This window comes from Scyliorhinus canicula, chromosome 18 (assembly GCF_902713615.1).
Source record: "Scyliorhinus canicula chromosome 18, sScyCan1.1, whole genome shotgun sequence".
NCBI classification, from domain to species: domain Eukaryota; kingdom Metazoa; phylum Chordata; class Chondrichthyes; order Carcharhiniformes; family Scyliorhinidae; genus Scyliorhinus; species Scyliorhinus canicula.
In genome coordinates, this window is record NC_052163.1 from 14,722,777 (window position 1) to 14,794,865 (window position 72,089).

Consider the following 72,089-nt stretch of genomic DNA (forward strand, 5'->3'; position numbering starts at 1 on the left):
TTTAATGAATCACTTTCCACTTCACCCATCTCTCCATGTTCTCCTGGACTCTGTCGTTATCCTCTCCACTGCTTAGCACATTTCTAAGTTTTCTTGCTATCCACAAACTTTGAAGTTATGCCCTTTCTACCCGGGTCCAAGTCCCTAATAGCTGTTGAAAAGAGCAGTGATCCTTAAAGCAACCCCTGGGCTGCTGTTTACCTCTCTGAAAATCAACTGTTTCCTCCTTTCTTGTGCCTTTAGTTACAATTGCAGCCATTTCTCCGATAACCCCACGAAGTTCAATTTTATTAACAAATTTATTGTGGTTTGATTTTTCGCTCCCGTTTTGAGGGGTGAAAATGGCGATGGGACGGAAAGTCCCGTGTGAGTCCAGAAACGGTATTTACGCCGATGGGATGTTCCTGATCGGTTGCCCCGCCTAACCCCCCGCCAATGGCATAATGGGCATCCTGAGGTTGAATTTGAATACTTTTAAATGTCATTATCAGGCCTTTATGACTGATTGCGCCCCCCCGTTTCCGGTGTTAAAGTGTCCATTCCTGTTTACCTGCGTGTATCGCGACAGGTCCCCCACGACGTGCATCTGGCGAGGAGTACCCATCGGAGGCGCACAGGTGGGTACAGCCCCCAGAGGTACTGGGTAGTACTGGGTGAGAGGGGGGTTTGCATGGGGCGAATGGGGTCGGTGCTTCTATTTTTACTTCTTTAAATTGGGGCGCCCTTTAAGAACGACGCCCCGAACTTTTAAGAACCTATGTTGCTGGCAGGGTGGGCTCAGTCAGAGCTCACCCCGCAACCCTGACATTGTGGGACCTGCCCCTTAGTTTCTTCTCAAAGACTCAGAGTACGGTGGAGAACGTCACTCTTTGGATCGACGGCTTCCATCCCGTTTGCCGCCCTCTGCCAAATATTGAGAAAATTTGAGGACAGCACCGTGGCACAGTGGGTTAGCCTTGCTGCCTCACGGCGCCGAGGTCCCAGGTTCGATCCCGGCTCTGATCACTGTCTGTGTGCAGTTTGCACATTCTCCCCGTGTTTGCGTGGGTTTCGCCCCCACAACCCAAAGATGTGCAGGCTGTAATTATATGCAGACATGTAACCAATGGATCATCAGAACAAGACACAACCAATGGGTAATCAGAACACCCAGTGGTTGCATCACCACAAGAGGGCACCACATGACCACTATAAAAAGGACAAGGCACACAGGCCCTGCCCCTTCCACCAGCAGAAACCTAGAGAGCAAGATGAGTGTGGGCAGCACGGTAGCATGGTGGTTAGCATAAATGCTTCACAGCTCCAGGGTCCCAGGTTCGGTTCCCAGCTGGGTCACTGTCTGTGCGGAGTCTGTACGTCCTCCCCCTGTGTGCGTGGGTTTCCTCCGGGTGCTCCGGTTTCCTCCCACAGTCCAAAGATGTGCGAGTTAGGTGGATTGGCTATGCTAAATTGCCCGTAGTGTCCTAAAAAGTAAGGTTAAGGGGGGGTTGTTGGGTTACGGGTATAGGGTGGATACGTGGGTTTGAGTAGGGTGATCATTGCTCGGCACAACATCGAGGGCCGAAGGGCCTGTTCTGTACTGTACTGTTCTATGTTCTATGTTCTAACACCGTCACACCATAGCATGTGGTCTAAAGCAAGTTCATATAGTTAGTAGAGTACTAGAGTCAGATTAGTAGAGTGTAGAACTCATTTAGGAACTTTGTTAATCGCTCAATAAGTACATTCAACTTACTTCAAGGTTTGGAGTATCCGTCAGCAAGTAGCGGCTTATGTTACAACATAACAACACCCAGACTAGGTGGATTGGCCATGCTAAATTGGCCCTTAATTGGGAAAAAAAAATGAATTGGGTAGATTTATTTAAAAGAAATAATGAGAAAATTCCAACCATTATGTGGTAGAACATAGAACATAGAACAGTACAGCGCAGAACAGGCCCTTCGGCCCTCGATGTTGTGCCGAGCAATGATCACCCTACTCAAACCCACGTATCCACCCTATACCCGTAACCCAACAACCCCCCTTAACCTTACTTTTTAGGACACTAAGGGCAATTTAGCATGGCCAATCCACCTAACCCGCACATCTTTGGACTGTGGGAGGAAACCGGAGCACCCGGAGGAAACCCACGCACACACGGGGAGGACGTGCAGACTCCACACAGACAGTGACCCAGCCGGGAATCGAACCTGGGAACCTGGAGCTGTGAAGCATTTATGCTAACCACCATGCTACCGTGCTGCCCCTGGTGGTTTATCAAAAGCCTTTTCAAAGTCCATGTACACATCAGCTATACTACTATGAGAACTCAAATCACTGTACAAACTGAAGTCAGTGCATACAGATGATACGATACCAATATGGGTTAGTTATGGTTTGTCACAATGGGGTGGGCAGGAATGGGGTTGGCAGGGTTGGGATGGGGATGCTGCTGGAACTCAATGTGGGATGGTGTATTTGAGTGAGATGACAAGGGTGGCCGTGCCTTTACAATCCTGTTATACGTGAATAATCTGGAATTGCGATAACACCTGTTAAAATTGAAAAGCATTCGTAGAACTTGACCTACTCTCTTTGGGACCGATAGTCACCGCGCAACAGAAGGTTATTATGTCAACTGGATGATGTCGACCTCAGCCCAGCTCCTGGCACTTATCACAAGGGAAAATCAGACCGCTAGGGGGTTCCCTTCCAAGCTGGAGCCTGGGCAGCGAGTGGAAATTGATCAGACTGGATTTAGCGTAGGAGTTAGAAGAGGAAATGAGAAAACATTTTTCCCCCCCAAAACTGTAGGCTGGAAACGTCCGACCGATCACACTGGTGGAATCTTCCGGTTTCGCCAATGGCGGCAAGGGGTGCATTCCACGGCCGGACTGGAAGATCCGGCCACAAACTTTATTCATAACATTTGTCAAAGTACATTGCAAAACATTTCAAACTGAATGTTACAGAAAGTGCAAGAAAATGTAACTTCTCTCCATACAGATGTTCCAGTCTGGGGCGCCTCAGTATTCCATTCCTTCACACAAACACCCCTCACAATGTCCAGCGTCATTTCATTACAAGTGCTCTAAGGCTGAAAGTGAGAGTTTCCGATCAACATAACGCCGGTCACTTCATTGCCAGCGAATGGAGTTTATGAATGGAGCTGAGATTGAAACAGTGTCGTCCCGTATTGAATTGACCCCATCACTGAACAAAGTGTCAGTGTGCCGATGAAGACACTGCCTGCTGCAGGGAAGGTCCAAATGTTACAGCTCTGCTGTTTGGCCCAGGAGGTGATGGAGGCTATAACTCAACGTTAATGAGAATGGCGGGGCCAGCGAGTGAGCACTTAACACCTGTTTGCTCACTGACTGAGTTTGGAATTGACACCTTTTTGAAAGCCTGAGGTCCAAAACAGGAAGTCATGTCACAAATACAATCTTGAAATGGTGACAGCTCGCCTGAGAAAAGCTGATTTCACCCAAAATGGATTTCACGCTGTAACTGAAGGTTAGATAATGGGAAGAAGTTACATTTTCAGAGGCACGTCACCGAATGCTTCGTGATGCAATTTGAATAGCTTGTGCTCTGCAATGTATCATTCCTGATGCACCTAGCATTATTATTTTTCTTATAATCAATTTAGAGTACCCAGTTAATTTTTTTCAATTAAGGGGCAATTTAATGTGGCCAATTCACCAACCCTGCACATCTTTGGGCTGTGGGGGCAAAACCCACGCAAACACGTTGGGTACTTAAATTTATTTTTAAGAAAATAGAGAATGTCCCATATTAAATGGTCAACCTTTATTATTAAGCACAGTATAGTTTGAGTTCCAATTTCTTATAGTTGGTGCTATTTTTAAAATCGGTGGCTGTTTAGCACAGGGCTAAATCGCTGGCTTTGAAAGCCGACCAACGCAGGCCAGCAGCACCGTTCAATTCCCTTACCAGCCTTCCCGAACAGGTGCCATAATGTGGCGACTAGAGGCTTTTCACATTAACTTCATTTGAACCTACTTGTGACAATAAGTGATTTTCAGGTGTGATTGCGTTTGTAGGGTAAAGTGATGACAATTCAGTTTCCTCTAACAATGGTAAGGAGAATCTTTCCTTGTGTATTCTTGTTTGACTGGTCTCTGTACTTGGTATTCTTCCATTATGCTGTCTTATACGCTTTATCCTGTAACCTCAACATGTGACAGAAGTCTTGAGTGATTCAATTATCCGACAAATCGTGACATGAATTCCCCTTTCAGGATGGTAACCATCGTTCTACTAGCCTATGAATCCTGTACAGTAGGACAATCAGATGAGCTCCCACAGCCCATAGAGAGGGGAGGCTCCTCGTCTCCACTGCACATGAATGTCCTGCTTGATGTCCGCATTAAATTGAGAGCAGGAATTGTAAGGAGCAGAGTTCTGACACCACACCCTCTGACTCAAAGGTGGAAGTGCTCCCAAAAGGCCGAAGGCTCTCGTCTTCTCCCCAAGGTGGCGAGTTCTAATCTCACTGTCCTCAGTAACTCATGGTAACCAGGACCTCAAAGCTGTGGAACCCCCATTATATTTCACATTCGTTCTCAGGATGTGGGCATTGTTGAGACTCATTCGTCCTTGAGAAGGTCATTCCATAAACATATTCCAGTGTCTTATCGCTGGATTTACTGGATGCGTTAAGAATGGGACCCGGAAACATAGCTATGTTCATGGCTAACTGTGTCTGTTGTGCCCACTTTAGGTCTGAATGTCTACATTCTGAAGTGTTGGCTAGCGTAGACTTGAGAGATGAACAGACACTTCCAACACTGATGAAGGTTCAACTCAATTTTATTAACTACTTCTAACTAACTAACATACGATGACTGTGGGTCTAAATAATGCTAACTTAAACTAGAGACCTAAGCCTTGTCCAAACCAGTTGATTCTGTCAGCTCGTGTTGTGAGTCCGTGCTGGGCTGAATAAGTTCCTGTTACACTCAGAGGCAGCACCCAGAATGAGCGGGAACCGTGGTGCCCTCTGCCTTTATAGTGTGTGTGTTCTAACTGGTGATTGGCTGCAGTGTTGGTACATGTTGATTGGTCCCTGTGTGTGTCCATCAGTGTGTGTCTGCACCATGATATGCTGGTGTACATTATGACACATTCTACTGAAAAAACATTGCACCTAAAACTTTAAACAGTACACTCTAGTAAGGACAAGGCCTTATTGTGCATCCCTGGGTCAATTGGCTGGATAGCTGGCTGGTGATGTGGAGCAACGCTGACAGCACAGGTTCAATTCCTGTACCAGCTGAAGTTAGCCATGAAGGCCCTGCCTTCTCAGCCACGCCCCTCGCTTGAGGTGTCGTGACCCTCAGGTTAAGTGACCACCAGTCAGCTCTCTCTCCAAAGGGGCGAGCAGCCTACGATTCTCGCGGACTATGGTGACTCTCATTTTGTTTTTCAAAAAATAAATTTTGAGTACCCAATTCTTTTTTTTTCCCCCCAATTGAGGGGCAATTTAGCGTGGCCCATTCGCCTACCCTGCACATCTTTGGTGTTGTGGGGGTGAGACCCACGCAGACACAGGGAGAATGTGCAAACGCTACACGGGCAGCAGTGCTAACCACTGCACCAGCGCGCTGCCCGACTTTCATTTTCATGATGTGTCGTACACTATCTGATGTTGTAACGTGTTAGCTTTCAGCACCCTCATCAAAAGACTAAAAGGTCACTAATGGGCAGGAGTCATCCATGCTTATCCCAATCTTTCTCAAATTAAATCAATTATTTACTCAGAGCTTTTCTAACAGGTACACAAAAAACCTTTCAGAAATGCTTTGTTTTAAATAATTACGTGCAGGTGTAACCAGATGTACGAGCGTATCCAGGTAGCTTGAGTTTTGTATTGCACCACCCTTCCATTTCCCTTACGTTGTGCGGTCAGTGTTGTTGCATTTGCACCAGTACCTCTGTGGCACCATTTATCCAGCAGCTCTTTAACGTTCATACTGGGCACAATTCTCCCAAAAAATGACAAGTGTCATTTTGGGTGGGTTTTGCAGGGATGATTCCTGCCGGGGGCTTGAGCGCGATCCAGATCTGTATTCACTCACACCCGGTCATTTTACTTGGGAGCTTGGGGAGTTTCTCACTGAAATATCCCATGGGAGCCGGGAGACTGCGGCCTTGAATGGGCTGCTCATACTGAAGTGAGCCCAATGACTCATTTAAATATGCTTACCTGACACACGCCCAGTGAGGGCATGATCCAGGTCGCGTCCGGCGTAGCGGGTCAGGCGCCTCATCCGGTGCTCAGCGACGGGCGTGAAACCCATTTTTGGCCCCTCCCGCTATGCACCCAATGAAACCTTTTACATATATAGAAGAGGAGGTTAATGCCTTGAAGCATAATAATTACCTCTTCAACACCAGTTACCGATGAAATAATATCAGACATGCCAATTACTTCAAGTAAAGAGAGATTGTCTGCATATTGAAATAAATAATGCTGTGAAATGGTCTTCAGTGGAAGTAAAAAGCAGCATTGAACCAACGGCTCCAATGGCAGTCCGGGGACTGGGCAGTGCCAGAGCAGTGCTCAAGCAGTGCCAGGGGATAGTTCCTGGGGTGTGTCAGAGGGTAGTGCCAGGGTAGTGTCACGGGGTAGTGCCTGAGCAGTGCCAGGGTAGTGTTGGGGGTAGTGCCAAGGGACAGTGCCAGGGGATAGTACCTAGGTAGTGCCAGGGGGAAGTACCAGGGCAATGCCCAGCGGCTGTGCCTGGGGACAATGCGCAGTGCAGGCACGGTCTCCATCCCAGCTGAAACAATGATCGAACCCTCTGCTGTTGGTACCAATCTGATCTATACCAGCCAACCAAAGAGTCTGAGTTGCCGTGGTAACTTAAACTTTTCCATGCCTGTTGTAGTCTGGAGTATAGATGGTGATGGTAGGAGATCGAACTTTCTTTCCATCAAATGAGTGACCAGGAATCTCTCCCACTCTTATCACTCACCGTTGGCATGTGTTGGAAGAATTTACAAGTTTGTACCTGTCTGCCACAATATAATCACACCTTCCTTGCCTGTGGAGTTCAGTCTGGAGGGAGATTTGAACCCAGCGCTTCTGGCTCAGAGACAGGGACAAGGTTTAGAAATAAGAATGCATAATGAGGCTTGGTTGAGAGTCCATTATCCATTAGTCTTTTTAAACAGCTGCACCCAGGGGATTGACAACTGTTTCTCTATGATCCATTCTGTCACTTGCATAATGTTTATTCCACAAGATAAAGACATTTTATGTGTTTGTAGTTTTCACTATTGATACGTCAAAGGGTCTGGATGATTGACGCTTCTGTGGGCTTGCAGCAAAAGCAATTTTTAAGAAAGAAGAAAGTAGGGAATGAATAACTTTTAAAATCATTCCCACACATGCTATTGTTTATTGGTTCTGTACAGAGGGTAAAGAAGGTGAATGGGCATATTCGTGCCATAGCTAGGCATGGATGGTATAAAGGACTTTGGGGGCAAGGTTGGCATGGAGGGTATGAGAGGCCATGTGGGGTGGGTGGAATAGCATGGTAGGCAAGGTGTCATGGGTAAGACCTTTTGAGTGTATATTTCAAAAGGTTTCTCATCAAATTGTTTTTTTATTGTTTTTGAAAAAATTTAGAGTACCCAATTCATTTTTTTTTTCCAATTAAGGGGCAATTTAGCGTGGCCAATCCACCTAGCCTGGGACCTCGGCGCAGTGAGGCATCAGGGCTAACCCACTGCGCCACCGTGCTGCCCATTCCTCATCAAAATTAAGGATTGTGACCCCACAGAGGGGCCGTGAGCAATGAATATTTGAAGAAATGCCCTGATTTCATAGAAACTATGGGGAGGAGGGTGACAATGAGATGTTCATCTCCACAATGGATCCAGACAGATCACCAATTCAGTGATCCACACCAGCCCGCACCATTATCCCACGCTGGTGAAAATTGTGGGGTCTGGGAACGTTGCCTGGAATCCTGGAATCATTTTTAAAGGTCTGTGGAGTTTCCCAACCCTGTGAAAATCCAGACATTCTTTTGGAGAACCTTGAGACCTATTGCTGTGTTTTTTTTTTTATAAATTTAGATTAGCCAATTATTTTTTCCAATTAAGGGGCAATTTAGCGCGGCCAATCCACCTACTCTGCACATTTTTGGGTTGTGGGGGTGAAACCCACGCAGACACGGGGAGAATGTGCAAACTCCACACGGACAGTGACCCAGAGCCGGGATCGAACCTGGGACCTCAGCGCCGTGAGGCGGTTATGCTAACCACTAGGCCACCGTGCTGCCCCCCTATTGCTGTGTTAAAGTTTCTATATAAATGCATATTGCTTTTGTTTTGGGTCAAAATATCATCAGAAAGTTTTGCAGTTAGAAGGCAAAGCAACTCGGCAAAGAACACATGAAATGATATATGCATATTATTGTGAGGTCTTCATCACAATGTTGTGGCATTTGAAATGCATAACGAGCTGGTCTTTTGCATCCATTCCTTTATGAGGCGTTATTCATCCATTTGCACATGACCGTCGGTCTATTCTACATCCATCATTATGGAGTAAAGATGAAGGGCTTATTGTGTTAAATAAGGAAAGCTGCTGGGTGAACCATGCTTGGTGCCAAAGTTGACATTTCTGGGTTCAATTGGGTCATCCATCTTTGGAGTTCAACTAATGGAGAGAAGGGAGATCATTCTTGGAGCTGAGTTCAAATCAGAACTCTTCGCTTGCAAATTACTTTAAATGTTAGTCATTCTTTTTACTTCCCCTGAACCCCCTCCGCTGGTCCCTTCATAGGCAAGTTGACCAGAAATCCGCTCAGTATTCAGTACAGTCCTGGACAATCTAATCTCAAGGTAATGAAGAATATTGAGTGTGTCATTCACAGCCCACCGACTTCTTCATTTTGAGTGAGGTATTTGCATGACGCACCATCAGAATACACAGTGTGCATGGGACCCATTTTATAATGAAATACAATATCCTTCATCAAATCATCTCAGACGGTGACAGAGTGGTTCTACTTTAGTGGAATTGTATTAAAACTGCAATTGGTTTGCACAGCGCTGGCCTGCCGCTAGCAATGTCTCAGTCCACAAATTGTCCTTTAACTTCCAGCAATAATTTCTCCAAACTTCATTCTCCCATCAAAGTACAGAAGACACTATTAAGGGGGCGCTAATCCCTGAATATTTCAAGGACCAAAGAGCCTCTGAGGTGCGCAAGATGGTGTCATAAGCCATTTTAACCCATGTTTACAACCAGCCATCACCATGTAAAGTATTTGAAGCATAATAATAATCTTTTTATTGTCACAAGTAGGCTTACATTAATACTGCAATGAGGTTACTGTGAAAATCCCCTAGTTGCCACATTCTGGCACCTGTTCGGGTACACAGAGGGAGAATTCAGAATTCTCAGCTGCTACGGGATTTGAACCCATGCTGCTGGCCTTGTTCTGCATTACAAATCAGCTGTCTAGCCCACTGAGCTAAACCAGCCTCTCATGCATTGGGAGTGGCCCTTCAGAAACAAATAGATTTGGAAACAAAGAAAATAACCTGACAATACCTATGGCTAAAGCGGTGAGATTCAAAAGAAGCTTCTCGTTCTGGAGATTAGGCAGCTCAGATGGTTCGGTATTGCGATAATAGTAACAGACTCAGTAGTCATTTACTTAACCGTTTATTTTTCTTTCAGCTAATAAACGGAACAATTTCAAATGGACTAGATCCTCCGCCCGTTTCACCGGCAGCACACTCACGCCCAGAGAATTCCCGACGCTGTGGGGGTGGCCACAATGGGAAACCCAATTGGCCGGCTGCCGGGATGCGCAATCCCGCTGCTGGCAGGGGCGCACCGCATCAGAAAACGGGAGCGGCGGGACGGAGAATCCAGCCCCCTGTTATTAACATTTCATGCGCTGCTGTCACCTTCCACAGGTATGTACCTTACAGAGAATTATTTTTGGAAAGAACATTTTTATTCAGAAACGTTTTTCATTGGAATAGACCCACCCACATCTACCCCCCCCCCAACTCCAACCCTCCATGAACAAATTAAAACCAATCTCCACCCCCCCCCCCCCCCAGCAACTGACTGTGACTAATTCCCTGAAAAAGGAGATGAAAGACAGCCAACCCGAGTAGAACCTTTCCACCGACCCCCCTCCCTCATGCTCGTCTCCAGATACAAAACTTCCATCAGATCACTCGGCCAGGCCGAGGCCTTGGGTGGTATCGGGGACCTCCCCCCCCCGAGTACAACTCGCCTCTGGGCTGTTAACGAGGCAAAGGCGAGGACGTCCGCCTGCACCCGTGGCACCGGCGAGTCCGATATACCAAAAATAGTCACCAACGGGTACGGCTCCAGCTGATTAACCAAGATCCCCGACATGGTGCTGATGGAGGAAACCCAGTAGCTTACATGTTTAGGGCAAGACCAAAACACGTGCGTGTGATTCGCTGATCCCACGGCACAACGATCGCACCTATCCCCCAAGAAGAAGCCACCCTTTCACGCCCTGGTCAAGTCGCCCTGTGCACCGCCTTGAACTGGATCAAGCTGAGCCCAGCACAAGAGGAGGTGGAATTGACCCAGTGAAGAGCCTCACTCCACACTGTGGCTTCACAGCTACAGGGTGCCAGGTTCGATTCCCAGCTTGGGTCACTGTCTGTGTGGAGTCTGCCTGTTCTCCCGGTGTCTGCGTGGGTTTCCTCTGGGTGCTCTGACTTCCTCCCACAAGTCCCGAAAGATGTGCTGTTGGGTGAATTGGACATTCTGAATTCTCCCTCTGTGTACCCGAACAGGTGCTGGAATGTGGCGACCAGGGATTTTTCACAGTAACGTCATTGCAATCTAAGCCTACTTGCAACAATAAAGACTATTATTATTAAATATTATTATTGTAAATGAGGAAATCATTTTATTAACCATATCAAAGAAAGATTGGGGAGAAAGACTGGGAGAGTCAGAAGCAAAACCAAAAACCTCAGGAGGGCATTCATTTTCACAGTCTGCACCCTGCCCGCCAAGGTCAGAGGGGGGACGTCCCACCTTTTGAAGTTGGCCTTAACCCCATTCAGCAGAATAGCAAAGTTAAGTTTGTGCATCACGGCCCAATCATGGGCTCCCAGATTCCCAGATAACGGAGGCTAGTCCTGGCCAAACAAAATGGCAACCTCCCAGATCAGCTCTCTCTCTGGGGAATTCACCGGAAAGTATTCACTTTTGCCCAAATTTAGCATATATCCCGAGAAGGAGCTAAAACTGTGAGTGTGCAGTGTGTGGGTGCAGTGTCTGGGGTGAGTGTGCAATCTGAGTGTGCAATCTGAGTGTGCAGTGTGAGTGTGCACTGTGTGCAGTGAGTGTGCAGTGTGAGTGTGCAGTATGAGTGTGCAATGTGAGTGTGCACTGAATGCTTTGTGTGTGCAGTGAGTGTGCAGTCTGCAGGGTGTGCAGTGTGAGTGTGCAGTGTATATACAGTGTGTGCAGTGTGAGTGTGCAGTACATGCTGTGTGAGTGTGCAGTGTGTATGCAGTGTGTGCTGTGTGAATGTGCAGTGTGTGTTGTGTGAGTGTACACTGTGTGCAGTGAGTGTGCAGTGTGAGTGTGCAATGTGTGTGGTGTGAGTGTGCACTGTATGCTTTGTGTGTGCAGTGAGTGTGCAGTCTGCAGGGTGTGCAGTGTGAGTGTGCAGTACATGCTGTGTGAGTGTGCAGTGTGTATGCAGTGTGTGCAATGTGAGTGTGCAGTGTGTATGCAGTGTGTGCAATGTGAATGTGCAGTGTGTGCTGTGTGAGTGTGCAGTGTGTATGCAGTATGTGCTGTGTGAGTGTGTGCAGTGTGTATGCAGTGCATGCTGTGTGAGTGTGCAGTGTGTGCTGTGTGAGTGTGCAGTGTGTGCTGTGTGAATGTGCAGTGCATGCTGTGTGAGTGTGCAGTGTATATACAGTGTGTGCTGTGTGAGTGTGCAGTGTGTGCTGTGTGAGTGTGCAGTGTATATACAGTGTGTGCTGTGTGAGTGTGCAGTGTGTGCTGTGTGAGTGTGCAGTGTGTGCTGTGTGAGTGTGCAGTGTGTGCTGTGTGAGTGTGCAGTGTATATACAGTGTGTGCTGTGTGAGTGTGCAGTGTGTGCTGTGTGAGTGTGCAGTGTATATACAGTGTGTGCTGTGTGAGTGTGCAGTGTGTGCTGTGTGAGTGTGCAGTGTATATACAGTGTGTGCTGTGTGAATGTGCAGTGCATGCTGTGTGAGTGTGCAGTGTATATACAGTGTGTGCTGTGTGAGTGTGCAGTACATGCTGTGTGAGTGTGCAGTGTGTATGCAGTGTGTGCAATATGAGTGTGCAGTGTGTATGCAGTGTGTGCAATGTGAATGTGCAGTGCATGCTGTGTGAGTGTGCAGTGTGTGCAGTGTGTATGCAGTGCATGCTGTGTGAATGTGCAGTGCATGCTGTGTGAGTGTGCAGTGTGTGCTGTGTGAGTGTGCAGTGTGTGCTGTGTGAGTGTGCAGTGTGTGCAATGTGTGTATGCAGTGTGTGCAATGTGAATGTGCAGTGCATGCTGTGTGAGTGTGCAGTGTGTGCAGTGTGTATGCAGTGCATGCTGTGTGAATGTGCAGTGCATGCTGTGTGAGTGTGCAGTGTATATACAGTGTGTGCAGTGTGAGTGTGCAGTACATGCTGTGTGAGTGTGCAGTGTGTATGCAGTGTGTGCTGTGTGAATGTGCAGTGCATGCTGTGTGAGTGTGCAATGTGTATGCAGTGCATGCTGTGTGAGTGTGCAGTGTGTATGCAGTGTGTGCAATGTGAATGTGCAGTGTGTGCTGTGTGAGTGTGCAGTGTGTGCTGTGTGAGTGTGCAGTGTGTGCTGTGTGAATGTGCAGTGCATGCTGTGTGAGTGTGCAGTGTGTATGCAGTGTGTGCAATGTGAATGTGCAGTGTGTGCTGTGTGAGTGTGCAGTGTGTGCTGTGTGAGTGTGCAGTGTGTGCTGTGTGAATGTGCAGTGCATGCTGTGTGAGTGTGCAGTGTGTATGCAATGTGAGTGTGCAGTGTGTATGCAGTGTGCAATGTGAATGTGCAGTGTGTGCTGTGTGAGTGTGCAGTGTGTATGCAGTATGTGCTGTGTGAGTGTGCAGTGTGTGCTGTGTGTGGGGGCGGCATGTGGTGCACTGGTTAGCACTGGGGCTGCGGCGCTGAGGAACCCTGGCCCTGGGACACTGTCTGTGTGGAGTTTGCACATTCTCCCCATGTCTGCGTGGGTTTCGCCCCCACAACCCAAAGAAGTGCAGGGTAGGTGGATTGGCCACGCTAAATTGATAGCTCTGGCATTCCACCGTCTTCACTCGCTTGCAGCGGTTGGGAGCTAGCTTATCTTGAAGGAACACAAGTAGCAGGCTGTCTGGGGGATCAGATGTTGGTGAAACCTGGCATTTGTGGGCACAGGTGCTGAGCAGGGAGGGGTCTCAGAGGGTGTGAGGAAGCTTGTGGAAGGTTGGGTGCTGGAGCCCTGCTTGGTGGCAGCATGTGGGGTAGAGCAGCGCTCTTCAAAAATTTTTTTCTAGGGACCCATTTTTGCCAACCGGCCAACCTTCGGGACCCAACCCGGCCAATCTTCGCAACCCACGCCAGCCGACCGTCGCAACCCACGCCAGCCGACCTTCGCAACCCACACCAGCCGACCGTCGCAACCCACGCCAGCCGACCTTCGCAACCCACGCCAGCCGACCTTCGCAACCCACGCCAGCCGACCTTCGCAACCCACGCCAGCCGACCTTCGCAACCTACGACAGCCGACCTTCACAACCCACGGCGGCCGATCTTCGCAACCCACGCCGGCCGACCTTCGCAACCGATGCCGGCCGACCTTCGCAACCCACGGCGGCCGATATTCACAACGCACGGCGGCCGACCTTTGCAACCTAGGCCGGCCGACCTTCGCAACCTACGCTGGCCGACCTTCGCAACCCACGGCGGCCGACCTTCGGGACCCAACCTGGCCGGCCTTCGCATCCCACGCCTATCGACCTTCGCAACCCACGCCAGCCGACCTTCGCAACCCACGCCAGCCGACCTTCGCAACCTACGACAGCCGACCTTCGCAACCCACGGCGGCCGACCTTCGCAACCCACGGCGGCCGATCTTCGCAACCCACGCCGGCCGACCTTCGCAACCTACGCCGGCCGACCTTCGCAACCCACGCCGGCCGACCTTCGCAACCCACGCCGGCCGACCTTCGCAACCCACGGGGGCCGACCTTCGCAACCCACGCCGGCCGACCTTCGCAACCCACGGCGGCCGACCTTCGCAACCCACGGCGGCCGACCTTCGCAACCCACGCCAGCCGACTTTCGCAACCTACACCGGCCAACCTTCGCAACCCACGGCGGCCGACCTTCGCAACCCACGCCGGCCACCCTTCGCAACCTACGCCGGCCGACCTTCGCAACCCACGGCGGCCGATATTCACAACGCACGGCGGCCGACCTTCGCAACCTACGCCGGCCGACCTTCGCAACCCACGGCGGCCGACCTTCGCAACCCACGGCGGCCGACCTTCGCAACCCACGGCGGCCGACCTTCGCAACCCACGCCGGCCACCCATCGCAACCTACGCCGGCTGACCTTCGCAACCCACGGCGGCCGATATTCACAACGCACGGCGGCCGACCTTCGCAACCTACGCCGGCCGACCTTCGCAACCCACGGCAGCCGACCTTCGCAACCTACGCTGGCCGACCTTCGCAACCCACGGCGGCCGACCTTCGCAACCCACAGCGGCCGACCTTCGCAACCCACGCCAGCCGACCTTCGCAACCCACGCCGGCCGACCTTCGCAACCCACGGCGGCCGACCTTCGCAACCTACGCCGGCCGACCTTCGCAACCCATGGCGGCCGACATTCACAACGCACGGCGGCCGACCTTCGCAACCTACGGCGGCCAACCTTCGCAACCCACGGCGGCCAACCTTCGCAACCCACGGCGGCCGACATTCGCAACCTACGCCGGCCGACCTTCGCAACCCACGGCGGCCGACCTTCGCAACCCACGGCGGCCGACCTTCGCAACCCACGCCGGCCGACCTTCGCAACCCACGCCAGCCGACCTTCGCAACCCACGGCGGCCGACCTTCGCAACCCACGCCGGCCGACCTTCGCAACCTACGCCGGCCGACCTTCGCAACCGACGCCGGCCGACCTTCGTAACCCACGGTGGCCGACCTTCGCAACCTACGCTGGCCAACCTTCGCAACCCACGCCGGCCGATATTCACAACGCACGCCGGCCGATCTTCACAACCCACGCCAGCCGACCTTCGCAACCCACGCCGGCTGATCTGCGCGACCCACCATTTTCGCTTACCTTGTTTGCTGCTGAGAAAAATGGAGGAAATGGTTTTGGGTCCCTTTGGCCCTCGTACACGCTCCTCCAATGGAACCTGTTGGATGAAGGTGAAGCCTTCCGGTGTCGGAAAGTATGGAGTCTCCATCTGTCCAAAGTTCTGAATTTTTTCCTGTAAACTTTTATCATATAAACCCCTTGATGCATGATCCATAACTGTCGAAGTGAGATTGGAGTACAATTGAAGGCTTTATTGGACTAGATGTTTCCCCCAGCAGCGCAGGTACAGAATGCAGCAGCTGGGGAGACACAGACTTTTATACTCCGCCTTACTGGGCGGAACCAACAGGCAGGTTTCACCAATGATGTTACAGCATCGGGTACCTCTAACCTAGGTACCGTAATACCCCTAATACCGACTACCACAACCCCCCCCCCCCCACGAACTTGTAAAAAAATATATAAAATGTATAAAATAAATTAAAAATTAAAAATTAAATTAGTAAAATAAATGAATAAAAACCACTACAGAACTTGTAAAATAAAAAGCTGCAACCGTTTAAAAAAATAGCGGCCGCACTGCGCAGGAGTAATGCAGCCAAATTTTTTTTACATGTTCGCAGAATGCACATGCGCGCCGATCATTGTGTGCGCATGCGCAATGTGGCCGAATATTTTTTTTTCCACATGTTCGCGGACGCTTGCAGCCGCGTTATGAAAAGCTGGCTGCTGCACGGGGATTTGCGCGATTGGGAGCGCCACGGACAACGGCTCCGCCACCCTCCCGACACCCGCCCGCGACCCTCCCGACACCCGCCCGCAACCCACCCGCGGGTCGCGCCCCCAACTTTGAAGAACACTGGGGTAGAGGTTACATTCCGAGGGGTGAGGGCAAGGGTGGAGGGCAGAGAGGTTACTGGCAACACTTACCCTGGCATAACAGAGTAGGTTGTTCATCTTCTTGTGGCATTGCAGTCCCGTCCTCTTGCGCAGGCTGCCGGCAGTGACCACTGCTGCCACCGTCTCCCAGGCGAGGTTGGCGACCTTGCTGGAGAGTCTCCTGCCAGCCTGAGGGTAAATTGTTCCCCTGCTCTCCACTGCGGCATCAAGCAGAAGGGTGAGGGCCTGCTCCGTGAATTATTGGATACTCTACATTTATTTTTTTTAAAGTGTGTTCTGTTTTGGAAATCCTGGGATTGTGAGAGATCCTGCAGGCTCTCTGGTGTTATCAGTACTAAATTTAAAAAATCACAAAAGCAGAACGAACACACATGCACTCAGTCAGCCTGCATCTGAATGAAAATAAATGAATAAAAATACAGGTGATTAATTTTGCCAGCATGTTGCTAATGGAAATCAATGATGATGAACGAGGTTTTGCAGCTGCCTCTGATTAGAACAACCCCGGTTTTAGGGCAGGTTTCTCAGTAACTCCATCTTAGTCTTTTTTTCCTTCACCCTCAGTGAACCTGTCAGCATTACCTCTCCATACAAGTGATGTCCCTTTATAGGTCGATTTATTTCTTTTTTATTCGTTCTTGGGAATATGGGCGCCGCTGGATGGGCCATCCCTAATTGCCCTTGAGGGTATTTAAGAGTCAACTGCATCACTGTGTGGGTCTGGAGTCACCTGTAGGCCAGACCAGGTAAGGACGACAGATTTCCTTCCCTGATGGACATAAATAATAATAATCGCTTATTGTCGCAAGTAGGCTTCGATGAAGTTCCTGTGAAAAGCCCCGAGTCGCCACATTCCAGCGCCTGTTCGGGGAGGCTGGCACAGGAATTGAACCCGCGCTGCTGGCCTTGTTCTGCATTACAAGCCAGCTGTTTAGCCTACTGTGCTAAACCAGCGCTTACATGTGTGAACCAGAGTACATTACTGAACCAGATGGGGTTTTACGACAATCGATTCATGGTCATCATTAGACTGTTTATTCCAGATGTTTATTGAATTCAAATTCCACCACCTGCAGTGCTGGGATTCGAACCTGGAACCCCAGCGTATTACCCTGGATCTCTGGAATACTAGTCTGGTGACAATACCACTATGCCACCGCCTCCGAGAGCTCTCTTCGCTTATTCTTCAGGCTTTCTTTGCGCTGCTCCCCAGTCTCCTCCACCACTTCCAATAACCCAATAGACACACACAATCACACCATCTCAGGACATGAGAAAGTTTCTCTGGGAATATGAGGGTACGATTTTGCGTAACCATAACACATGGTTCATAAACTGAGCAAAACTTCTGAGGGTACGATTTTGCGTAACCATAACACATGGTTCATAAACTGAGCAAAACTTCTGAGGGTACGATTTTGCGTAACCATAACACATGGTTCATAAAGTGAGCAGAACTTCTGACCATCGGACACCAGCTAAACGAATCATTAAGCGAAAGGACATTTATATGTCGGCAAAGATTTATGGAGTTACATATAATTATAGCAATGTATGGTTTGCAATTTAATCTGAAATTTGCACGTTAGAAATAATGTAATGATTTGATAAAACATGTGATGCTTACTAGTATCAATGAAGGCAGAGTGCGTGTGTTAAGTTCCTCTTCCACGTAGCTATTATAGCTCCAGTCAAACATCTTGATATAGGCCACGGCAGTTAATGTTCATTTTACTTAAATACAGTGGTGACCTGCGCATCCATGTTTATCCTGCTGGCACCTGCTGGTACTTCTTGTAACTTCACCAGTCTGACAAAGATGAATGAAGTCATAAAGGTCCTAACAGGTCCAACGACCAATTTTAAAGAGTCGGAGAATACCTTTGCTGATACTATTCATGTTATTTCGACTTCATTCCGTGTCAGTTGAACACCAATGACGTCAATTGTACACTTCTGACCGCTTTGCGGATTCGCAACAGTTGTGGTTGGAGTGTTGTGTGATTCAATTTGAGGTCAGTGATCTTGGTCGATCGCCATGAGGTGTCAAATGATGCCTGAAAGATTGTTTCTGAATGAGGTCATCACAAATGAGTGCAAATAAGCACTGCTGCATGCAGAATGACATCAGAATTTTCGGGTAGGGAGTGAGTGCCCATGTTAAGCTGAGGGCAGCACGGTAGCACACGTGGCGAGCACAGCGCCAGGGTCCCATGTTCGATTCCCCGTTGGGTCACTGTCTGTGCGGAGTCTGTACGTTCTCCCCGTGTGTGCGTGGGTTTCCTCCGGGTGCTCCGGTTTCCTCCCACAGTCCAAAGATGTGCAGGTTAGGTGGATTGGCCATGCTAAACTTCCCTTAGTCTCCAAAAAAGGTTAGGAGGGGTTATTGGGTTGTGAAGATAGGGTGGAAGTGAGGGCTTAAGTGGGTCGGTGCTGACTTGATGGGCTGAATGGCCTCCTTCTGCACTGTATGTTCTATGTATCAATGCAGGAAACATGACTTGTCCCCCGCACCATTAAGGTGTCCCAATGCGCCTTATAGCCAGTGACAAGCTTTTCAAATCTGTTCCTCAAAGTAGAACTCTCTTTAAATTCCCTCCAGATTTAAAAGTCTGTTTTAACACACTGTGCTTTTATAGCTTGTACAGTACTGAACCCAACACCGCAAATCTATTAGTGTTTCCTGGAGGCAGTAAATGGAGGCGTGAGGGAGATTGGTATGGATCTCTTCGGAAATGAAGTTTTAGAAGGGAAGCTATCAATCTGGGCGGCACGGTGGCGCAGTGGTTAGCACTGCTGCCTACGGCGCTGAGGACACGGGTTCGATCCCGGCCACGGGTCACTGACCGTGTGGAGTTTGCACATTCTCCCCTGCGTGGGTCTCACACCCACAAGCCAAAGATGTGCAGGGTAGGTGGATTGGCCAAGCTAAATTGCCCCTTCATTGGAAAAAAATACCTGGATACTGTAAACTTTAAAAAAAGGAAAGCTAGCAATTTTCATTGCTGGGCCCCGCCTAAACCACTGAAAACCAAACAGTTTTAGAGAGAAGGATCGAGGCTTTGATGTGTTTTGTGACCGTCTTCAGCTGTGTTATGATCTTCAGCACTCTGTTCACTTTTCCTTCAGCAACAATTTGCCATCCTTCCTAATTACTTTGCACTGTCAACAAAGCAAAAGTCAGGGGCCGCACGGTGGGCGGCACGGTGGCACAGTGGGTTAGCACTGCTGCCTCACAGGTCCCAGGTTCAATCCCAGCTCTGGGTCACTGTCCGTGTGGAGTTTGCACATTCTCCCCGTGTTTGCATGGGTTTCGCCCCCACAACCCAAAGATGCGCAGGGTAGGTGGATTGAACACGCTAAATTGCCCCTTAATTGGGAAAAAAATGAATGGGGTACTCTAAATTTATTAAAATGAAAGCAAAAAAAAAACCCGCAAAAGTCTTGCATTAATATGGTGCCTTTCATAACTGACATCCCAAAGCATTATGCAGCCAATGAAGAACTTTTGGAGTGTGGTCGCTGTTGTAAAGAGAGAAACAACAAACTGTCATCAACAGCAATGTGATCATTACCAGATCGCCCTGTTCTTGTGATGCTCCTTGATAAACATTGGCCAGTACACTGGGGTTAACTCTCCTATTCTTCTTTGAAATAGCCCAATGGGATCTTTAAGATCTGTCTGAAAGGTCAGATGAGGTTTAACATCAGATCCGAACGGTAGCACTTCCAGGAGTGCAACTTCAAACAATAATCCTATGGCTAAGAGGCAAGAGAGCTACCAGCTGAGCCGTGGCTAGTACGTATTTTTTTTTAATCACCAAAAATTTCTTTGTGTGGCAAAATATATTGGCAAATTATTTCAAAAGAATTTACCAGAAGAATGTTGCAGCACCAGCTCCCCAGCATGAGTTGGGTATCAAAACCATTGTCCTCCAACTGCGGAGAATGGAGAAGAAATGCTGCTTTCTTGGGTCAAGTGGTTTAAGGAACATAAAAGATTTATTTTCAAAAAGCCCATTCATAGAGTACCCAATCCATTTTTTCCAATTAAGGGGCAATTTAGCGTGGCCAATCCACCTATCCTGCACATCTTTGGGTTGTGGGAACAAAACCCACGCAAACACAAGGATAATGTGCAAACTCCACACGGATAGTGACCCAGAGCCGGGATCGAACCGGGAGCATCGGTGCTGTGAGGCAGCAGTGCTAACCACTGCGCTACTGTGCCTCCCCTTATATAACAGAAACTATAATGAAATATGCAGTAAAGACAACTGGTTAACTATAAATTAATTCCTAACTCTCCACTTTAAATTGCTCCCCCACCCTCTACACACACACACACACACACACACAAGACAGACAAACACAGAGGGGTGGAAAGGGGTAAAAATCATAAGTGAAAGGAAAAAGTGTCTTCGTTTCAGATGATGGCACACTTTCCTTCACAGCAAGTTTGCAGGTCCTGCTCTTTGCTTTGTAGCCTGTAATGGTCTTTCTGCAAGTTCAGGAATGCAGTGCTCACTGCAACTTTCCTGGAGAGGCACTTTATTTCTTTTCAAAAATTTCTTTCAGTTCAAGAGTAGTATTCAGGCCCCTGTAGTTTCAGTAACACTGTACTCACAGCAGGCTTTCTGGAGAGAGAGAGTAGCAGGACCTTTTTCCGTGTTGCCAGGATCAAAACTCAAACTTCTTGGGACTCTGAAAAGCATTCCACTGGGATACAACCCAATCACCACCTGTTACCAGGCAGAGTATAACCTTTTAGGCCAATTCATCAAACCGAGTCCTAATCCATCTCTCTCACTGGTGCCGGGAAGTCTGTTATTTCCTGTTCAAACCACCACAGGCTGGCAAAGTGATCTCTCCATTATTGTCTGGATTCTTCAGCTTGAATTAAAGGTACAGATTGCCTTAAAGGGATATGTCCATTAATCATCTGTGGATCAAAATAAGAACAGCACGATAAAAGAAAGGGGAAATAAGGGGAAGAGACAGGAAGGACCCTTGCACTACGTTGCTCTCATTAGAATTCAATGAAGAACTTAGGGTGGACAATTGGCTCCGCCTGTGCCTAAAATTGTGTTTAAGAGGAAAGTAGAAAATAATTGGAAGAGGTAAAACGTAAAGAGCTCAGCCCAACAAAATGCAATTTGAATAGGTAGCACTGCTGTGTGGGATAATATGAGGGGCCGAATGGGTTCCTTTCCGGGATGATCCAAAGGACCTTTCCAGCAAGAAACAAAACAATTTGGCCCAGTTCTGCAGAACAGTGATCACGTACAATGTGAAATCATGATTTGAGTAGTATATAAAAAATACCTATTTAAATACAATTTAAATATCGACGATGCCATGTGGCTGAATGCACTAACAAATTTCACACAATTTAAATTGCAAATTTACAGACATTCTAAACGTGAGATACATGTTCATTTTCCATTCATTTCTTTTATTCTTGGTGTCAAGTTCTAATTGATTTATGATATTTCAGCTTGTTTCACAATTGCTGATCAGGGCTAAACCAACAAGAACAGTCTGCTTGATTGACTTGTCCCTTGGTGACATTTACTCATGCTGCAAATTGCATTCAGCCTCATTTGTGGTACTGTGTGGACTCTCACCTTCTTAACGTTTAATTGCCTGCATCCCTACACCCTCCTTTTTCTTATCATCAGTGCAGGCTGGCGGCGAAGACAGCAGAGAGGGAGCTGTTGTGCTGAATTAGCTCAGTGTCTCCGGCACCCGACCAGTCAATCTCACGTGCCAGCTACATTTGCAGTCGCGATCGATCTGCTCCAGGACGGAAACCTTGCCATGGTTTTCATTTCTTCAAGACCCGGCGAGCGATCAACTTTTCCTTCTGTCTCAGATGCACTGCTTCCTAAAAAGATTACTGCAGCGAGACTGCTACTTGATGGAAAGAAATGAGCCATAGAACTTGACAAAGGATTGCAGCTGGCGAGCAGCAGAGGTAAGTGCCTTCGAAGTCTTTTGAAGATTATTTTTTTTTAGAGAGTGCCTGTTTCATCCACTGGTGCTGGTGAAATAATAGAGAGGGACCACTGGGGAAATAGTGGGGGCGTGTACCGTACCATCAGCTCCTGGTTAACATTACAAAAATCAGTCTTTATTATAACGATATAAAGGTGTGAATGTGAAACACCAAACATGTCACCACACGTCCCCTCTTTTTTTCAGCTATTTTGGATGAAATGCCACATTTTTGGGAAAATTCCGGCCTACGCATTGTAATCAGAATTCAAAATTAGTGTCTAGCTCCCAACTTGCTGGCAGAGCAGAGCAGAAAATGTACCTGTTGTATTTGTGTGTGATGCACAGGCAGAGCAGCTCTTGTAACATTCCAGATAAATTCAATACTTACCAGCAGATTTTATTACAGTTTAACATTACAATTGGAGGGAGGTGAATATTGAACAAAGAGGATTGAAACACTGCCATCAAGCCCCTGAAGATAGCTTAAGTATTATTTTTCACAGTACAGAATGAACTCAAAGGGCTCTTTGGTGAACTCTGCATACGCCTTGCGAGGCCTAGAGTTTCATCTTACTGGGCCGTGTCAAACCCTCGCTCGCTATGCTGCGCCTACTCTTCACACTGTCTATACTTCTCTCAAAACCCACTGTGTCCCTCTCAACATGCTGTCTCCATATTTCCTCCTCACCTCGTTATTTTTCAACTTCCTGCTCTGTAAGTCAGGTATCCCACAATATTGATCTGTATTTCTTTCTCATCATTGCATGTTTACACTTCCTTCAGGTTGTACTGTGTTATCTAACTGTGTTTTGATCTCTCAGCACGCCATCTACACTTCCGTCTCACAAAGATAGGTTTCATGTGTTACTATTTCCATTTTATTACAAAGAAGAGAACAGGGGAAATTTTCTCCTCACCCTGTAACACTGCTGTCACGCCCGTGTACTCTCATTGTGTTAAAACGATGGTTCATCTCCTGTCTTCATCCATTTGAGTGAAGATTTAGCTCTTTGTTTCTACAAGTATTATTGAATTTCATTCTAAAAGAATACAAACAACTCAAAAGGGTAGAGGTAAAGTCACCACACTCCCAGGTGACCATAGGCCACTTTCCCCTTTGAGGGGGAGAGCTGACTGGTGGCGATTTAACCTGAGGCTCACCACACCTCAGGCGAGGGGCAAGGTTGAGAAGGTGGGGCTTCACGAATAACCTCAGCCGGTACGGGGATTGAACCTGCGCTGCTGGCCTCGCTCTGCACCACGAACCAGCTGTCTAGTCAACTGAGCTAAACTGGCGCACTGCCCAGTGAGGTTGGCATCCAGATTTGAATATTCAAGTCTGCAGTTAATCTCACTTGAAAAAAAATGAAAATCGCTTATTGTCACAAGTAGGCTTCAATGAAGTTACTGTGAAAAGCCCCTAGTCGCCACATTCCAGCATCTGTTCAGGGAGGCCGGTACAGGGCTATATCTATGCCGGACCTACCCAGTGCCCGGGTCGAATGGCCTTGAGTCGGAGACCCCGAGCAGGTGCCATTTAGCACTGGTTTCTACAAATGTGGACCAGACATACCGGCACTGGGGGAGTGTTGTGGGCAATGGGGGGGGCCCCTGCGTGGTCGGGCACTGGGCAGGGTGGTATCCTGGCACTCCCAATGTCACCCAGGAACCAAAGCACCTGCCAGTCTGCCACCCTAGCACTACCAGGGTGCCAGGCTGGCAGTGGCAAGGTGCCCATGTGGCATCTTGTCCATGCTGTGGATTGGACCCGGGTGTGCCCTGCCCTTATGAGGTGGGGTCCGGGGGCCTCGATGACCTCCTAATTGAGTTTGGTGTGTCCGGAGGACGCAGTATGAGGGTTGGAGATTGGGGTGCCATTTTAAAATGGTGCCCCGATCTCTTTTTGCACTGGCGAGCAGAGCTCATTGATGCAGGAACTGAGTCTAAGTGCGGCATTGGCGGGTCGTTCCTCGCTGAGTCCCAGAAATGAAGCAGAGTTCTGTTTAACAGCGAGGTAATTCTCGACACTGCAAGCACTGGGAAACGCCCGGTTAAAAACGCCCGACATGGGACTTAATTTCCATTAAATCGCGCCCTTGGGGCGGCAAGGTGGCGCAGTGGTTAGCATTGCTGCCTGATGGCGCCGAGGACCCGGGTTCGATCCCAGCCCCAGGTCGCTGTCGCTGTGGAGTTTGCACGTTCTCCCCGTGTCTACATGGGTCTCACCCCCACAACCCAAAGATGTGCAGGGTCGGTGGATTGGCCACGCTAAATTGCCCCATAATTGGAAAAAAAAGAATTGGACACTCAAAATTTATTTTTATAAATTGCACCCTTGGTCATTTTTTTGGGCCTTGGGGAGTTTCTCCTCGGTCTAGCCCACACTTAGATATTTTTTCATCAACGGGGAGCTGAACTGCGTTGGCCACATTGGCTCCTTATAGATCGGGCTGCCATTCTGAACCGGTGCCCCGATCTCGAAATGAGCTTGAGGGTCCTCCACATCCCCCAAGTGAGGACACCCCACTATGGGGCCGCTGAGGATCCCCTCTTTTCAGACATCCCGACCCCCACTTTTCGAGCCGCCCCTTTCAGGATCCCACCCTTCACCCCCACCCCAATCTTTAGGAGGCCCCTTCACAACCTCCCTTCACACCCACAGCCTTCATACTTCTTTCATTTTTTTTTTTAAATTTAGATTACCCAATTATTTTTTCCAATTAAGGGGCAATTTAGCGTGGCCAATCCACCTACTCTGCACATTTTTTGGGTTGTGGGGGCGAAACCCACGCAAACACGGGGAGAACGTGCAAACTCCACACGGACAGTGACCCAGAGCCGGGATTCGAACCTGGGACCTCAGCGCCGTGAGGCAGCTGTGCTAGCCACTAGGCCACCGTGCTGCCCCATACTTCTTTCATTACCCTTTCTTGAACGTGCCTCCCTCAGTCTTTGGCCCTTGGCAATACAACCCTGGCAGTGCCCATGCCAACCTGACAGTGCTACCTATGCACTGTGGCAGTGTTAGCCTGGCAGTGCCTGCCTGGCAGTGCCACCCAGGCATCTTTGCAGTGCCAGGGTGACAGTGCCACGGTGCCAGCCTGGCAGTGCGAAGGTGAGAGAGGGAGAACCAGCGTGCCATCGTGCCCTGTCCCTGACCACCCAGTGGTCTCCAATGGCCTGGGTGACTCCCCAGGTACTGCTACACCTGGTCCACATTTGTGTGGAGCAGTGCTAAACGGCGCCGTGGCGACGTCTCCCTGGCACGGGCGTATGTTCCGGGGTCCTGGGATAATCGGCGCAGACATATGTAAATGAGCCTAATGGTTAGATCCTGCAGGGCATTCTCAGTGTCACAACTCTTGCGAGAGGCCTCTTGCGCGATTTAATGTCCTTGTCGCGTCATAGAGTCGGATGCAACAAGGCCGTTTGATTGCGCCCTAAACTCGGGAACCTCATGAACATGAAAGAACCCTGGCTGCCGGCTGAGGTGGTGGCGATGATGGGTGAGATCTCCGGTGCCCCAACCACGTGTTTACCGCCGGCATTCCAATCTCTGGCGGCGGGATTCTCTATTCTTCCGCCTGTCAGTGGGATTTCCTATTGGAGTCACCCCATGCCGCTGGGAAATCCAACGGGAAAAGGTAATCCCGACGACCGGAAAACTCCGGCCAATATCGTCACCAGTGTGCAAGTGAAAATCTGTTGGGATGGTGGCGGAGAAACGGCGGGGCTTCAAACTTCCACTGGCAATCCATGGTAATGTTTCCTAACAAATGATATAAACACCTGGGGTGGGGTTTACAGAATCTGTGATCAAGTAAGCATTGGGGTGGGCAGCATGGTGGCGCAGTGGGGTAGCCCTGTTGCCTCATGGCGCCGAGGTCCCAGGTTCGATCCCGGCTCTGGGTCACTGTCCATGTGGAGTTTGCACATTCTCCCTGATGGAACCATCAATTCAGCGAACACGTGTAGTTGGATCTGAACAGAGGCTTTAATACACTTACAATAGAGCCAGCCTATTCGTCGTTGAAATTCAGGTGAACTGGCAGGCTGGGTCTAAGGCACTGATCTTTATACATCGGTCCCAGGGGGAGGATTCCTGGGCGGAGCCAAGGGAGGAGCCCAGTACAAACTCTCGCGTACTCCCAGAGTGACTCCCCCTGGTGGTCGGATAGTGCAACTGCACTCACAATGGGTAGATAACGAACATATATACATGGAGTGATATTGGCAACTATATATAGTGTGAATCACATTCACCACACTCCCCGTGTTTGTGTGGGTTTCGTCCCCACAACGCAAAGATGTGCTGGCTAGGTGGATTGGCCACGCTAAATTGCCCCTTAATTGGAAAAAAGGAAAAAGGAATTGGGTACTCTAAATTATTTTTTTTTTAAGTAAGCATTGGGGAGAATGGGAAGGCCCGAGGCAAAGAAGAGCCAAGTTACTCTTGTAGGCTGAGAAGGACCATTCCTGCTCCTCTTGAGCTCAGGGAACATTCTTAAAAAAAAACAAGGCTTTTAAATCTGACCTACCTGGGCCAGGATCCCTGCTGCCATTTCGAGACTGTCTGCGCCCTCATTCAGGCCTGTGGTGAAAATACCGAGTAGTTCAATGAGTTTGCCTTTTAAACCAGGACCCTGCTCCTCTGAAAGCGGGTGGCCTTTAAATGCCTGAATTCAGATACATATAATGGAACCGATAGATAAAATGCTGGGAAATCTCAGCAGGTCTGGCAGCATCTGTAAGGAGAGAAAAGGGCTAACGTTTCGAGTCCAGGAGACCCTTTGTCAAAGTTAAAGGCATAGAAAATGGGAGATACTTGCACTGTAGGGCGAGGGAATGAAAGATAAGTCATAGCCACAGAAACCAAAAGAAGAGAGTGCTAATTGCAGTCCCCAGAGAGAATGAAAGGTGTGAAAGGGCAAACAGCAGAGAAACTAAAATCCAAGGGTAAATTGTGACAGATGTAGATGTGAGGTGAGGTGGGACATGGATGAGAGAGAGGTAATATGAGAAAAAGGGGAGAAAGGGGGAAGCAAAAGGGAGAAAAGGTAAGGAAAGGGGGATAAAATGGGGGAAAGAGTGGGGGGGGGGAATATATATAGAGAAAGACAAGAAAGAAATAAAAGGAAAAAGACAGTTGAAATGAAATGGGATGAAAACAAATGGGTCGAGGTGGAGTAGAGCTAGTCATCTGAAGTTGTTGAATTTGATGTCGAGACCGGAAAGCTGTAGCGTGCCTAACCGGAAGATGAGATGCTGTTTCTCCAGTTTGTGTTGAGCTTCACTGGAGCATTGCAGCAGGTCGAGATCAGACATGTGGGCATGGGAACAGGGTCTTGTGTAATAGAAGGCGTGCATGAGGAACTCTTCTCCTCCCCTTCAGATTGTCACTCATCCTGTGTCCCCAGCCTGTAGGGGGATTGGGGGTCAGGAGGCTTACTTTTTGATCCACTCTTTTTTTTTTTTATAAATTTAGATTACCCAATTATTTTTTCTATTAAGGGGAAATTTAGAGTGGCCAATCCACCTACTCTGCACATTTTTGGGTTGTGGGGGCGAAACCCACGCAGACACGGGGAGAATGTGCAAACTCCACACGGACAGTGACCCGGAGCCGGGATCGAACCTGGGACCTCAGCGCCGTGAGGCGGTTGTGCTAACCACTAGGCCACCGTGCTGCCCTCTTTTTGATCCACTCTTGTGTTTTGTCATTATGGTTCAACAAACATGGATTTCCTCCGGGTGCTCCGGTTTCCTCCCACAGTCCAAAAATGTGCAGATTAGGTGGATGGGCTATGATAAATTGCCCTTAGTGTCCAAAAAGGTTCGGTGGGGTTACTAGGTTATGGGGCTAGGGTGGAGGCATGGGTTTAATTAGGGTGCTCTTTTCATGGACCAGTGTAGACTTGATGGGCCGAATGGCCTCCTTCTGCACTGTAAATTCTATGATTCTATGAAACTGTATCTGAACATTCTGGCCCAGATTACTGACAACTACCAGATAAAGCAGACACAGAGTCTCTGGAACCCCTTAAAGGTGCGATAGAAATGCAAGTTGTTAAAATGAGCATATTGTTGTGGGCCACGGTAACAATTGTCTTCACTTAATGTGATACAGCTGTAAGTCTGGTCAGCAGGTTCTGCACAGGGAGACCTGGTTAATGTTAAAAAAAAAGACACTAACTGTTGGTTTATACAGGTGTGGGAACTTTAAAAAAAACTGAGATCTCGGTGTCCAGGTAAGATTTGAATGAAAGGAAAATATTCCAAAATGGGCGGGAAGTTTAATAGTCATAACAGCGCTGATGATATCAGCTGGATAAATGGAATGGAGATACGAGGGGCTGAATGGCCTCCTCCTACTCCTAATGTTCCGATATTCCTATATTATCCTGAATTGTCAGTAATGATGGTGAGGTGGAATTGTCGCCCAACGCCCAGTGGGAATGATGCACTGGGGTGGGGGATGAGCGAGCATTTCTGCTTGCATTTCATGCCTAGTGATTCGGGGGGAAATAGTCTATCGGTGTAATTGCTTTCTGCTCATTTTAACCAGCATCTGTTGCTGTGTCCCTGAGTTCCATTCCTGTAGGGCGGACAGAGCTCATTTTCATAGTAATTGCCTTGGCTTTGTGAAAGGTGGTAAGATGCGTTTCATGGCCCACATTGAAATGGGCTAGTTACGTGGCATTTATGTTGATGAATGGCTGCTTCAGGGTATTTTTGTGTCGGGATAACTCATACGTTTCATTTCGCAGGGCCAGTTCTGTAGTTTGCAGCAGCTGATCAGTGATCAGCACCACTCGCTTGTTCTGCATTTTATATCAAGCAATAAAAGGTTATTAGGATTACAAGAGAAAAAGTTCTCCTGTGTAAAGGGTTCGAAAGAACATGTGGTTTTCAATTTTGTTGCAGACAGAGGAACTCTTCCTTGTTATTCTTTAATGTATCAGCCTTTCAGAAGTGCTTCTTTCAAAGATCTTTTGAGATGTATTATCAGGGTGAACCCAATGGGCTGGATTCTCCATTTCAGTGGCTAAGTGCCGGCTCGAATGGAGAATTTGAGGCAGGTATACGACCAAAATATCCCAGCCCACCCCTCATCGATTCTGGCACCGGTGAGGGGCTAGCAGGGGCTGGGTGAAACCCCCGGCTCTTGCGTCAAAAATGGCCGGGTCCCTGGCCGCACATGCGCACGGCTGATGACCTGCAGCGGTTGCGCCATACGCGGACCCAACCCGCCATCTGCGACCCCACAGCCCACCCCCTGACCACCCCCCACCAGTCCCCCAGCCCTTGCGGAAAGCCGCCCCAGCCAGCGGCACGGATCCTGGCCAAGGGTGCGCCGCTGGACACAGCCCGTAGCCACCATGCTGGGTTCCGGACCCGACCTGAGGCCACACGTGTCCCGCGCTGTCGGGAACTCAGCCCATCGGTGACGGAGCATCACGGGAGGCCCTGACGATGACGCGCCAGTGCCGTTGCAATGGCGCGCAACACAATTATGCCATTACCGAGAGGGCTGAACTGCGTCAAACGGATTCCAGCTCCTATTTGGGCGTCGGAGCCAATTATCCACCCGATCGCCAACTACAATATTGGCATTGGGCAGCAGAGAATCCAGCCCAATATTTTCGCACTAGTTTCTTTGCACAATGGATAACAGGTTAAAGCAGCCAAACAACGGGTGGGATGTTCCATCCTCACCCAGTCCCGCCGACAGTCAGTGGACCTTTGACTGGGCCACAGAATCTCCCGTGGCAAATCCCACCATGGCGGGGCTGGAAATTTTCCCATCCCGACCACGAGGACTCGTGCTGCTGGTGGGACTGAAACATCCCGCTCCAAGGTTGGGAGCCAACTGCAATCGAAGATTTGTCTATAGCGAGGATTGGTTTCCGCTGACTCTTTAACATTCGGACCAATTTGTGAAGAGGAATGTTTTCCCAGACATCAGTAACTATACTTTTCAGGAGAACAGTCTTTTACTGTTGTTAATTGATCTCAGAACTGATGTGTGGGGCGGGTCCAGCTTCTCATCCCTGAAACTTTGAAAGAGTCCCTGGCCTTCCTGTAAAATTGTGTTTTTCATTTGTTTCTGAACATGCTATGCTGTGACATAAATAATGTATTCCTATGTCACTAAACCCCAAAGTGCCCTGTTCCCTCAAAACACCACTCCCTGTCCCCTTATCCTTCTCTTACCTCTTCATTTGTCAGAGACCCCTCCCACCCAGGCTTTGCCCTCTTCCAGACCCGTCCATCAGGCAGAAGATACAGAAGACTGAAGACCCGCACATCCAGACATAGGAACAGCTTCTTCCCCACAGCTACTAGACTCTTCAATGACTCCCCCTCGGACTGATCTGTTCACTGTAAGAACGCTATTCACGGCGCCCTATGCCGCTCTTGTTTGGCCCTTGTTCCGCACTGTGGCCCTTGTTCCGCACTGTAACCAATCTCTATTTGTTGATGTACCATTGTCAGTGTACTCTGTTGATTATTCTTTTGCCTACTATATACGTATTGTGTACGTTCCCTTGGCCGCAGAAAAATACTTTTCACTGTACTTCAGGACATGTGACAATAAATATCAATCAATCAATCCATTTGCCTCTCCCCGCTGCTATTCATTTCCAATCATTACCCTTTCTTCATTACCATTCCCCCCCCCCCCCTCCCTTCGCGCATCCCACCTGAGTTCGCCCTTTGCAAACTGTCGATGGTGGGGAGCCCCGTTTCCGTGACAACACCCACCTGGTAGCAGCGGGGATCATCTCAATTAGCAACAGGAACGTCTCAGAGAAGCAGCCCTGAGGGGAACAGAAGGTGCTGATTTTGTTAGTGCACACTGAAATGCAGATTCAGAAATGCTGATGGTTAGCAAGTTTGAATGCATTAGTGTGTTTGGAAGCTCTTACTGAGTAACCAGTGTTTGCGCTAAATTATAGGTTGAGAAACCGGCAAAGTAATAACATGGGACCTGACTTTTTAAAAAAAATTTAGATTACCCAATTATTTTTTCCAATTAAGGAGCAATTTAGCATGGCCAATCCACCTACTCTGCACATTTTTGGGTTGTGGGGGCGAAACCCACGCAGACACGGGGAGAATGTGCAAACTCCACACGGACAGTGACCCAGAGCCGGGATCGAACCTGGGACCTCAGCGCCGTGAGGCAGCAGGGCTAACTACTAGGCCACTGTGCTGCCCTATGGGACCTGATTTTAACTCCTTACAAGTGACTGAGTAAGTTAAAATTGGGTCCAATACACATTTTTTAATAAACATTTTGATTTAGCGTGTATGAACAGAAGCCAATTTCAAAAGTCACTTTACTCAGCTTACTGCGTAGTAGGAAAGTCACAGGGCCCGATCTTCCCAAAAGGGAACAAAGTTCCCGAGCGAGCATGTTTATCGAGTGTTTCCCGGCTTTCGCAGTGCCAGGAAATACGTGGCTATTCAACTCCACTCGTTTTGAATAGATAAACTGAACGGGGAATGTGCGGCAGTGGCCTCACATAGCCCCCTTTTCTACAATGGGGAGATCGAGGCCCCCAAAAGGAACCCCAACATCCCTCCCCAGACCGAACGTAATATGGGAGGGATGTTGGGGTTCCTTTTGGGGGCCTCGATCTCCCCATTGTAGAAAAGGGGGCTATGTAAGGCCACTGCCGCACATTCCCCGTTCAGTTTACCTATTCAAAACAAGTGGAGTTGAATGCCCCCCCCCCCCCCCCCCCCCCAGGCCCCCTACCCACATCGGGCACCCCCAGCCCGATCACGCACATGCGAAGAAATGCCAGCTTGACACCTTGGCAATGCCCCTGTCGGCTGTCAGTGCCATCTGAGTACCTTGGGTACCCAAGGAGGACCATCACTTGGATTCCTTACAGGTATAAAGCATATTCTTGCACTCATGGTTGAGTTTGGTTCATTGATAATGTTACGCGATTAGGAAATGGATCTGCACCCGGCAGTCCGGATCGAACCTGGGACCTCAGCGCCGTGAGGCAGCAGTGCTAACCACTGCGCCACCGTGCTGCCCTCAGGCGTTTCTTAACAAGGCCCCAATGTTGGTCAGCAACGGCAGGAGTGATGGGTGAACGGGAGTTGGTGCGAGTTAGTATAGGGGCAAGAGAGATGTGGATGGTTTCATGTTTCTGGATTGGAACAGTCATTCTCCTCCATTTCCACATGTCTAGCACGGGAAGATGTTACCAAAAATTTTTTATTTTGCAGGTAATCTAACGCGCTTCCTGACAGTATGATCGAAGAACACAATAGCACATTTCCAGATCCCTGGCAGGAATTGGGTGAATCACGTTTCGAGAGATCACCGTGTGTTTTGGGAGTTGTTCCAATCATTTACTATAGTGTTCTGCTCTGTCTGGGTTTACCAGGTGAGTGCACTGATCATCCTTACACATCAGGCTGGTCAAAGCCATTACCCTGGCACTAAGAAGTTCAATCTGGTTCATGTCAATATTTGCAAGTTAATGCACTTTAGCAATGTCACTTGCTCCATCACGAAGTGAGAGCACAGTCGGTTCAGTAACAAGAACTTGCATTTATGTAGCGCCCTGCAATGTGAAACATTCTCCCAAGGTACTTCACAGAAGCGAAATCAGCTTTTTAAAATGGACAACAAACATTTAAGACTGAGGCAGACAGATTTTTGATTGACGAGGGGAGTCAAAGATTGTGAGTTAGGTGGGGTTACTGGGTTACGGGGATAGGTTGGAAGTGTGAGCTCAAATGGGGTGCTCTTTCCAAGGGCCGGTGCAGACTCGATGGGCCGAATGGCCTCCTTCTGCACTGTAAATTCTATGATTCTATGAGGGGCAGACAACCGCTATCAGATCAGCCATGATCTCATTGAACGGCGGCACAGACTCGAGGGGCCCAATGACTTCCGCTTCTCCGCAGGAAGAATGACGTTGGGTTTCAAGAAGGGTTTGAAAGGAAGCGTGGGTAAACAACAGAGGTGTTTGGCGATGCAGTTCAGAAGCATTGGGCTCAGACACCTGAAGGCAAGGCTGTCAATGGTGGGGAAACATAGAAGGCCGGGCTCAGGCAATAGGAGGATTCAAAGATTGGGTTGCATGGCTGGAGGAAGTTACAGAGGGAGAGAGGGACAAGAGCATAGAACATAGAACAGTACAGCACAGAACAGGCCCTTCGGCCCTCGATGTTGTGCCGAGCAATGATCACCCTACTCAAACCCACGTATCCACCCTATACCCGTAACCCAACAACCCCCCCTTTAACCTTACTTTTTAGGACACTACGGGCAATTTAGCATGGCCAATCCACCTAACCCGCACATCTTTGGACTGTGGGAGGAAACCGGAGCACCCGGAGGAAACCCACGCACACACGGGGAGGACGTGCAGACTCCGCACAGACAGTGACCCAGCCGGGAATCGAACCTGGGACCCTGGAGCTGTGAAGCATTTATGCTAACCACCATGCTACCGTGCATGAATGCATGAGCATTTAAACACAAGAATCTGAATTATTTTAAATTTTTCAGTCATGGGGGAGTGATCTCTTCACGTTGCCATTGGCAACCTCACCTTCAGGCATTTGTTTTTAAATTTATGAGTTTTCTTTTCCAATTAAGGGACAATTTAGCATGGCCAATCCACCTACCCTGCGCATCTTTGAGATCCAGTGGGGATAGGAACAGGAAATTTGATCCAAAAAGCCTACTTTGTTTAAGGGTGGCACAGTGGTTAGCACTGCTGCCTTACAGCATCGCGGACCCGGGTTCGACCCCAGCCCCGGGTCACTGTCCATGTGGAGTTTGCACAAAAAAGAAAAAAAAATGTGCAAACTAAATTGGAAAAAAAAAATAATTGGGTTCTCTCGTTTTTTTTAAAAAAGTGTATCTCATCGGTACTTCAAAAGCACAGGCAAAGATGGTTCAGGTTCCGCACAGGAAGAGCAGCATTTGTTCGCAGGTGACTTTTTAAACCTTTGGAACTTAATGCATCCCTTAAGTACCGGTACTCACATGGACTAGAATATTAAATTTGGATTCTGTAAATCCAATTTATTGCAGTGTTCCTCTGAGCCAGCGGCATCACATGGGGTGAAAGCCAAATCGATAGCTTGCTGAATTGCAGCCATTTGAAATAGGTCACAGAAAATGCGAGGTAATAAAATGAATCAAGGGAGAAATCTCATCGCCCTGATGGATGGGTGCAAGAATGACCGCTGCAACTCTTCCTTAAAACTTTGTTTTCCTTCAGGGCTTTACATGCATGTTGAGGCCAACTTACCAATAAACGTTCTGCTGGAATAACTCAAACAACCATCATGCTCATCAAATTAGATTCAAGCCGACATCAGTAAGTTGGTTTTGACACAGTGAATGAATGCGATGTGCCCCATAGCACGGATCACACATAATGGATCCGAAGGTCACATTCTGTTCCATGTTAGAATTAGAATTAGAACAGTACAGCACAGAACAGGCCCTTCGGCCCTCAATGTTGTGCTGAGCCATGATCACCCTACTCAAACCCACGTATCCACCCTATACCCGTAACCCAACAACCCCCCCCTTAACCTTACTTTTATTAGGACACTACGGGCAATTTAGCATGGCCAATCCACCTAACCCGCACATCTTTGGACTGTGGGAGGAAACCGGAGCACCCGGAGGAAACCCATGCACACAGGGGGAGGACGTGCAGACTCCACACAGACAGTGACCCAGCCGGGAATCGAACCTGGGACCCTGGAGCTGTGAAGCATTTATGCTAACCACCATGCTACCCTGCTGCCTAAATGTTCTGATGTTTACACTGATATTTCCTCTTCTAAATCTATAACTGGATGTACGCTGTGCTGCTCACTGGGGTAAGGCCTCACTCCTGCCTGAGATTTCTGACAGACGACGCGCGCGGGGCTTGGATTTTCACAGACTCGGGTTGACTCGAGAGCCCTTTAAAAATAGCCATTCCGGAATTCCTGACTCCATTCCCAGGATGTGCGATTTTCGGGGGTGCCTTTTAAAGTTGTGGGCTGCTTCCTGGCAGAAGCTCATGTCTGGCGCTCCCATCCTGGCCGGCTCCATTGCAGAGATAAACATCTCCTCCTCTGTAGATTTCATGGAGTTGGGCCAGGTTTTTAAAGAGTCGTGGCTTCCAGCTCTTTGGGGGATTCATGAATCCTAGTGAGCGTGAGGCGGCCTGTTGAATGGTAAGTTCAAAAGGACCCCTTCATTACTTGTGATTGGGGTTCTGAAGTGGCTGGATAGGGAGTGTTTGGAGGGTTAAAGGGGTGTGAGTGGTGAGGGCGGGAGGGTCTATGTGTATTTCTTTTCACCAGGACAGAGTCAAAGCTTCATTGCACTGTGATGGGCCTCTTGGCATCCAGCAGTCTTTGTGGTTACCTCCATACTTCTTCCCAGATCAGCGGGCCCAGCTCCTGCTCACACCCACCCCAACAATGAAGATCCCGCCTCGTCGGGCACTTTCTCCCGAGGTAGAAGGGCCGAGCCGTAAATTTTCCCAAACACCCTTACCCGCCTTGAGGATGAAAATCCAGGAACTCCGCTGAAAGATTCACTTTTTGATATGTAGATTCAAAACTACAACCTGAACAGAACAACAAAATGTTCCACTTCAAGACTACAACTTGATCAGTACACCAATAACATTGCGAGAGAGAGAGTATATATATTACTAGCGGATTAATCAGATCAGCATCAATTTAGTTCCTCCTTGGCAAGATGATTGGACAAGTCACCTTCTTTTGTCTGAAGCAATGGCAGCTCTATTTGCATCATCTTTTATACCAATTCTCAAGGGTGGAGCTAGTTTGTTATGTTGGCAAAGCCTTTTTGCCCTCTAAAGGCTTTCCTTAAATCCAAATATCCAATGAAACTTTGTTTTTTTTTCTAAATCCGTCAATTGTCCACCTTAATTTCTGAGGCCATAACCAATCAGGCCATTCCTCAGCCTACACCATCTCCCACGTTGTTATGACTTCTTTGTGACAACCCATTCCAAACATTTAAAGCAATGTTCATATTGGCTTGTTATCAGTTGTTTATATTCAGGGTTGTTCAGAATGTTTATTTAATCCAACAATTCTCATTTCCTATTACACATTGAAACATAAAAGAGTTTCATTTAAGGCCAACACGCGATATTTTGCATTCCAGCAATAAATGCATACATATATTTAAGGTAAAGTTGACATAGTCCCAGATGACCAGAGGCTGCTTTCCCCTTTGAGGGGGAGAACTGACTGGTGGTGATTTAACCTGAAGATCATCACACCTCAGGTGAGGGGCCAAGCTGAGAAGGCGGGGCCTTCATGAATAACCTCAGCCGGAACGGGGAATTGAACCCACGCTGCTGGCCTCGCTCTGTGGCACAAACCTACTGTCTATATCAGTGAAGGTAACTTTCCATTTGAGACGCAGACAATATTTTAGCAGGAAGTAACTCAAAATACGCAGAATTTCTCGTAAGTTGTTGAGGGATGAGAAAGGCAGTCTTGGTTACCAGCCAACTATTGATTGGAGTGAGTTTTCTGCATTCTAACAATCTCCACCAGTGATGTGTTTGACACACGTTTTGATTTAAATTTAACTTGCAGACTAGAATATTCGTCTGAACTTCCACAAATCCCAAATAAAAAGAGATGATCAGTATACTTGCTGCTGTTTCCAGCCAAAGCATATTGGGAAGACGCAGTTTGTGCGTAATCCTCCTTTTTGTGGTCGAATTTGTGCATCAAGGAATGTTAACCCTGAGGAATGAGGAATGGAGTCTGCGCATTCTCCCCGTGTGTGCATGGGTTTCCTCTGGGTGCTCCGGTTTCCTCCCACAATCCAAAGATGTGCGGGTTAGGTGGATTGGCCATGCTAAATTGCCCTTAGTGTCCAAAAAATGTTGACGAGGGGTTGCTGGGTAAGGGGGAGAGGGTAGATACGTGGGCTTCAGTAGGGTGCTCTTTGTAAGGGCCGGTGCAGCCTCGATGGGCCGAATAGCCTCCTTCTGCACTGTAAATTCTATGATTCTATGATCTAAACCCCATAGATGTATATAAATGTAAAATACATACACACTCAAATACATAAACACACACCAACGTTTTCCCATTTATCTTTCTCTCCCATTCATTTAAAAAAAAAATTTAGAGTACCCAATTTTTTTTCCAATTAAGGGGCAATTTTAGAGTGGCCAATCCAACTACCCGGCACATCTTTGGGGGATAATGTGCAAACTCCACAAGGACAGCGACCCAGAGCCGGGATCGAATCTGGGACCTCGGAGCCGTGAGGCAGAAGTGCTATCCACTGCGCCACCTTTCTCTCCCATTCATGATATCACTGAAATGGGGTTCACACTGAGTGTCTTCTGGGCAATGTGTTTGCGCCTTGCATTATTGTAGTCAGTACAAAAAAATGACATTGTCGCTTAACTGAGAGTCACCAGAGGATCTACAGACTGTTTATGACATCGAGGATTAAATGACCATTCCAAAGGATGCACTACCTTCAATATCTCTCCAATAAATTCAGATCTATTGCCTCTATATTTAAACAACTGAGCTGTTATTTGTTCAAACCTGCACTCTGGACCAATGGAAGTTATGACTAAAAGCAACAGGAGATTTCTAAATGACCCTTACAGGATGACATATATTCCACTGGTTAACGTTATATTGCAGCCAACACAGAGGAAGCTGTTTCTAATCTAACCCAGTTAAAAGGGTAATAGGATTTCCAAAGTGTCCTTAACTACCTGTACAATCAGGGAAAATAATGTTGACAAGGCGGCTAGCCTTTCACAGAAACAGAGTATATTAAACTGCAGCTAACTTTAATCAATCACATAGTGGGAGACATTGGGCGCGATTCTCCGACCCCCACGCCGGGTGGGAGAATCGCGGGAGGGCCGGGCGAATCACGCCACACCGCACTGGCACCCCCACATGATTCTCCCTCTTCCCCCCCCCCCCCCCCCAAAATGGCGAGTCGCGTTTTGCGACAGGCCGCTCGGAGAATCGCCGCTCGCCGTTTCTAACGGTGACCGCTGATTCTCTGGCCCGGATGGGCCGAGCGGCCTGCCAAACCCGACCGGTTCACGCCGGCGCCAACCACATCTGGTCGCTGCCGGCATGAACATCACGCGACCGCTGCATGTGCGGCTTGTGGGGGGGCGGAGGGAGGATCGAGCACCACGGGCGTGCTCAGGAGGTGTCTGGCCCACGATCGGTGCCCACCGATCGTCAGGCCGGTGTCTCTAAAAGACGCCCTCTTTTCCCTCCGTCGCCCCGCAAGATCAAGCCGCCATGTCTTGCGGGGCAGCGGAGGGGAAGATGGCAACCGCGCATGTGCGGGTTGGTGCTGGCCAACCGGCGCATGCGCGGCTGACGTCACTTAGGCGCCGCCGGTCGCGTCATTCCGGGCGCGCTGCTTTGACGCAAGCATCAAGGCCCGGCGCACAAAATTCACACGCCGCCGCTCCTAGCTCCCACCCCCCGGGGGGGGGGGGGGAAATAGGGGGCGAGGAGCAGCCTCCGACTCCGGGTTTCACTCCGGCGTCGGCTGTTTGTCTCCCTTTGGGAGAATTGCGCCCATTGTCTCCGAGTAACAATCATTATCCCAAATTTACATTTCCAGTGAGGAGCTGAAGGTGTCTGACTGCCAAATTGTATCCTCACTGGATTCACATTTAACCATTGGAAACTCAATTTTGGGCTTGTAGATGTGGTGTTTTTTGTGTTGCTAAATTCAGGATGGTTGGCAAAGACCATAAAATAATTTGCACTTGAACAAAGCTATAAATTTATTAACACTACTAATTTGGATTCGACACATACTCCTATTACTCTTAATTATTTATTTTTTTATAAATTTAGAGTACCCAATTAATTTTTTCCAATTAAGGGGCAATTTAACGTGGCCAATCCACCGACCCTGCACATCTTTGGGTTGTGGGGGCGAAACCCACACAAACACGGGGAGAATGTGCAAACTCCACACAGACGGTGACCCAGAGCCGGGATCGAACCTGGGACCTCGGTGCCATGAGGCAGTAGGGCTCACTGCGCCACTGTGCTGCCCTTACTCCTAATTATTAACATATAAACTACACTCATCTACAACTAATCTCTGTACTATTATAAACTATGATCTGCTCTTACTGACACTATTGTTACTTCAGTCTGTCTCGAGCTAACTCCTTTACTTCTTGCCCCACAAGGCTTAGCATCAATATCTTATATACTTGTAACTCTATCTCCCTCTAGTGGCTATTCTAATCATTTCATTAACCGTTGCTGTTCTTATATTTATGATAATGCCACAGTGGGGTGTGTGTATACACGTAGCAGGTGTTCATTCTTTGCTTTTCAACTCCTAGATCCAGAAATCAGAGACAAAGGTCAGGCATCACTTGTGTCGAGCACACACGGCAATTGATCAATCTCAGCTTCTGCCGCAACATGTACAATATCTGCGGGATACACGTCGCAAGGAGTTTTATTCGTAGGAGAAAGTCATTATCCACATTCCTGCTTTCTCTGCTGAGAAATGTTTTGTTTTATGTTCCAGTTCTATTCTGGTATCTCAGTGTCTCAGTGGGTAAACTACAGTGTGTAATGCTTCACTGAGACACACAGGCCAGAAATACTCATGTTAATTCCACAGTCTGTGCCATTAGCTGATGTCAAATGGGGCTGGGGCAGCTCAGTTAGCCTCAGTGCCTCCTGCCTTGGAGGAGAAGTCAGTCAATGTTTCCAATCTTCAGGATGATTTGAAAAAGTATATGCTTGTCAACACCAGCTGAGGATGGGCTTGTTGTTTGACTGCAAAAGATGTAAGGGTTGTCAAGCTTGCAAATGCTTGGGGCTGGATTTTTGTGGAGTCACGCCAACCCCAGAGAACATCGAAAATGGCGATCAGGGTGCAGATGCAGAGGTCCTGCCCCCACCCCCTTTCCAACAGACCCCATTTTTTGCTGACGAGAGAAGGGGGCTGGGTATGAAACATACAGGAGGTAAACTCAAACTCAGCAGGGCCATTTGAACTTAGTAATTGGTGTTGAGTTAAAACAGACCCCATTTTTACACTTTCAAGGGCTTTAACCTGCAGTGTGGAAGTTACAAATTGCAGATTTAAATGCTCTTGAAGGGCGATAAGGTTTGTTTAACTGTCATGGTCTGCAGTTCAAAAAAAATCCCTTGCTCTTTAAACATGAAAAAATCTTCAGTTCTCAATGAGAATTTTAAGAAACTCTCTACTGGACTACTTTGATTGACAGGCCATCTGGTGAGAGAGAATGAGGGATGCTGGCTGGAGAGCCATATTGCCTCTGGAACAACTGGGAAGAACCAAAGCAGGCATCTAATCACTCATTCATGGAATGTAGGCTTCACTGGCTAGGTCAGAATTCGTTGTCCATCCCTAATTGCCACTGAAAAAGTATATGCTTGTCAACACCAGCTGAGGATGGGCTTGTGTTTGACTGCAAAAGATGTAAGGGTTGTCAAGCATGCAAATGCTTGGGACTGGATTTTTTGTGGAGTTGCGCCAACCCCAGAGGACATCGAAAATGGCGATCAGGATGCAGATGCAGAGGTCCTGCCCTCCCCACCCCCACCTTCTTGAATTGCTGCAGTCCTTGTGGTGTAGGAACACCCACAGTGGTGTTAGGAAGGGAGGTCCAGGACTTTGACCCAACAACTGTGAAGGAACAGTGATATAGTTCCAAATCAGGATGGTGAGTGACTTGGAGGGGAACTTGCAGGTGGTGGGGTTCCCAGGTACTGCTGCCCTTGTCCTTCTAGATGGTAGCGGTCGTGGGTTTGGAAGGTGCTCTTTAAGGAGCCTTGGTGAGTAGCTGCAGTGCATCTTGTAGATGATGCACACGACTGCCACTGCTCAGTAGTGGTGGAGGGAGTGAATGTTTGTGAAAGGGGTGCCAATCACGTGGGCTTCTTTGTCCTGGATAGTGCCAAGCTTCTTGAGTGTTGTGGGAGCTGCACTCATCCAGGTAAGGGGAGAGTTTCCCTTCACACTCTTGACTTGTGCTAGGTAGATTGTGTACAGGCTCTGGGGAGTCAGGAAGTGAGCTACACGCTGCAGAATTCCTAGCCTTTGACCTGCTCTGGTAGCCACAGTAAATTTATGGCTAGTCCTGTTCAGTTTCTGGTCAATGGTAACCCCCAGGATGTTGATTGTGGGGGATTCAGCAATGGTAATGCCATTGAATGTCAAGGGGTGATGGTTAAATCCTCTCCTGTTGGAGATGGTCATTGCCTGGCATTTGTGTGGCATGAATGTAACTTGCCACTTGTTATCCCAAGCCTGGATAGGTTTTTCTTCATTTGGACTTGGACTGCTTCATTATCTGAGGAGTCACAAATAGTGTTTAACATTGTGAAATCATCGGCGACCATCTCCACTTCTGACCTTATGGTAGAAGGCAGATGAAGTTGCTGAAGATGGTTGGGCCTCGGACACTATCCTGCGGAACTCCTGTGGTGATGTCCTGGAGCTGAGATGATTGACCTCCAACCACCACAACCATCTTCCTTGGTGCCAGGTATGAATCCAACCAGCGGGCAGTTTTCCCCGATTCCCACTGACTCCAGTTTTGCTCGGGCTCCTTGATGCCACACTCGGTCAAATGCTGCCTTGATGTCAAGGGCAGTCACTCTCACCTCACCTCTGGCATTCAGCTCTTTTGTGATGTTTGAACCAAGGCTGTAATGAGGTCAGGAGCTAAGTGGTCCTGGAGGAACTCAAACTGAGCATCAGTAAGTTGGTTATTGCGAAGCAAGTGCCATTTGATTGACTGATATTGATCCCTTCCATCATTTTACTGATGATTGAGAGGTGATTGGCCAGGTTGTATTTATTCTGCTTTTTGCGTACAGGACATACCCTGGCAATTATCCACATTGCTGGGTGGGTGCCAGTGTTGTAGCTACACTGGAACAGCTTGGCGAGGGGCACAGAAAATTCTGGAGCACAAGTCTTCAGTACTAGTGCTGGAATATTTGCAGTATCCAATGTCTTCAGCCTCTGATCTGCTCGTGCAGCCACAGTATTTATATGGCCAGTGCAGTTCAGTTTCTGGTCAATGGTAACCACCCCCCAGGATGTTGATAGTTGAAATGTGACAGTAAAGGTTTGAATGAAATGAAAATCGCTTATTGTCACGAGTAGGCTTCAATGAAGTTACTGTGAAAAGCCCCTAGTCGCCACATTCCGGCGCCTGTCCGGGGAGGCTGGTACGGGACGGGTTCACTAGATGTTTAGACATATAGATATATGTATGTGGATAAAGCAATTCTAGCTGTAAACAAACTCACAGTTGACACAGTGTAAATAAAATTCTGTCTCATGTCATTATCAACAACAATGACTCCCATTTATATGACACCTTCAACATAGTAAGATGTTGGGCAGCAGGGTGGCGCAGGGGGTTAGCCCTTCTGCCTCACGGCGCCAAGGTCCCAGGTTCGATCCCGGCTCTGGGTCACTGTCCGTGTGGAGTTTGCACATTCTCCCTGTGTTTGTGTGGGTTTTCCCCCACAACCCAAAGATGGGCAGGTGGATTGGTCATGCTAAATTGCCCGTTAATTGGAAAAAATGAATTGGGTAATCTAAAATTTTAAAAAACATAGTGAGATGACCCACGGTGTTCCACAGAAACTATACGAGACAAAATTTGACAGTGAACAGATAAGGACATTAGGTCGGGTGACCAAAGGTTTGTTCAATGAGCAGGGGCTGGATTCTCCACCGGCCGGATTCTCCATTGCACTGGCAGCGCACCCACGCCCGTGGGTTTCCTGGCACGTTGGGGTGGCCACAATGGGAAATCCCATTGGCGAGGGCCGCACGTTCAGGAAAATACAGCTGGTGGACCGGAGGAACCCGCCCCAGGGTTTTAAGCAGTATCTTAAAAGAGGAGAATGAGATGGTGATACTTAGAGAAGTAGATCCCGAGATTGCATTGAAGAGACAACGGAAAGCGGGAATGCGCAAGATGCCAGACACCAGGAATACAGAGTTGTCAATTTCTATAATTCACATTACGGCTGGTTAAGGGAGTAAAAGGGGCGCACGGTGGCACAGTGGTTAGCACTGCTGCCTCACAGCGCCAGGGACCCGGGTCCAATTCTGGCCTCGGGTGACTGTGTGGAGTTTGCACTTTCTCCCCATGTCTGCGTGGGCTTCCTCCAGGTATTCTGGTTTCCCCCCACAGCCCAAAGATGTGCTAAATTGCCCTTCAATGTCCAGGGATGTGCAGGTTAGGTTATGGGATTACAGAGGTAGGGCAGGGTGGATGCTTGTAAATGGGCAGAGTTCTCATTTGAAGGGTCCTTGCAGACTCGATGGGCCAAATGGCCTCCTTCTGCACTGTCGGGATGCGATGCTAAGTGGCAGAACGGACTCACAGCAGCTGACCTTTCACCAGTTTGCGTTTTCCTTTGACACGGAAAATATTGTCACAATCTTTCATTTCAAACCACGTACAAGCGACAGTGAGACAAGGCAACAGGTCTCCTAAAAGAGATTAAAATATTGTTTTGATGAATTTCAGTGGCAAGAAGATTAGGGAAGTGAGAAACTAGCTGCCAATTTGACTCAAATGCATTTAAAAAAAATTTAGAGTACCCAATTATTAGTTTTTTTCCAATTACGGGGCAATTTTACGTGGCCAATCCACCTACCCTGCACACATAGAACATAGAACATAGAACGATACAGCGCAGTACAGGCCCTTCGGCCCACGATGTTGCACCGACATGGGAAGTCAAAAACTAAAGGCCATCTAACCTACACTATGCCATTATCATCCATATGCTTATCCAATAAAATTTTAAATGCCCTCAATGTTGGAGAGTTCACTACTGTTGCAGGTAGTGCATTCCACGGCCTCACCACTCTTTGCGTAAAAAACCTACCTCGACGTCTGTCCTATATCTATTACCCCTCAATTTAAGGCTATGTCCCCTCATGCTAGCCACCTCCATCCTCGGGAGAAGGCTCTCACTGTCCACCCTATCTAACCCTCTGATCATTTTGTATGCCTCTATTAAGTCACCTCTTAACCTTCTTCTCTCTAACGAAAACAACCTCAAGTCCATCAGCCTTTCCTCATAAGATTTTCCCTCCATACCAGGCAACATCCTGGTAAATCTCCTCTGCACCCGTTCTAAAGCTTCCACGTCCTTCCTATAATGAGGCGACCAGAACCTTTGGGTTGTGGGGGTGAGATGCAGCCTCAAACCCATTTTACCCTCCCTGCCAGCATGAACCAATTTCACCCTCGACGTGATAAAGTCTGGTGACATCGGCAACTTGAGAAGCTTCTGTTGCTGCTGTTCAATATCCTTTATCCCTGTGTCGATCTCTTTTTGTTCACTGATTTACCTAAATCCACTAGAGGGCAGATCTGCCAAGTCTGTCACGCAACAAGGAGTCACGGATTTTTTTACAGTCTCATTCTCTGGCTGAAATGCTCATCTTTCCTGATTATAATCTTTTCTTATGAAAAATCTCGGAGAATTGGGTGTTTTTAACTGAAATTTACCACCATTTGTTAAATGTGTTATTATTAGCAGGAATGAGGAAAATAATTAATCACAACACGACTGAATGATGCTTCAGCAAGCCGCTTGGATTGATATCATAGAACATAGAACATAGAACACTACAGCGCAGTACGGGCCCTTCGGCCCTCGATGTTGCGCCGACCTGTGAAACCATCTGAAGCCTATCTGACCTACACTATTCCATTTTCATCCATATGTCTATCCAGTGACCACTTAAATGCCCTTAAAGTTGGCGAGTCTACTACTGCTGCAGGCAGGGCGTTCCACACCCCTACTATATATCGTCAAATATTGTCAATTAAATCCTGGTTTGCCAAGAACCATAAACTACAATTTCAACCGAATCATCAAAAGGAGGCCATTCAGCCCACTTTGTCGAATGGCAGCTCATTGAAAGTGCCACCCAATATTAGTCTTGCTCTTCCGCAACAGCACTGCACATTTTCCTTTTCAAATACATATATATATTTACACGAGCATTCACACAAAGCCCTGCACGCGAACATCTCCATTATTTCTTCGCCATCAACAGTAAAGTTGCCATAGTCCTTTTGAGGGGAAGAGCTGACTGGTGGTGATTTAACCTGAGGGTCACCACGCCTCAGGTGAGGTTGTGAAGGCGGGGCCTTTAAAATAACCTCAGCCAGTACGGGGAATTGAACCCACACTGCTGGCCTCACTCTGCATCACGAACCAGCTATCCAGCCCACTAAGCCGCGCCTATAACCATCCAAGGTGGGGTTGGAGGGAGGAGAGGAAGAGGAATTAACAGATGGAGAAGTGAGATTGGCGGCCTGCTCATTATCCTTGAGGGTTGACAAGGCATTCATAAGGAAAGTCCCCACTGTCCGTGTGGAGTTTGCACATTCTCCCCGTGTCTGCGTGGGTTTCACCCCCACAACCCAAAGATGTGCAGGTTAGGTGGATTGGCCAACGCTAAATTGCCCCTTGGAAAAAAATAATTGGGTACTCTAAAAAAAATTTTTTTACAATCCCTTTGCTAATAAAATGATGGGGATAAAACCGAGAATGCCATTCATGGATTACAGAAGGAGCAGATCCGATGGGATAAATTGCTTTTCTTATTGTCTGCATTTCTGCCTTCTTGTATATCATAAATACTGTTGTAAACTTCCAGTAGATGTCCAAAAAATATTGCACAGAAGGAGATTCAGATAACAGATGTGCACTGTAACTGAGACATGCGGAATTCTGAGCAGGATAAAGTCACCTACTTTCTCCCAACAGATACTTTGGATCTGTTTTGCAATGATGAGAATTCTTGTATTTAAAGCTGTAACACCAAAACATTAACCCCAAGGTAATTATTCCAGAGTAGTAACTCACTCAAGCAGCTGTGCTGAGAGGAGTAGAATTAATCCTCAGACAGACATTGATAATGGGATTTAGGAGCACTTTCACTCAGGAGACATTTATCAGATGCCCAGCGACAGTCAGTGACTGGATTAATTGCTCACCTCAGCACAGCAGATGTAATAGATGACTTGAACGATATTGGTGCAGGGTGTAAATTATGGAGAATGAACATTGGAAAGGGCAAAAGGTGACTGCAAGAGAAGAAAAATCTATTAGCGGTGAGGTTGGAAGCAGGTTCAGTGCAGGATAAAAGCATAGCAGCCTGCGAATAGAGTTTTTTTTTATAAATTTGAGTACCCAATTATTTTTTCCAATTAAGGGGCAATTTAGCGTGGCCAATCCACCTAACCTGCACATCTTTTGGTTGTGGGGGTGAAACCCACGCAAACACGGGGAGAATGTGCAAACTCCACACGGACAGTGACCCAGAGCCGGGATCGAACCTGGGACCTGAGCGCCGTGAGGCAGCAGTGCTAACCACTAGGCCACCGTGCTGCCCTCCGAGGTAGCAGTGCTAACCACTGTGCCACCGTGCTGCCCGTGAATACAGGTTCAAATGAGAATGGCAATCCCTTGTCACTGAGAGCATCTGCTGACGGCACATTTAGATTAGCAGTAGGTCATTCGACCCCTCGAACCTGCTCTGCCATTCAATAAGATCATTACTTTTTTTAAAATAAATTTAGAGTACCCAATAATTTTCTTATTCCAATTAAGGGGCATTTTAGCGTGGCCAATCCACCTAACCTGCACATCTTTGGGTTGTGGGGGGTGAGACCCACGCAGACACGGGGAGAATGTGCAAACTCCACACTGCCAGTGACCCAGAGCCGGGATCGAACCTGGGACCTCAGCGCCGTGAGGCAGCAGTGCTAACCACCGCGCCACTCGATAAGATCATTACTGATCTAATTCTGACTTCCTGTCTCCCTCCCCCCCATAAGCCTTGACTCCTTGTCAATCAAAAACTGATAGATAGGGCCGCACGGTGGCGCAGTGGTTTGCACTGCTGCCTCTTGGCGCCTAGGACCTGGGTTCAATTCCAGCTGTCCGTGTGGAGTTTGCACATTCTCCCCGTGTAATAATAATAAACTTTATTGTTGTCACAAGTAGGCTTACATTAACACTGCAATTAAGTTACTGTGCAAATCCCTGTTCAGGTACACAGAGGGAGAATTCAGAACGTCCAATTCACCTAACAAGCGTGTCTTTTGGGACTTGTGGGAGGAAACCGGAGCACCCGGAGGAGAACGTGCAGACTCCGCACAGTGGCCCAAGCAGGAATCAAATCCGGGACCCTGGGGCTGTGAAGCTGTGTCTGTATGGGTTTCGCCCTCACAACCCAAAAATGCTCATGCTAGGTGGATTAGCCACGCTAAATTGCCCCTTAATTGGGAAAAAATGAATTGGGTACTCAATTTTTAAAAAAAAACTGATCTTATTTAATAGAACATAAACATAGAGTGCATAAGGAGGCCATTTGGCCCATCGAGTCTGCACCGACCCACTTAAGCCCTCACTTCCACCCTATCCCCGTAACCCAATAACCGCTCCTATCCTTTTCGGACACTAAAGGCAATTTAGCACGGCCAATCCACCTAACCTGCACATCTTTGGACTGTGGGAGAAAACCGGAGCACCCGGAGGAAACCAACGCCGACACGGCGAGAACGTGCAGACTCCGCACAGACAGTGACCCAGCAGGCAATCGAACCTGGGACCCTGGCGCTGTGAAGCCACAGTGCTAACCACTATGCTACCGTATTGCATATTCTTTGCAGGAAATATTTAGAGGGGGACTGATGCCTTTTATAATCCTGCTGTTCCCTGCATTCTTCTGAAACATCATGTGTAGTTGGCCATGTTCCTTTAACGTATCTTTCCAAATAGGATAATGCCACCACGTAACAATTTTATTGCATCATCTGCCCTATTATCCCAAGAGGCAGAATTTAACTGCCGACATTAAATTTACTAACACGCTCTTTTTCTCTTACAGTAAATATCCTCAATGTAATTGTCCTCTCGCGCCTAGCCATTAAGACACAGAAATCATCTTACTGCTACCTCCTAGCCCTCTCGGCTTCAGACATCCTCACTCAGTTTTTCATCATCTTCGTCGGCTTTATACTGGAGACAGCCATTCTTCACCGAAAGATTCCTGCTTCAATGGTGCACACGGTCAGCGTCCTGGAGTTTGCAGCCAATCACGCCTCCATCTGGATTACAGTGTCAATGACCATTGACCGATATTATGCTCTTTGCCACCCGCTGAAATATCGCATGGTGTCATATCCTGAACGCACTCATAAAATAATAGCAACCGTCTTTATAACGTCATTAGTCACGGGCGTCCCATTTTACTGGTGGTCTGACCTTTGGCGGGTCAATAACCCACCCACCGTGTTCGACCAGGTGCTAATATGGACGCATTGTTTCATCATTTACTTTGTACCATGCACGGTGTTTCTGATTGTCAACTCAATGATCATCTACAAACTCAAAAAGAAGAAAGCACTGACAACCCGTTCCGGAAAGACCACAGCTATCCTCCTGGCAGTTACAACTATCTTTGTTATACTTTGGGCCCCACGGACCATAGTCATTATATACCACCTGTATGTCTCGTCAGTCAACAAGAACTGGAAGGTTCACCTGATGCTCGATTTGGCCAACATGCTGGCACTGATGAGCACTGCAGTCAACTTCTTTCTGTACTGCTTTGTGAGCAAACAATTTCGTACCACAGTGAAGGACGTTATCCAGTCATTTTGCAAACAGTAAGGGACACACAACTCTTCTGTCACAATGCAAATCCATGGGCACATTCGGGAAGGTGACCTGCCTTGATGTTTAAGGCATGAGCAAAGATGATTAAAGAAAGACAATTAAACCAACAAACTATGCTTTAGAATAACACATTGTTGTAACTTGTCAAATGAATGCCTTCCTACAAAGGTTGCATATTGATCGATTATTATTTTATGATTGTTCAAGCGCTATGCTCATTGGAGCAGCTAATAGTGTTGGAGATCGAAATAGGATGGATTTGCAACTTTGAATTAAGGAAAGAGAGATGGGGAAGCCTGGATAATTTATTCCTACCCATTTTACAGCTGAGATTGCAAGCAATTAATACTTTCCAGCAGAGGTTTAAATAATGAAATTGTTTCATTCCAATCAGAATCTTGACAGTTATTTAACTGCGTTGAAAAAAAATCATTAAACATTGCGAAATCCAGATTCTCACACACAACAAAAACATTCTGCATTTGTATTGTGCCTTTTGTGAATTAAACCATCCGGGGACATGTACTTAAAAATAATCACTAATGATGGTTTCATGGGGGGCAGCACGGTGGCACAGTGGTTAGCATTGCTGCCTACGGCGCTGAGGACCCGGGTTCAAAATCCCGGCCCTGGGTCACTGTCCGTGTGGAGTTTGTACATTCTCCCCGTGTCTGCGTGGGTTTCACCCCCACAACCCAAAGATGTGCAGGGTAGGTAGATTGGCCATGCTAAATTGACCCTTAATTGGTAAAAAAAATAATTGGGTACTCTAAATTTATTTTAAAAAATGATGGTTTCATGGCTGGAAAGATACATTGATCACTGCACTGACCTACATTTAATAAGCAGATTGGCGGCAACATTCAATGGGGCATTTAAAAGGAAGCTAAGTAAACTCATGAGGGGCTAAAGGAATAGAAGGTTATGCTGATAGGATTGGATAGAGAAGGATGGGAGGAGGCTTGTAGTGGAGCATAAACACTAGCATGGACCAGTTGGGCCGAATGGCCTGTTTTTGTGCTGTATATTCTGTGTAAGTTATGCAACATTTCTTCCAGAGTCCTCCTGGAAAATGATTAAATGTCAGAAGATCGAAAGACTAATTGAGTGTCTTTTACTTGGCGTGGAACTCTTCATGATTTGAAGCACTTACCTGAGCACTTACAGCACTGTGATTAACATTCTGAATGCATATGTGAACATCACCCTATGCAACTTGGATCTGTAACCTGCACATCTGCATGCAGGAGCATGATGGGCGACAGTACATGATGGACTGCATGCATGCCATGTATGCTGTACTGATGCACAGTGGGTGGTTGAGATGTCACAGTGAAGATGAAGTTGTTGATATTCCCAGGAAGGTTACTAAATAATAATGAAAATAAATAATCTTTATTGTCACAAGTAGGCTTACATCAACACTGCAATGAAGTTACTGTGAAAAGCCCCTTTTTGTGAGGGCCACGAAGAATCCAGCCCAAGTTGAAGGATAGAAAGAAATAACATTTATTTACAATAACATATATATACACAACAGCAGCAGCAGCAGCAGCAACTCCCTTGCTGCCCGCTCCTAGCTGGTTCCAAACTGGCCAGCTTTATTTATGCAGGGAATCTGCGAATGATTTTTCCGCCCCGCCCTCATTGGGGAAGCTCGTACCCCCTAAGGATTGTGGGATTGGCATTAGTCCCCAGCCAGCGATAAGCAGGCAGGTTATAACACCCCTAGTCACCACATTCTGGCACCTCTTTGGGTACACGGAGGAAGAATTCAGAATTCTCAGCTGGTATGGGAATTGAACCCGCGCTGCTGGCCTTGTTCTGCAACACAAACCAGCTATCTTGCCAACTGAGCTAAACCAGCCCTATTATTACCTTGGCTAGTTTGCACTTCTGCTTCCACAGCGTTGAAGGAAGGGGAATAAGATCAGAAAATTCCGGAACACAGAAAAGTGGGCACGATCTGCAGAGAGAGAGAGAAAAAAACAACGTTTCAGGTTGATGACCCTCGTCAAATTTTGTTGAGGAAGACATTCCCGCCAATCACGACTGCCCCACAGCCATTTAGCACTCTGAGGAGTGCTCACTGGAAGTCCCGCCTCAGAAAGCTGCTGGTCAATCTCACTGGCCAGCAGCTCAGCCTCAGCAGCGCCACCAGGAGTGGTGGCCACAGTTGGAACTACAAGACTCCCATAGTCAAGGTTCCGGAGGTAATAGGACACAAGTAAGACTGGCGTCTTGTGGCGGGGAGGGGAGGGCAGTCCCTGGGGTGGGGGAAAGGGGCTGGGATCATAATTTGAAGTGTGATTGGGGAGGGTGCACCCTGGGGGTCGGGGGGTAGCAGAACTTGGGGAGGATATCACCAATGAAGGTGCTATCCCACCCTTCCCACCCAAGGCCTCAACAAACTTACCTGCCACACTTCGTCCTTGTGTCTGAATCTCTCCTGCTCGCCTCAAGATTGAGACCGGGTCATTAAGCAGCCCTTAGGCGGTCATTAATTGCCCACTCGTGGACCTTAATTGGAACAGGGGTGAACAAGCTGCCCAAAATCCGTCCACCCTCATAAGAGTTTAGACGTAGAGGAGTGTGAGCAGGTAGACCCTTTGGGAAGGCCACCCAGATGTACAAGAGGTGTTAACTGAGCTCAAAGTTGACACCGATGCTGTCAGGTCAGCATTGAACACTGACTGATGTCACGATCTCCCTGCTCTGCACATTTCACTGGGTGCCCACTGAGACCCTCAGGAATGTATCCCACAATGCCTCAGTCGCCCTTTTGGATCCTTATGGGTACTTGCAGCACCCACCAAAATGGCCGCATTTGACCGAATTTCTCATCACCCCCAACTCCGAGTCTTTATCTGAGTGAATTGAATTTCACCAGGGCAGGAGCAGGAGTGCTGTGACCGGCCTTCGTGTTTGAGGCTTCTGATGGGTAAAAACACCAGACAACATTCCTGCTCTAGATTACTGCCCAAAGAATGGCGTGTGGGTCTGGAATGAGAACTGGAGCCCACCTCCACAGGCAAATAACCTCCCAACGTCTCCCGCTCCTGATCAAGGGGGCCTGCTGTCTCCTGTGGAAATTTCCCGGCCTGTTTCGTCACCTTCGGCCTGAGGAGAGGAGGATGGGGGAAATAATGGGAAAAGGAACCTGTGGTGATATGCATCACTGTAAATACACAAGGGGTTAATGTAAATACATGTAGACTAGCTAGACACTAGAGGGCGCACCAGAGACATCACACACACACACTCAACCAATAGAACAGTTAGATAGGACACGACCAATGGGCATTCACGATACACACAGAGGTGACACAGCCACAGCAGGGCATTACACCAACCCATATATAAAGGACGCAACACACATGATCTTCCTCTTTCCAGTGGAGACACTCAGTGAGTAAAGACACAGGGTTGATTCAATATTACACCCACCACGTGGATTGTAGCAGACTGGTTCGTCAGTCTGAGTAGCTATAGAAGGATTAACAGTAGTGGCGAACCCGAGTAGGAGAATTGTAAATAGTTTAATAAACGTGGTGAAGTTATCTCCACGTCTGAACCTTCCTTTGTCAAGTGCACCACAAGGAAGCCGCCTATGCTACGCCTAGAGCATAACAAGACAGAACCTTAAAAAGGCTCCACATTGATCAATGTCACAAGGAGGCTATTTGTAAGCCTGCAAATGTGGGTGCAAACAGATTTTACCGGCACTTTCAGTTCTCTCACATTTGCTCAAATGTACAACACAGCCTTAAGCACTGAACCATACGCAAGGCATATACTTTAGAACAATGAAACCCAGCTGTCACAAATATCACAGACTTTTATTGAAGTTGCCTTTATCAGTCCGCCAACTAATCTATCAATTACTGGACCCATTAATCAAATGGACTGAAAGAATGATAGCTCATGCCTGGGCTCACGAACAGCTCCTGCTCACTGGCTGTTTGACTGTCTAGTTTGTCCATTGCTCAGAGCCCCCTCCATCCCTCTGTTTGCGTACTAATGTATCACTAGGCACTCAATCTGAGCCTTCACTTACTTTTGACACCATTAGGCAGAAGCAGAGTGCACATGCACACAACACAAGGCAATATGAAGATGTCAAGATTTGCTTTCAAATCTGATGTCGATGCCTTGCTTCCATCAGAATATTATGGTCGGTCAGAAAAAGACATGCCGGGGAGGTGCAGGAGACGACCATCTCAGATGCAGAGATAGGCGATTGACAACCAAGTGAGGTCCCAATGCAAATTAATGTCCCTACAGCGAGTGAATACGCCCTCTCCCTCCCCCCCCCCCAGACCACTCCTTCCCTAGATCTCACCATTTCTCCCAGTGCTTTGTCTTGTAGAATCACCAATAGACATACACCCCGGTCGACCAGTCCGGGAAGACATCCAATTTTCGTCACTGCTGTCACCTGCAGCCTCCAGCATCACAGAGACTCTGACTTCGGTGGGGCATTTTAGTGAAGAGGCTCCTGGATCACCTTCAGGTGGAGATAGGGACTCCCGAGGGAGCAGACAGTCGGAGGGCTGCCCAATCCCAGGAACCAGATGTAATCAGGGCAGCTATTGTGGTTCTGGAAGGTATGATCCCATCACTGCTGCAGGACCTACTGAAGGGGGTGTCAGCAACTTTCCAGTACCTGTAAGTACAGCTGGAGGAGTCCATTCACCTTCAGGAGCAGGAGACAGTGGGGACAATGCGTGGTACCCAGGCCAACACTGAAGGGGTGCTGTCCGCGGTGGAAGCCTTGCGGCAAGAAGTCACAGTCATGGCTCAAGACATCCAAGGCTTAGACCGAACTGTGCGGTTGATGGCTGAGGCTCACAACAAGGGAGCCCATTCACAGGCAGACATGTCCCGGGCGCATATGGACATTGCTGCGGCACTCCAGAGCTTGGCCCATTCACAATGATCATACCAAAGGCATCGCGAGTATTGGCCAGACGCTGACTGACCTGAGCCATTTACAGAGGGACATTGTACAGTGCCAGAGGGACATTGCACAGTGCTAGAGGGGCATTGCACAGTGCCAGAGGGACATTGCACAGTTCCAGAGGGACATCGCACAGTGCTAGAGGGGCATTGCACAGAGCCAGAGGGACATTGCACAGTGCCAGAAGGACATTGCACTGTGCCATAGGGACATTGCACAGTTCCAGAGGGACATGGCAGAGTTCCAGAGGGACATCGCACAGTGCCAGAGGGACATTGCACAGTCCCAGAGGGACATTACACTGTGCCAGAGGGACATTGCACAGTCCCAGAGGGACATTGCTCAGTGCCAGAGGGACATTGCACAGTGCCAGAGGGACATTGCACTGTGCCAGAGGGACATTGCACAGTGCCAGAGGGACATTGCACAGTGCCAGAGGGACATTGCGCTGTGCCAGAGGGACATTGCACAGTCCCAGAGGGACATTGACAGTGCCAGAGGGACATGGCACTGTGCCAGAAGGACATTGTACAGTGCCAGAGGGACATTGTACAGTGCCAGAGGGACATTGCACAGTCCCAGAAGGACATTGTACAGTGCCAGAGGGACATTGCACAGTCCCAGAGGGACATTGCACAGTGCCAGAGGGACATTGCACAGTCCCAGAGGGACATTGCACAGTGCCAGAGGGACATTGCACAGTCCCAGAGAGACATTGCACTGTGCCAGAGGGACATTATACAGTGCCAGAAGGACATTGCACAGTGCCAGAAGGACATTGCACAGTGCCAGAAGGACATCGCACAGTGCCAGAGGGACATCGCACAGTCCCAGAGGGACATTGCACAGTGCCAGAGGGACATTGCACAGTGCCAGAGGGACATTGCACTGTGCCAGAAGGACATTGCACAGTCCCAGAGGGACATTGTACAGTGCCAGAGGGACATTGCACAGTCCCAGAAAGACATTGCACTGTGCCTGAGGGACATGTACAGTGCCAGAGGGACATTGCACTGTGCCCGAGGGACATTGTACAGTGCCAGAAGGACATTGCACAGTTCCAGAGGGACATTGCACAGTGCCAGAGGGACATTGCACAGTCCCAGAGGGACATTGCGCTGTGCCAGTGGGACATTGCACAGTCCCAGAGAGACATTGTACAGTGCCAGAAGGACATTGTACAGTGCCAGAGGGACATTGTACAGTGCCAGAAGGACATTGCACAGTCCCAGAGGGACATCGCACAGTGCCAGAAGGACATTGCACAGTGCCAGAGGGACATTGCACAGTCCCAGAGGGACATTGCACAGTGCCAGAGGGACATTGCACAGTCCCAGAGAGACATTGCACTGTGCCAGAGGGACATTATACAGTGCCAGAAGGACATTGCACAGTGCCAGAAGGACATTGCACAGTGCCAGAAGGACATCGCACAGTGCCAGAGGGACATCGCACAGTCCCAGAGGGACATTGCACAGTGCCAGAGGGACATTGCACAGTGCCAGAGGGACATTGCACTGTGCCAGAAGGACATTGCACAGTCCCAGAGGGACATTGTACAGTGCCAGAGGGACATTGCACAGTCCCAGAAAGACATTGCACTGTGCCTGAGGGACATGTACAGTGCCAGAGGGACATTGCACTGTGCCTGAGGGACATTGTACAGTGCCAGAAGGACATTGCACAGTCCCAGAGGGACATTGCACAGTGCCAGAGGGACATTGCACAGTCCCAGAGGGACATTGCGCTGTGCCAGTGGGACATTGCACAGTCCCAGAGAGACATTGTACAGTGCCAGAAGGACATTGTACAGTGCCAGAGGGACATTGTACAGTGCCAGAAGGACATTGCACAGTCCCAGAGGGACATCGCACAGTGCCAGAAGGACATTGCACAGTGCCAGAGGGACATCGCACAGTGCCAGAGGGACATCGCACAGTCCCAGAAGGACATTGCACAGTGCCAGAGGGAAACTAAGGAAATTCGGCATGTCCACATTAACCCTTACCAACTTTTACAGATGCACTGTAGAAAGCATCCTATCGGGCTGCATCATAGCCTGGTATGGCAACTGCTCGGCCCAGGACCGCAAGGGAATTCAGAGAGTCGTGAATACCGCCCAGTCCATCACACTAACCTGCCTCCCATCCATGGACTCCATCTACACCTCCCGCTGCCGGGGGAAAGCGGGCAGCATAATCAAAGATCCCTCCCACCCGGCTTACTCACTTTTCCAACTTCTTCCATTGGGCAGGAGATACAGAAGTCTGAGAACACGCATAAACAGACTCAAAAACAGCTTCTTCCCCACTGTCACCAGATTCCTAAATGACCCTCTTATTGACTGACCTCATTAACACTACACCCTGTATGCTTCATCCAATGCCGGTGCTTATGTAGTTACATTGTATATCTTGTGTTGCCCTATTATGTATTTTCTTGAATTTTGTTTAATTCCCTTTTCTTCCCATGTACTGAATGATCTGTTGAGCTGCTCGCAGAAAAATACTTTTCACTGTACCTCGGTACACGTGACAATAAACAAATCCAATCCAAACTCCACACGGATAGTGACCCAGAGCTGGGATCGAACCTGGGACCTCGGCGCCGTGAGACTGCAGTTCTACCACTGTGTGGCAGGGCCAACCTAACGTTAGCGTCCTGAGTCCATTTGACTCAGAACTGTGAAGAAGAGTCCTATGGACTCGTAACATTGACTCTGTTTCTCTCTCCACAGACGCTGCCTGACCTGCTCACCTCTTCCAGCAGAAAGCAGACATTATCGCCTCAGCCTGCCCACCCAGCATTGTGACTGCAATGGTTGAATTTACTGATATTTAATCTTCCTCCAGCAGATGCAGCATCCACAGGAGCCATCGGCAACCCCGAGGAATAAACTCTGTGGAAGACATCGCACCTGTTCCAGTGTCACACTCGCCGGAATTCTCCGGCTGTTGGGATTCTCTTTTCCCGCCGGCAGCACATCCCGCCCACGGGTTGCCCGGTGGTGTAGGGTGGCTTCGATAGAAATTCCAATTGTCAAGCGGTGTGAAGAGATAGTCCTGCCGCCAGCGAGTGGCACGTCGCGGAGGAAGACCCAGCTGGTGGACCTGAGGTTCCCGCCCACTGTCTCCTGGAACCAGGCACCAGCACAGATATTCACATATTGGTGGGCATTAGGTCTTCGGCCCTATGGGTACTGCACAGTGGTGAGGGTACATCACACTCGCGTGAGAAGCTGGCAGAGGCAGAGAGGATCCAGGGAGCCAACAGTGGAGACCAGACTACGCTGAACCCGAGGCAGGGTCTCTGGGGTCATCCATCAGGCTGGATGTCCAGCGGGATGTGCGGAGGGACCTTGCAGGGATCCATGAGGCTCTGCGTTCCCCATGGACTCTGTCATAGAGGAGTCCATGTGGAGCATTGACCCTGAGCACAGAGCACACAGTCTCCTCCATTGACAGAGTGGTGACCCTCATGGAGAGGCAGCTCCAGGAGTGGAATCCGGGGTTCCAAATCTGCAGTCCAGATCACTCGCTGTGACCTCGGGAGCTCACTGCCAGTGTGAGTGATAGTTCAGAGAATTTACAGTGCAGAAGGAGGCCATTCGGCCCATCGAGTCTGCACCGACTCTTGGAAAGAGCACCCTACCCAAGGTCAACATACCCACCCTATCCCCATAACCCAGTAACCCCATCCAACACTAAGGGCAATTTTGGACACTAAGGGCAATTTATCATGGCCAATCCACCTAACCTGCACATCTTTGGACTGTGGGAGGAAACCGGAGTAGCCGGAGGAAACCCACGCACACATGGGGAGGATGTGCAGACTCCGCACAGACAGTGACCCAAGCCGGAATCGAACCTGGGACCCTGGAGCTGTGAAGCGATTGTGCTATCCACAATGCTACCATGCTGCCATTCACTGTGCCTCTCCACTGGGTACTCATCCAGCGATAGTGAGCAAGGAGATGCAAATGGACCTCATGCTGGTGGACGTGCTGCCTGTCGTCTCTGGGCCTCCTCTCAGAGTCATCTGGAAAAGGGCGGCAGCTCCTCAGTCCCCCTTCCAGGGGCCACTGCATCTGACGATGTCGCAAAGACTGAGGAGCACTCAGCCATGGAGTTGGCCATGCCCTCCCAGGTGAAAGCTGCTCAGGTGCCAGTGGCCAGAGGACAACCATCAAGGTAATCACGGCCACCAGAACAGCAAAGTTAGCAGGCTGTCTCCATACCACGGCCAGCGAGGGGCATGGGGTGGGGGCACCAGGACACAGTACCCGCAGACATAAGTCACGGGTGCCATGGAGCATTGCCCCAAACAATACCAAGTATAATATTGGGCACGAAAACTGGTGCGAGTCGGATCGCCATAACCCCATACTGCACTGGCACTGAGAGAGGCAGGGCCTAATCACAGCAACTGGTCTGGCCCCTCAAGGATTGGGGCGCCACTTCAAAATGGCGCCCCAATCTCAAAGTTAAGTAACAGGCCCCTTGCCCCCCCCCCCCCCTCCCCCTCCACAGACATTGTGGGCCCCTGCAGCCAAGGGGAATACCCCCAACCCTTGACTACACATGGGCAACCTCCCCCTACCACTGAATGTTCAGGTCACACCCTGGCATCACCCCCCTCCCCAGCCGACACCACACAGGCATCAAGGTAACCCAACCCCTTCCCCCATCCTTACCGCCATCTCATGAGTCCCCAACTCATCCTTGTTGGCATCAGTTCCTGCCCCCCACCCCACATCCTTTACATCATCAGACCTCCCCCAATGATTGGCATCAGTTCCCACCCACCCCCCATTCTCAACACTATCAGGCCCCACACCCGCCCCCAATCACCAACATCAGGCATCCCTCCCCCCCCCATGAGCGACACTCCGCTATGGGGCTGCCAAAGGCCCTGCCCCGTTCAGGCCCCTCTTTCAAGCCCACCCCTTGGAAGTGCGTAACTGGCAGTGCCAACCTGGCAATGCCGGGTTGGTCCTGCCAGGTTGGCACTGCCAGGGTGACAGTTGTCTGCCCCATTCCCGTCTAACCGGGGGTTACAATGACCCCCGGCAATATCATCACGACTGGACTCTTGCTCATCGTGAACCTGATTACATCTGCTGGGAGGGTCCGGGATCATTGCAAACTGTTTGTCTCCTGGCAAAATCCTATTTCAGGGATCTCCCGGTATTTTCCCGGCAGCAGGACTTGTGCCGGGCCTAATGCGGCCTGAAAATCGCACTCTGTTATTTGTGTTCATTGTTTACATTTGTGTTAGAGATTGCAACTTTGCATGTTCTTTGTCTGCCCATGTCCAGTAAATAAACATTTATTGGACTTTCATGGGTTGAGTTGACTGGATGGTTTGAATAGCAGCTGCCAAATGCAGTACAGGATTGTAACTGTGTACCGTTAAGTGGTGCTGACGTACTGTGTTGTCTTCCTATTTGGCAATTGTTTGTAAATGGGCACTGCCATTGGCACCAAGCTGACGCTTTGCAGTATCTCAGCATCCCTGGTGTCCAATAGGTTGCTGTCGTTTGCCTTGACATCCTACACTGTACCTCCCCGGGCTCCTCCTCAGATCTATCACTGGAGTCAGCCTCCCTCGCCTGTGGAGCTGTCTCACTCTCCAGAACCTCCATTAGGTACTCTCTTGCCAGGTCCAGGTTGTGCAGGACACAGCATGAGGGAGACTTGTTCTGGAGAACAGTCCTCCCTCGCATTGGTGCACATATCAGAAATGCACCTTGAGCAGCCCAGCGGTCCACTCAACAACCGCCCTTGTGGAGGCATAACGCCTGTTGTATCTCTCTCGGTTTCTGTTCTTGGGTGGTGGAGTGGAGTCATGAGCTACCATTTCAAGGTCACCAAGGAGCAATCCATCCAACCTCGCCGGTTTCACAAACAGCCTTAGTATGTGGGAGTGACGCACGATTTGAGCATTGTGTGAACTGCCCGGGTAACGGGCACAGACTTGGAGAATCTGTATCCTGTGATCACAGACGATCTGAACATTCGTTGAGTGGAAGCCCTTTCTGACCATGCATTTTGCCCTTGCACCGGGCTGAAAATCACACAAGCAGTGTAAAATTGTTGTTTAATGTCTTCTTAATGGCCTGAATTGACCCTTCAATTGTTTACAGGCCTGCATCCAATTCGCTAACACGCCCATCCACCTTGAAATTAAGAGTGTGTGTGATGATACCATGAAGCATACACAAGGTCATTTGATGACACTTTATGTTTGGGGAGTGTGGTAGTATGACTAGGGGTATTACGGTACCTGGGAATGCGAGCTGCCATTGGTGCAGAGGGCTCGCTGCCCATTGGCCCAAGTGTTGTGTTCTCTGTATTCTCATTGGTCGAGAGGAAGGTAGCTCCACCTACGAGGCGGGGTATAAGAACCCGTGTCCCCCAGCAGCCAGGTCATTTCTGTACTCCTGCTGCTTGGCACACTTCTTGCTGATTAAAGCCTTCGATTCAGACTACTCCTTCATTTTTGTGTCCATTGATTGTGCATCAGGGAGAACAAGCCCTCACAGCGCCGAGGACCCGGGTTCGATCCCGGCCCTGGGTCACTGTCCGTGTGGAGTTTGCACATTCTCCCCGTGTCGGCGTGGGTCTCACCCCCACAACCCAAAAAGATGTGCAGGGAAGGTGGATTGGCCACACTAAACTGGGAAAAGAAAAATTGGATACTCTAAATTTATTTTTTAAAAAGAGATTGAATCTGATATTATTTATTTTGTCTGCAGCAGTAAATAATCATTAGGTCCCACGCAACGATATTGCTGCTTTCAGAATCTGATTAAACAGCAAAGACACGTCAGCGCGATAACGAGAAATGACGAGCAACTTATTACTCATTCCACCAAATTTATTTTTTCATGTTTCATCCCGACACATTCCTTAGTTACATTATTCTCTTGCTATTATTAAATATTCTAAAGTGCGCAGCTTGTGAAAAAGCACAGTGACGTTAGTTATTTTTGTTCGAACTCATTGAACACTGTTTCTCATGCTCACTGGAAAAGGTCTTTCATTGAAAAATAATTGCAGTCTATATTAATGATTTTATGTTACTGGCCTTTTATTTCAGACCTCTTGCTATTTTTCTGCCTTCATTAATCATCTTGACATTCCTGGATTCAGTTTAGGTTCGTCCTGTGGGCAACATACATTTTCAAAAATGTTAACAACGCGGAGAAGACTATCAAGGAAAGATTTGAATTAAATGGCACCTTTAATGATTTCAGCAAAGAGCTAAACAGCCAACCCAGCACATCTCAAATGTAGCCATGTCGGAAGTGTGGCAGTTAATATGTGCACAGCAAGATCCCGTAAAGGTATGTGATAGGGACTAGATAATCCGACTGGTAATGGGGGTGGAGGGATTAACATTGGCCAGGGAAACAGGGAGAACTCCTCTACTCTTCTTTTAAAGAGTAGGATGGGGCCGGGATGCTCCGTTGCGAGTCCGCCCCACTACTGCTAGTAACGAGGACGGAGAATTTGGTGCTCAGCCACATTTCCCATGGACTGCAGTGGGTTTGGAGATTATTGTTCCTGTGAACGGATGGGGAATCCTGCAAGGGATCCTCTTGCATCTACATAATATGGCAGAAAGGCCTCAGGTTTGACATCTAATCTGAAAGGGGGCCCATCCGGCAGTGCACTGCTCCATCAGCATTCTGCTGATTATGTGCCCAATTTGGAGTCGTTGGACAGTCAATCAAATAAACCACAGGTTGAAGAGGCAGTAAAATGATGCAGAACTGGGAGAGGAGGCTACTGAAGAAAAGTCCACAGTCCAGGGGCTGGATTCTCCGCACCTCGCGCCAAAATCATGGCTGGCGCGGGGGTGGAGAATCCATTCCCCGCACGGAATCGGGATCGGCGCTGGTTCCCCGATTCTGCAGACCCCAAAAAGCGACGTACTCCGAGAGTACGCTGCCTAGCACCGACTGGTGTGCTAGGCAGTTTGGTTCGACGTGGACTGCGCTTGATGCAGTGTGGAGAGAGGCAGACCTCTAACACTGGAGAAGATCCAACACGATTTTATTCAACGATATAACTAATATACATGCTCAGCTGTGGGTCGACACTATACTGAACTGACTGGAGAGCTGGTACTAGCCTGACCAGACTTACTAGCTACCGCATGGTGTTTGCCCTGGCTAGCTCACAGACTCTGACTGTCTCAGTGGCTGGGTCCAGAGAGAGCGGGAAACCTAGTGCCCTCTGGCTTTATAGTGGTAGTGTCCTGTCTGGTGATTTGCTGCACTGTGCTGTGTGCTTATTGGTCATCCTGTGTGTCAATCACTGCCTGTCTGCACTTCATTATATACATGAGTGGATATTATGACACCTACCATGGACCATTGCTGGAGGCCGGCTCCACCACGCAGCTGATCGGGGCGGTTTATTTTCAGGGTCCAGCTCCGCGGTCTGAGTCCGCCATGGAGCATGGAGTGGCTGCTGGACGCTGCCGCCATGCACATGCGCATCCTCCGACCCGGAATATAGAATTTAAAGTGCAGAAGGAGGCCATTTGGCCCATCGAGTCTGCACCGGCTCTTGGAAAGAGCACCCTGCCCCGTACCCAAGGTCAACACCTCCACCCTATCCCCACAACCCAGCAACCCCACCCAACACTAAGGGCAACTTTGGACACTAAGGAGCAATTTAGCATGGCCAATCCACCTAACCTGTACATCTTTGGACTGTAGGAGGAAACCGGAGTACCCGGAGGAAACTCATGCGCACACGGGGAGGATGTGCAGACTCCTCACAGACAGTGACCCAAGCCGGAATCGAACCTGGGACCCTGGAGCTGTGAAGCGATTGTGCTATCCACAATGCTACCTGCTGCAAAATGTATCATTTTGATGAATGATTCAAAATAATTCATAAAATACTTCAAAGCCACGCACCATTTTCCCCTTAGCTCACTTTAAAATGACGATAGCAATTGTTAGTAAAACGAATAACATTAATAAAATATTCTGGACTAATAGTAAGAGCACAAGTAACGCACTCATGGAAATAAAAGTGCTGGAAATTCTTATCAGGTTTGTCAGCACCTATATAAAGAAAAGCTAGATGAATGCTTTGTGTTTAGACCTTTCATCAAAACACCCTTGGTAAATTCTGCTGAGAGTTTAATCTCACCGGATATGTACTAATGTTCTTCTTTTGTTTATTTCAGCATTCCACGGAATGAAAGAAATGACACCCTTGCACAAAGGGTCTCCGCCAGAACAGGACATGAATTGCAGCATCTGCCTCTGCTAAACCTCCATTCAAAGCTCCACTTTACACTCAAATGGCCTCAGCTTTCTCTTTCTTGCAGGCAAAAGGCCCCAGACTATTCATGCACAAGGGATTTAATGATAAGCTCGTCGCTCTGTACGAGCAGAATGAACAAACTGACGAACATTGTAACTGTGCACTCAGTTCCATTATTTATACAGGTAAAATACATAGATATTCCCAGGTAATTTGGTTGTGAAATATTACAAACTATGTAGGAATGTTGAATAGAGAATTTGAGAAAAGCTTCTCCACCAATATTAAAATAAATTTAGAGTACCCAATTAATTTTTTCCAATTAAGGGGCAACTTAGTGTGGCCAATCCACCTACCCTGCACATCTTTGGGTTGTGGGGGTGAAACCCACGCAGACATGGGTAGAATGTGCAAACTCCACACGGACAGTGACCCAGGGATCAAACCTGGGACCTCAGTGCCGTGAGGCAGCAGGGCTAACCCACTGAGCCACCATGCTGCCCGATATTAAGATAATTTGAAATCTGAGACAAACAACACCATCCTTGGGAACAATTAGGTCAGCCTCTTGCGTTGTGAAGTTGGAATTCTCAATTGGCACAATTAAAGCTCCACTACTTAACATATCTTAAATTTAAAGCAAGTGTTACAGACAGGAGAGACAGAACATAGAACATGCAGTGTAGAAAGAGGCCAGTCGGCCCATCGAGTCTGCACTGATCCACTTAAGCCCGCACTTCCACCCTATCCCCGTAACCCAATAACCCCTCCTAACCTTTTTGGTCACTTAGAGCAATTTAGCATAGCTAAACTACCTAACCTGCACGTCATTGGACTGTGGGAGGAAACCAGAGCACCTGGAAGAAACCCACGCAGACACGGGGAGAACGTGCAGACTCCCCACAGACAGTGACCCAGCAGGGAAATCGAACCTAGGACCTGGCGCTTTGAAGCCACAGTGCTATCCACTTGTGCTACCGTGCTGCCCTTAAACAAGCTGCACTGATTTCTTGGCACCACCTGTCCATAAGCAGAAGATGTTTAGAAATTGTTTAAAAGTGTATTTTCCCAATCCCTCGGTTTGCATAATAATCCACAACAGACCCGCGTTATGATTAAGTCAGAAGGTTAGGGCGGCATGGTGGCGCAGTGGTTAGCACTGCTGCCTCACGGTGCCGAGGTCCCAGGTTCGATCCCAGCTCTGGGCCACTGTCTGTGTGGAATTTGCACATTCTCCCCATGTTTTCATGGGTTTCGCCCCCACAACCCAAAGATGTGCAGTGTTGGTGGATTGGCCACGCTAAATTGCCTCTCAATTGGATAAAAATGAATTGGGTACTCTAAATTTTAAAAAAACTCAGAAGTTTAGTTGATTTCATAGTCAAAAAAAAGCTTGGGGAGGAGTGCATCAATTTCCCACTCCACCGCACACACAAACACACGGCCAACCCTGTAGTCATGTCATTTACAGCAGCCATCGCATCGTTTTTGTGCAGAAGTAAATCCATTTTTAAAAAAGTGATAACAATACAGTTCTAGATTTCTTGTGATAACTCAGCAACCCAACCCGGGTATGACTTCAGTGACTTCAGAGGAGTTTTCTAACATCAAAGACCGTTCCTTCACTTGGAAATAATACTTTAGAAATAATAAACACCCCACCATAAAATGTGTATTTTGTTTACATAAATCATCAGAAATGATAAACAAATCAATGGGTTAGAAAGTTGGGTTCCACTCCAAAGACATGCACATAAAATTTAGGCTGATTCTTCAATACAATACTGAGGGAGTGCTGCACTGTCAGAATGCCATCTTTCAATTGAGATGTAAAATTGAGTGTTCCTCGATCCCTTGGCATCATTTGTTTTGAAAATATTTTTATTCAACATTTTTACATTTTTCCACAAACAGTCCCCAGACCCCCTCCTCCACCACCACCAGCTCCCCCACCCCTTAGCAGCGACCAGGTCTCCAAAGTGCAAAATGAACAACCCCATCTCTGGTGAAACTCATCATCTGCCTCTCTCAGAGCACATTTTACCTTTTTCCAAGGCCCAAAACTCCAACAGGTTCCCCAGCCATGCTGAGGCACTGGGTGGAGAAGCTGATCTCCACCCCAACAGGACCCGTCCGCGAGCGATCAATGAGGCGAAGGCTCAGACGTCTGCCCCCGCTCCCATCTGCAACTCTGGCAGGTCCAACACCCCAAATATGGCCCCTCGGGGACCCGGCCCCAATTCCATATGCAGAACCTCGGATGTGATAATAAAAAATGACCGCCAATATCTCTCCAACTTCGGGCAGGACCAGAACAGATGGACATGGTTGACTGGGCCCCTCCCACACCGCTCGCAACTATCCTCCACCCTCTCAAACAGCCGGCTCATCCCCACCTTCGTTAAGGGCGCTCTGTGCACCAGTTTTAACTGAATTAACCCCAGCCTCGCTCACAAAGTCAAGACATTGACCCTTCACAGCACTTCGCAACACAGTCCTTCCTCCAACCCATCCCTAACTCCTCCCCCCACTTGGCCTTAACCCCTTCCATAGACTCCTTATCCTCCTCCATAATCCTACCATACATCGCTGAGACAACCCCACTCTCCAACCACACCCTCCCTCCACCTCAGCAATGAGGACGTTGGCGCCACAGGGAGTTTGGAAAGGTCCTTCCCACAAAATTCCGCACCTGCGTATGCCTAAAGCCTTCCTCACGCTGCAGCCCATACTTCAACCCCCACTCCACTAGATTTGCGAAATTCCCCTCCAGAAACAGATTCTTCATCTCTTTCACCCCTTTCTCCTCCCATTCCTGGAACCTCGCATCCATCCTCCCCGGCACAAACCCATGACCCCCTCTTATCGGCATCACCCTCGATCCCGTCCTCAACTTGAAGTGCTGTTGGAATTGCCCCCAGATCCTCAACATGGTTACACTACAAATTCCTAGCGTACTTCCCTGGGGCAAGCAGCAGAGGCGCTGTTGCCACCGCCCGCAACCCCAACCCCTTACAGGAGCCCGCCTCCATCCGCACCCACAAAGCTTCCGACTCCTTCCTCCAGCCCCGCACTTCCTCCGCATTCGCTGCCCAGTAATAGAGCAACAGATTCGGAACACAGGCCAAATCCCCCCGACTGCCACCTCCTTTGCAGCAGTGCCTTCCTTAACCGCGCCACCTTCCCTGCCAACACAAACGGCGAGACCCGCCTATCCACCCTCCCGAAAAAGTTCCTACGGCAAAAAGACCAGCAAACACTGGAACTGGAGCAGAAAGCGTGGTAAAATATTCATTTTGACTGCCTGCACCCGGCCAGCCAATGACAAAGGCAGACTATCCCACCTCCCCAGATCCTCCTTCACCTTCCCTACCAGGCTCCTCAAATTTAGCTTACAGAGTTGCGCCCTGACCCGCCCTTCCTGAACCCCTAAAGTGAGTTGTCACCACCCTAAAAGGTAACCCCGCCACTCCCCTGGCATCATTTTGAAGAAGAACAGGGACGTTTATGCTTGGTATCTGACCAATATTTATTCCACAGCCAACATCCCTAAAGCACATTACCAGGGCAGCACGGTGGCGCAGTGGTTAGTACTACTGCCTCACGGCGTCAAGGTCCCAGGTTCGATCCCGGCTCTGGATCACTGTCCGTGTGGAGTTTGCACATTCTCCCCGTGTTTGCGTGGGTTTTGACCTCACAACCCAAAGGTGTGCAGGATAGGTGGATTGGCCACGCTAAATTGCCCCTTAATTGGAAAAATGAATTGGGTACGCTAAATTAAAGAAAAACTAAAGCAGATTACCTAATCAATATTACATTGCTACTTAAATGAGCTCGCTGTGCACAATTTGATTGCTGCGATTTCCTACATTATAACAGTAACTAAACTCAAGGGTACTTCATTGGTTTTAATACACATAGGGAATATCCTGAGATATTTGTGAGTGGTGCTATATAAACGCAAGTTCTTCTTTTTTACCAGAAAATTGCAATAACATTTTGTGTCAAATTATTCTATCTATTATATTGCAATGCATTCATTCATTTATTTTGGAAGACTTAAGGCTTTGTTATTGCAAATATAATTTTCCTGATGTAAGGGCCCTTTCTGTTGATTCCCTTATTTCCTATTTATTTTTATCGTTTTTGATCTATGGATATTTAATCATAGAATCATAGAATTTACAGTGCAGAAGGAGGCCATTCGACCCATCAAGTCTGCACCAGCCCTTACAAAGAGCTACCCACTCAAGCCTACGTATCTACCCTATCCCCGCAACCCCCACTTAAACATTTTTGGACACTAAGGGCAATTTAGCATGCCCAATCCACCTAATCCGCACATTTTTGGACTGTGGGAGGAAACCAGAGCACCCGGAGGAAACCCACGCACACACGGGGAGAACGTGCAGACTCCACACAGACAGTGACCCAGTCGGGAATCGAACCTGGGACCCTGGAGCTGTGAAGCAATTGCGCTAACCACTATGCTACCGTGCTATGGACATATATCTTTCAGTTGAGCAGAGGAAGTGAGGAACTCAAAAGTTACAAAACAGTACACTGTGCTATGAGGTTTTAGATTTTGAACAGAAGAACTCAGACTTTATGGCACCTGAGGGGTTGGAGGGATTGGGTCGATTGGTTGGCTGGTGGTCAATGGATTGGCCAGGGACCTTATTCAGCCAGGCAACAGACAGTGATTGGGTCCTGCCAGGTGGGGTGTTTTCAGAGAACCCAGAAAAAAAGCTCCTGGACGCTGAGAGGAGAGGTTGTGTGTTGTTCTCTGTCTCCCTCTCTCCCTTTTTCAAACGTTTCCTTCCTGCTGGCACTGAATCTGCAGAAAAAGTCTCGAGACCCTGATGAATCTACAGTGAAAACAGACCGAAGCAAATACATCATCCAACTGGAGGTCTTGACTGAAATAATGAAACTGGAAGACATTCATCTGAAACAGATACTCTTACCCTATACTTTTAGTATTACTTTTACACCCCACTTCCCCCTCTGTGTTTGTCTGCCTTGTGTGTGTGAAGAGAGGGTGGGGTGAGTTAAAGAGAGGGGGTTAGATATCAGATAATAATTAACCAGTTGCCTTTGCTGCCTATTTAATTATAGTTATCGTTATTAATAAAAGTTAATCATGTTTAAATTTACAAACCTGATGATCATGGTTATTGGGCAGTCACGGGCCAGAACCTTTGGGTATTTATAAAATTAAGAGTTAAGTTCAGCTGTGTTCCGCGCTAGGTCAAGTGGGGCTGGGATTGACCGCGCAGTAGCCCAGGGGGTAGTAACACAGATAATAGTATTTTTTGAAAATCAAAAATTAAATTTTTTTTTCAGATTTTTGCTGTATGACAAGGATTGAAGAAAAATGATTGGCCAATGTATGAAGTTCAAAGAGCACAATTGTTATCATTTCATCGAAGACTTAGTTATGATTTTATATGATTGAAAAATCTCTGGAATAATGTATTCACATTGCTCATTTGATTTTGCAATAGGTAAAGTATGAAGTGGGATCACCTGTTGGACAATAAGGATCATTGCAATTGCAAAACAAAAAATTAAAAGGGAGCTAATCAATTGAAAAGTTCTTGGTCAAACTACTTTCTTGTTTGGGAGAGAGGAGAGCTTAAAACATCCATTTACTATTTTTATTAGGTTAGAGCTAGGGTTCGGATTAATGTTGGGTCAGAGCCACATTAATGTCATTAACAGGATCATTACGGCATGAATTACCAGCCCTAAGTGGCTGTGGCAGAAATAATTTGTATTAAAGATCGTAAATTCGAGATTTCAACAGAGTTTGGAAGGAGGAATTAGAGGACGTGTACATATCACTGAGGGGCAAGAGTTGTTCTTAGCAAAACAAACTGCCTTAGTCAATGAAACTGGTGAGAGATAATAATAATAATCTTTATTGTCACAAGGAGGCTTACATTAACATTGCAATGAAGTTACTGTGAAAATCCGGCACCTTTTGGGTTCACAGAGGAAGAATTCAGAATGTCCACATTACCTAACAAGCACGTCTTTCGGGACTTGTAAGAGGAAACCCACATAGGCACGGGTAGAACGTGCAGACTACGCTCAGACAGTAACCCAAGCGGGAATCGAAGCAGGGTTCCTGGCGTGTGAAGCAACAGTGCTAACCACTATGCTACCGTGCTGCTCCATAAACATAACATAAAATGATAGGAAAGAGCAGGCAAAAGCGCAAACAGTGAAGATGGAACTGGGATAGATATGTAGGACTGCAAAGGAATACAAGAAAGGCTGTAAAAACTGCAAAAAGAACTTTTGTAAGAGATTGCAAAGTTAACTCAAAAATAAAGGGCGGAATTCTCCGCTCCCGCGTGGAATCGGGAAGGCCGTCGTGAACCCAGCCGAGTTTCACGACGGCCTCGGAGGCCGCTCCTCGCACCCTATTCACCCCCCCCCCCCCCCCCCCCCCCAGGGGGCTAGGAGCGGCACTCCGTAAATCTCGGCCGCCGGGCATGAACGCTTGCGTCAAGGCGGCGCGCCGAGAATGACGCGACGGTGCGCCTAAGTGACGTCAGCCGCTCATGCGCAGGTTGGCCGGCTCCAACCCGCGCATGTGCGGCTGATGTCACGATGGCTGACGGCTCCAACCCGCGCATGCGCGATTGCCGTCTTCCCCTCCGCTGCCCCGCAAGACGTGGCGGCTTGATCTTGCGGGGCGGTGGAGGGGAAAGAGTGCGTCGCTTGGAGATGCCGGCCCGACAGATCGGTGGGCATCGATCGCTGGCCAGTCCCCTCCCGAGCACGGCCGTGGTGCTCACTCCCCTCTCCGCCCCCCACAAGCCACAAACGGAACTTTGGTGCCCATGTTCACGACGGCAGCGACCAGGTGTGGTTGCCGCCGTCGTGAACCGGTCGGGAACGGCAGGCCGCTCGGCCCATCCGGGCCGGAGAATTGCCGGTCGCCGTGAAAAACGGCGAGCGGCGATTCATCCGAGCGGGGGGTGGGAGTATCGCGGAGGTTGCCAGGGCGGTGTGTCGTGAGTCGCCCGGCCCTCCCGCGATTCTCCCACCCAGCATGGGGAGCAGAGAATCGCGCCCAAAGTTTCACCGTTATTAGAAACAAATGATGGTTAGTTAAAAGCAGGTGCAGGCGGTTTTGCAAATGAAAATAAGGAAATGGGAGACTTGGCAGCGCATTACTTACGTGACTCCTCATAGAGGAAGAGGGTGAATTACCTGACATTTCAGGGAAAGTAGTAAACTGCAATCAACTGGAACTCACTAAAATCATCTTTAGTGGGGGGAAAAACAGTATTAGAAAAAATAACGGCAGTAAAGACTGACAGATCCCCAACGACCTAATGGTTTCTATTCCTGGGTTTCAAAGGAAGAAGGTGAGGAAATTGCAAAAACATTTGACCTATTAGTCTAATATCTTTTGTGAGTGAGCTTCTGTAATTTATAATTGAGGACAGTGTGACTAAGCATTTTGAGAAGTTTAGGGAGTTGATTACAGAACAACGACATGGTTTGGGAAAGGGTGAGACATGTCAAACAAACCTAATTGGATTTATGAGGAAATAACTAATGTAATAAATTGGAAAATGTCTGGACGGCAAGGTGGTACAGTGGTTCGATCCTGGCCCCGGGTCACTGTTCGTGTGGAGTTTGCACATTCTGCCCGTGTCTGCGTGGGTCTCACACCCACAATCTAAAAAGATGTGCAGGGTAGGTGGATTTTCCACGTTAAATTGCCCCTTAATTGGAAAGAATGGGGTACTCTAAATTTTTTAAATAAAAAAGATTGGAAAATGTTGATGGGTGTAGTTTATATGGAATTCCAGATGACACTCAGTGAGGTTTCACGTAAGAGACAGTTGGTTAAAGTTCATGGAATTCATGGCAAATAATCGATCGTGCTTGGAGATTGACGGGATGCAGAGGATAGGTTTGGGATAATGGGGAAGTACTTGAATTGAATGAAGTGCCTAGTGGTATCCCACAAGGTCTTATACTACGACCGCAACAGCTCAATATGTTTCTTAATTACTTAGATAAAGCAATTGAGAGCCCAATATCCATGTTTACTGATGACACAAAGATTAGTGGCAAAGCAGATAGTATAGACAGGAACATAACATTCAAGAAATTAATAGATTAGGTGAATAGCCAAATAATGGCATAAGGATTTTAGAGCAGTATCTTCAGTTCAGAGCAAAAACAAAGGTAAATCATTGTGTAAATGGGCAAATGTTCTGAACCAGGTACACAAAAATTAAAATGATCAGAAAGGTTTTTAAAAAAATTTGGAGTGCCCTATTCTTTTTTTTTTCAAATTAAGGGGCAATTTAGTGTAGCCAATTTAGCTACCAGGCAGATGTTTGGGTTGTGGGGGTGAAACCCACGCAGACACGGGGAGAATGTGCAAACTCCACATGGACAGTGACCCAGGACCGGGATCGAACCTGGGACCTCAGCGCCGTGAAACCTGAGTGTAAAGGGGAGGAAGATTTTGCTGCAGCTATACAAACCACTGGATACATCACATCCCGCTTTGACCAAGAGCCACGCAGACTCGAAATGTTAGCTGCCTTCTCTCTCCACAGAGGCTGTCAGATCTGCTGAGATTGTCTAGTATTGTCTGTTTCTGTTTCAGATTCCAGCATCTGCAGTAATTTGCTTTTAGCATCTCGGCTAGTGTGCTGTGCACAGCTCTGGCCAGAGCATGGAAAGGAATGCAGCCCGGATTCATCTGAATGTTACAAGGGCCAGAATATTGCGCTGCTCGCGCACCCCGCCTCAAAGTGGGTGAAATTGC

At 48.3% G+C, this 72,089-nt stretch overlaps 1 protein-coding gene across 1 annotated transcript; it reads left to right on the forward strand.

Moving 5' to 3' along the window:
* The first annotated feature begins 9,865 nt into the window (after window positions 1-9,865).
* On the forward strand, window positions 9,866-49,652 carry gpr142 (G protein-coupled receptor 142). The gene is made up of 4 exons (XM_038777837.1): window positions 9,866-9,951; window positions 21,934-22,229; window positions 32,504-32,664; window positions 48,240-49,652. Exons 3-4 carry the CDS (start codon window positions 32,529-32,531, stop codon window positions 49,022-49,024), a joined length of 921 nt encoding a protein of 306 aa, XP_038633765.1. The 5' UTR covers window positions 9,866-9,951; window positions 21,934-22,229; window positions 32,504-32,528; the 3' UTR covers window positions 49,025-49,652.
* Window positions 49,653-72,089: the final 22,437 nt, after the last annotated feature.

Excerpts from the sequence above, each read along its gene's own strand:
- gpr142 (XM_038777837.1), top strand. The coding sequence starts at position 32,529 with ATGATCGAAGAACACAATAGCACATTTCCAGATCCCTGGCAGGAATTG. Across the intron at positions 32,665-48,239 it reads GCTCTGTCTGGGTTTACCAG|TAAATATCCTCAATGTAATT; the intron begins GTGAGTGCACTG and ends TTTCTCTTACAG.